Source organism: Fundulus heteroclitus, chromosome 20 (genome assembly GCF_011125445.2).
Source record: "Fundulus heteroclitus isolate FHET01 chromosome 20, MU-UCD_Fhet_4.1, whole genome shotgun sequence".
NCBI classification, from domain to species: Eukaryota; Metazoa; Chordata; class Actinopteri; order Cyprinodontiformes; family Fundulidae; genus Fundulus; species Fundulus heteroclitus.
Window position 1 is genome coordinate 8,055,547 of NC_046380.1, and position 72,089 is coordinate 8,127,635.

A 72,089-nucleotide genomic window follows, 5' to 3' on the forward strand; every position below is an offset into this window, starting at 1 on the left:
GGGGATGTAATCCCATGAAAAAAAAGGCTATATGAGAGGGTGACCGTATTTTGATTTGCAAAAAAGAAAACACTTTTTGTCACTTTTCAATTTGTCACTTGAGAAATTATAAGTATGGCTTCTTTGTGTGGTTAGAAAGAATAGATAAATAACTTCAGATAGGCTTTCATAGGTCCCTAAAACAAAAAATTACTTCAGAATATCTGGAATTAAATAATAATAAAAATATTTGACTCTTCAGTATTAGAAAATGTACCTGTAGAAACATTAGCTCCCTTTTTTGAGTTTTACTGGACATGACAATAAACAAAAATCTGAAATTATATTCTGAGAAAACCATTATTCTTTCCTTTGCCATGTAATAATAAAAATGCAAAGTAGCAGTCTCAGAAAAGTACTTATTTAACTTATTTATTAGAACATTAGCCTTTTGTTTCATTCTCCATCCTAATATTTTTCTTCACCCTCATTGTTGCTCCATCATATTCTGCTGCTGAGGTGGTCTTACTTATCAGTTTCTATTTGCTCAACAAATAAGCATAAAAACCTTTGCATGAAGTGAATGAATGTGGAAATTGCATTGCACCAGCACAATCCCCATCTGCGACTCAACAGAAAGTTGGCTCCTCTCCTTGATCCACTGGCTCTGCATCAGTGAGAAAACCCTCTCGGCGTTGTGTGTGGGAAGTTCAAAGACAAACTGCATTCTTCACTAATCTTCGAGGAACATATTATTCTTTTGGCCTTCTCGTGATATTTGGTCCTTTATTGGTGCATCCATGCCCTTTTTCCCAGGTGTAACAGCAAACTCAGAAAGCTTCCTCATCCTTTTTTTCTGTTTCTGTGTCCATGTGACCGAAACAGAAACACATATGCCAGCTTTGCACACATTTATCCTGACCAGGACGATATGAGGTTGAGTCAAGACTTCTACTGGGTTTCCTTAGAGAGGAAACATTTTGACTAATCTGTATATTCTGATTGAATTTGACTCTGGAAAGTGCCTTGAGATGACTTGTATCATGAATTGCCGCTATATAAATAAAATTGAATTGAATTGAGGTTTGTCGCTGAGGGTACACTTGTGCTTTGACATCATGCAAACAGCAGCACAGCGCTGCTTTATCTGTGAGCAACAGCACTGTGTCACAGCAGCTCGGGATGACATCATCTGTCGTATCGTATGCGTCGCACCAGTCGGTTTAAATGCCTGTTGGTCCCATGAAAAACAAATGATGAAATCCAGACATTTCCCTCCGAATGGCCCAGAAGAAATGTGAAAAGTGGCAAAAGAGGACGTTTGGTCACCCTACTATATGGCATGATGTGTTACCAAAATGACATTTTATTAGGAAGTGCTTCCTTTGAGGATTTCTGAAATGAAAAAGTGCAATCATACGGACACTAGGACTAGTTAAATTGAAACTTAAACAGGTAGCTGTTTATACATACATATGTACATACAGTATATATATATATATATATATATATATATATATATATATATATATATATATATATATATATATATATATATATATATATATATGTCAGATTTACAATGATCTCATACTAACTTTTCCTTATCCTAACCACGTATGTTTGAGTGACATGTAGGTTTATTAGCCTGCTGAAACAGGGTACCTGAAACAATTTTCTGCAGCTCATTCCTCCACTACAGTATTGGTATTGTACGGTATTACAGTCTGGACCCTGTAACACATTATCACTGCACTAATGTCACAATAAGCTTTGTGGGTATATCTAAGATTCTGTAATGTTTTGCAACAGAAAAGCAGTACGGGATAAAATAAATGTTGAATTGTAACCTTTTGCATTAACAGATAGGATGTAAATGTTCTGCTGCCTCAAGTACTTAAATAAAGCCCAGACTTTTCCAACAGCGAAAGGTCATTTTGGAAGTCATCTCTGCAGATTTAGAGTCACAGGTTTAATCAATGATCTTTGGAGATAGGCTGAATGGAAAGTCAAAAGGTCTTGAAAAACAGATTAGTGCTTATACTATAGTTTACTTAGGAGAAGTAATGCATGTCTGATGTCACATACAACATTTACACAAAGAGAAAAGTTCAGTCATTGAGTATTTCCCCGTTTACAGATATCAGATAGATCAGACAGCTGAGTAAGGGAGAATAGAAGGACGGGGACAATGTGAAGTTGTGCAATGAAAGGGCAGACTGCAGCATCAAAGGTGAGGCCTTATCAGCTCTCTGCGTGAATGTAATGTTTGTACAGCGGGCTGACAGAGCTGACACAGTAACACAGCCCTGAGGTTCGGTCAGGCTCTCACCTAAACTGCTGTAAAACGTCAGCAGTGATGCTTCCTGGCTGTGGGCAGTTAGTGGTCAAAGCTCAGTGGGAATTCCTGGTGATGTGTTGGAAAGGCTGCTGCCAGAAAGCTGCCGTCTTTACTAGTAGATCTGCTGCAAATCATGGCTCCAAAAAGATCCATTTAGGTTTTGTTTTTCATACTTTAGCCCAAAAGTTTCTGCTACGTTTTTAAAATATAATTCATTCTGAAAAAGTAAAGGAAAGAAATTAATTTTAAATAAATCTTAATAATTTAAATTGTTAATTTTGTTAAGATGCATCCAGTTGATACAACTTCACAACTGTCCAAATGAAAATGTATTATTGAGTGCGAAACCCTTTTATTTAACTCAGATATTAACAAATATAGCCCACCTGCTTGATGCTAACAGCTGACATGTGTAATAAAGCACAACAGTACAGTATTTTCTTTTGTTTTTGTTTTATTTATGAGTTGTTTAGTGTCTTTCCTACTGTTCTGACTTCTTAACACCTTGTACATGTTGTTAAAAGTTAACAAAGAAGTGGGAAACATTGTCAAACAAAAGATGAGCAGCAACTGTTTTGCAGGAATACCTGGCAGTGCTCTGAGTTTCTTTGTATCATTTTAATCCAAAAATCCAATTTTAAAGGATTTGTTTGAAATTCTGCTGATGATGTGGATGAGAACTGTGTTTTACAAACAATTGCAAATGTATTTGGAGCCCTCCTGCTGAGTTAAAGGCTCATCAGGGATGTTCTGTGATTCTTTGGCTTTTGTTAAACAAACTTTATGTTCAAATCTCTTTTCTATATTTAGCTAAATAAAATAATTTGTTGGTGCATCTTTGAGAGGCACACCGGACAGATGCATGCTTCTTTCCTGGAAAAGAAGCAATAATTCAATTCAATTAAATGTTATTTATAAAGCGGCAATTCACAACATGTTGTCTCAAAGCACTTTACAATGTCAAATTCAATCAGATCATACAGACATATTGGTCAAAAATGTTTCCTATCATCAAGTTTTGACAAGCAGCATTCACTCCTGAAAGAGCGTAGAGCCACAGTGGACAGTCATCTGCATTGTTGATGGCTTTGCAGCAATCCCTCATACTGAGCATGCATGAGGCGACAGTGGAGAGGAAAACTCCCCAGAACCAGAACCAGACATGTCTGGTTCTTGTTCTGGTTCTGCAGAGCAGGCTCGAGCCAGAAGACCTGAGTGGTCTGGAGGGTTGATACACTGATAACAAGTCTGTGATGTATTTAGGTGCTAAGCCATTTAAGGATTTATAGACTAACAGAAGTATTTTAAAGTCTATTCTCTGAGATACAGGGAGTCAGTGGAAAGACTTCAGAACCGGGTGCATGTTCTCTACTTTCTTAGTCTTAGTGAGGACGCGGGCAGCAGCGTTCTGGATCAGCTGCAGCTGTCTGATCCACTTTTTAGGCAGACCTGTGAAAACACCGTTACAGTAATCAATTCTCTCTATATATAAACGCATGGATTAGTTTTTCCAGATCCTTCTGAGTCATCAGTCCTTTAATCCTAGAAATGTTCCTCAGGTGATAGAAGGCCGACCTTGTAACTGTCTTTAGGTGCTTTTGGAGGTTCAGGTCAGAGTCCATTACTACACCCAGATTTCGGGCCTGATCAGTGGTTTTTAGCTGAAGCAGCTGAAGCTGTGTGCTAACTTTTGATCTCTCCTCTATTGGTCCAAAGATTATTACTTCAGTTTTGTTTTTATTCTATTTAAGAAAATTTTGGCACTGATTTCTTCTAGGCATTTACTCAGTGCCTGAACTGGTCCATAGTCACCTGGTGACATGGTGATGTAGAGCTGTGTGTCGTCTGCATAGTTATGGTAGCTGATGTTGTTGTTTTTTATGATCTGAGCTAGAGAGAGCATGTAGATATTGAAGAGGAGGGGACTCAGGATGGACCCTTGGGGAACCCTACATGTGATTTTTGTCATTTCTGATGTAAAGTTACCTACTGATACAAAAAAGTCCCACTCCTGTACCAGGATTTAAACCAGTGGAGAGCTGTACCACAGAGGCTGACCCAGTTATCCAGGCTTTCTAACAGGATGGAGTGATCGACAGTATTGAATGTAGCACTAAGGTCCAATAGTACCAGCACGGTGGTTCTTCCACAGTCTGTATTTATATGGATGTCATTAAACACCTGATAAGGGCGGTCTCTGTACTGTGGTGAGCACGGAAACCTGACTGGAAAACGTCAAATCGGCAGGTCGTTGTTAAGAAGGTGTTTAATTGTTGAAATACAGCTTTTCTGATAATCTTACTGATAAAGGGGAGGTTTGAGATGGGCCTGTAGTTCTGGAGTAGTAGTTTGTCCAAATTGTTCTTTTTCAGCAGTGGTTTGATAATTGCTGTTTTTAGGGACTGGGGGGAAAACACCTGAAAGAAGGGACGTGTTTATGTTAAAAGTAGAATGGGAGGCAGATCCCCAAGTTATCAGGCTCCTCTCTTGTGGAACCAGCTCCCAGTTCTTTTACTGGACAAGAGAGGCAAAAGGTTTATCAAAATGATTTGTTGATGAACTTTAGAATGATTGTCAGTGATCATTCATTTTTCATCATCTCTGGTCGACGGTGGCACAAGGAGCGAGGATTCCGTCCTGTAACCATCTCTGTCGTTATTTCCTCGAGTTAGACACTTCACCTGCTTTCCCTGCTTTTGGTGGTCAGAGGGCCGGCTGGCGCTGATTTTATGGCCTCACTTCTGTCAGTCTGTAGCTGTTGCTATAATATAGCTCACCACCGTCAGCATGCAGATGTGAAACTGAATGGGGGCAGGACTGCATGTCATGTAAAGTGCTTTGGGGTCCTCAGGACTTAATAAAAAGCTGTACAAGTACAGGGCATTAACCATCTCCTCTTTATAGCATATGAGTAAATCCTTCATCATAAAACAAACTGAATAGTATTTGCTAAATGACCAGAGAGCCAAGTATGCAGCAGGACAAAGAGACAGTTAAGTAAGAGCTGTCGTAGAAACTTGGCAAGAGGAGAAAACTGTGACGCAAAGTTCACTGGAATCTACGCAGTGACTGGATCTGATCCATTTGCCTGGGAATCATTTACTAACTGATCAGAGATCTGCCAGAAGACACCTGCTGAGTTAAAATCAAAGCCGGTGTGTGGCAGGCATATCATGTCCCTGACATTTATTAAGTTATCGTGGCAACAAGACACGTTTCAGATCTCCTTTCACTAGGCGGCAAGTTTTGGGAAGTCTTTCAAAATTAATGTCACATTTTAGCCCCATTAATAATTGAAATATCCAACAATGGTCTCAGTTAAAAAAGGACCTCAAAAAAAAAAAAAAAGGTAAAGAAGTTTTCTATGAGCATTGCACGGTTGACCTGAGGGGAGCCTACTGGGACGTCCACTTAGATTAGACCAAGTTTTATGAATAATCTTCCATACTGTAAATAGTATTTCATCGCTTTTTAAAAAAATAGCAAAGATGATACTGCAGTGGCAGAAAAGCTGACCTGCAGGCATCTGCAATATGAAAGTTAAAAGCTCTAGCTTCATTGGAGATTACTTCACAAATATAGGTTCAATATCTGCAAATCTGATCTAACCCACATTTCATCACCCACATTTCAACAATTTCTAAATTGTTTAGAAATTGTCCAACAACCATTTTACTTAACAAGCAGCATTCACTTCTGTCATGTGTTTGCTGATATCTTTAGGTTCAGGTGCTGATGTTAAAATTACACCTGAATACAGAAACCTGCTGTAACATGCATCTCATGTTATATGGGGTATGTCTTAGTTCTGAGAAGGTTTAATCCACAGACATAAGATCTGTTAATATCTTGATAAGCCCTTCCATGTAAAACGTTGGAGCTGAAAACGATTGTATTCAGGGTGTAGTTTGTCTGTGCGTCATGAATGTTTCCCAGTAGTCCAGCTTCTGTCCCAAATTTTGCATCTTAGGTGCTTATTCTAAACTTCTGTTTGATGCCAGGGACTGAGTGCATCGTCCCCTGTCCCCAGCTTATCTGTGTTGGACCTGTGATGGACTTTTAACCTGTCTCGACCAGTGACGGCAGGGATAGGACCTTTGACGAAGCTGCCCCAGGTTCGATTTCCAGCCGGGGCCATTTACCGCATGTCCTCTCCATCTCTCTCTGCCCTTCTTCCTGCCATGATATAAGCGTATAAAGGCAACCACTGCTGGAAGATCTTTACAAAAAAAAATTCTGAGTAACTCTCAAGTTAAAGTTAAAAACAAATCTGATACTGGACAGATATAATCAGATATACTTTAATAATCCCAGCAATACAGCAAATTGTTTTCACACCTTACTTAAGATGTTTCCAGTGCAGTTCTTAAGATGAGGCTTGATTTCATCATGCTAATCTGCAAATAAAACCAGTTGCCGGTCATCTTTTATGGCAAATTCGATTCTTATCTCTTTCTAAATGTTAACCAGTCAGATGTGAAACTAGAGAAAGTATAAGAACGCTGGCACCTTTGAGATAAGGTTAAACTGTTGCTTCAGCAGGCCTCTGTGAATGTGAATCATTAAATGACACATTTAAAAAACACCCTTTGATAAGGACAGCTGTGTGGCTCAGACAGATGCCTTCACTGATTTTACTTCTACCTGCCAGTTTTGTTAATTATTCAGGGTTTAGTTTCCAGGATTTTAAAGAGAAAAATGTAAATTAATTTCCATAAAACTGAGCGTAAAAGTACAGAAACGTGTAACTTCCTGTTTAAACAGAAACAGACATCAAGCTGTCTGTTCAAATTAAAAGCAGTTGATTGAGTTTGTACGTCTACGTCTGGCAGTCACTTTGACACAGCTGCTCCTCGGAGCTGAAGGCCAGCTGGCGTCTCACAGCTGATATCAGGCTTTCATATTAACCAATCACTTAGCGGAAGCTCTAAATGATAAAACTTCAGCTTACGGGGTTTGCCATCATGGATTCATTTTAGGACATAAGCCCATACTTGACCTGCCATAATTTCAGCTACGATACATTACTGTGCTTTTATCTACCCCAGAGCCACATAAGGTAATAAACCAGCAGTAATAAAAACTAATCAAGTGCTGAAAGTTTGTAAAAGTCCCGATCAGTAAAAGTAAAAAGTATTCGGTGGTAATAAACATGGCTGAGGTAGATTCTGGTGAAAATTTGAATCCATTCATGTTGAAGCAGGAAGGTATTTTAGAAAATATGTGCTGAAACTGCAGCAATCAAAAACTGTGAAACACACCATCACAGTGGTTTTCACTTTCAGTGCATTTTTCTATTCATACACAAAATAAAACAGATATTTTACATTGGTTTATTTAACCAGGAAGTCACCATTGAGATTTAAACTCTTTTTTTAGTTCAGCAAGTAATAGTCAGATTTTCACATTTCTGCTGCCATTATTTTGTGGAGCAGACCTAATGAGAATTTGGGAATTATTATTTTAATTGGTAAGTGTTGGGCAAGATGTCAAGATGTCAAAATCAACATTCTTTTTGATTTTCACTAGAGGGAGCTAGTGTACCAGTATAAGTACATATTCAATAGTTCTGACCTTTCAGAATATAGATCTGTAAAGAATAAGGTTTGCAAAAAAAAAAAAAAAAAAAATCAAGAATACATGAGATATTAAAACTACTATATCAGCCTTCTTTTCTTACAGTACCTCTTACAGTAGCTCCACACAGTTAGGATGCCCTAAAGTTCATCCCATCACGAACCCATGACAGACGGACAACCTTTGTGGGGTTTTGACCTTATTGGGTTCCCCAGAAGGCTCACAGTAACACGTTTTGTGATTTGAGAACAATCTCTCTGTACATAAATAAGATGTATTTATAATTTCATGAGCCGCTTTTTCAGATACACCTGCTCTATTGCTTGTCGCCACAAACAGCTGAACATCTAATCATATGAAAGCAACTTAATGCATTCTCACCCCTGAATGTTCTGAAGACGACTTGCCGAAGTTCAAAGCAAACACCAGAACGTGTTTATTGAATACTTGAGTGAGGTTGAACATGTTTGTTGATACCAGAGAGACTGATCTGCTCTGCTCTGGTCTAGTCCTAGTGGGGGGATTACTAGTTAGTGGCATAAAATTTAAAAAAGCATAGTTTATTAAATAAATCAGCAATTCAGTTACAAATCAGCTAAAGTTGAAAGTCATTAAGAGAGCATTAAGAGGTATTTCTCAAGGCCACTTTAATTTTTTTAAAACGAGCACTTGTTCCTCATTAATAGTAAAGTGCATTAAGTGTGTTTTACACTCACATGCGCCTTTCAATATTCAAATTTTGTGTGAAACAAATTGTGGTGAAGTGCACCATCTGGTGGACACAGTGAAAAAAGGAATCAGTAATTTTTGAAGAGAAACATTTGGTCCTCCTCAGGTATTGCAAATCAAAAGAGAAGGTATGACTTTTTCTATGTGCAAATGCCCAAACAGCATCAAACCTGTTATCACCATCAGAACGTGTCTTGCTGTCAGAGAAAGTATATACAGAAACAAGGAAGAGGCTTACAGCGGTGGGGACCGGGCCCTGCGTAAGCAAGCCAGCGACAAGCTCACCAAGGAGATCAAGGCATTTAGGAGAAGCTACGGTGATAAACTAAAAAAAAAAAAATCACAAACCCAGCTAGAGTTTCAAATGCTTTGAGGAACTCTACAGCCTACAGGATCCCGTCTTTCCACCCCGAGCCGGATCCTCGTCTGGCAGATGACCCGAACAGCTTCAACTGCAGGTCTGAAAAGGAGTCGCCCTCCCACTCATCCTCATTTCACTCACACACAAAAGCACCAACCACCCTCCTCCCGTCAGGCCCTCTACCTGGACTTAAGATCCCTGAGGAAAACGTTAATGTTTAATGTCAGGATCTGATGACGTCTCCCCCTAATGCCTGAGAGCTTGGGCTGTCCTATTGGCAAACATCTTCACCTTCTTCATCTTCATCTTCAACAAGTCCTTAGAGCTGTGTGCGGTTCCCTTGGCCTTTAAGAGCTCCACCATCATTCCAGTCCCCCAGAAACGTACCATCACAGGCTGAAATGTTCATCATCGTCTTTATTGTCATTGCAACATCGCTTCCAGTGAAACTTGTCGTCTGTGTTTAGCTGATCCCTCGGGGGAGCAGTGAGCTGCCACCGAGGTGCATTCTGGGACTCCCAGGCCCGCTCACAGTGTTGGCCTCCGCCTGTTAGAGGCTCACCGGTTTCCAGCAGGTGAGACTGGGGAGCGTCTTCTCTCACGTAAGAATCCACTGCACCAGTGAGAAAACGTGTGGCCGACATCTCCACATATGCCAAACCCCAGGCACACAAACTGTTTCGACTTCTGCCTTCGCTGCAAATTCCTTTTTTGTGTGACGCAGCTTGCCGATCAAACTGATTCTGATATGTTTATACTGGACGACTTTTACGTTTATCCCATAGTCCAGAATCCTGCATATTATTCTAACTGGTTACTGTTCATGTACATGTTCCTGTCTCCTATGCTTTAATGTTGCCCTGTGATAGACTGGTAATCTGTCCAGGGTGTCTCCACCTCCTGGCCAGGCCCTTATATGGGCTACATGGGTAAAGGCAACGGCTGCAGGAATTGTCCCTTTTGTTTAATTTGTGGTTAAAGGACGGTGTTAGGGTTTCTGGTCATGTTCTCCCATCTACGTGCATATTTTTCTTCAGTCATCCTGTCCTTTCTCAGGCTAAATAAATGCATGTTTGCTTTTTTTTGGTCACCTTAAGATGTCTGAAGAAGTGACTGTGTTTGAGCATATTTCTGTGTTTACGCTGGCATTTCTTTATCTTTACAGTTGGTTTTGGTGTTTCTGATGAAACTCATCCTCTGCTGCTTTGGAACAAATTTTAGATTAGCTGGTTTTGTCGCTACCGTGAGCTGTGTGTAACTCTGTCTGCCTTAATTTCCCAACAGTGGGACAATGAAAGATTTATCTTATCGCATTAATGAATGCAAGGGAGCTGTCCAGGTGTGGCCCTTTCATGACCCCTGCAAGCCTGGACAGGATTGGAGGGGTTGTATAGAAAGAAATAAGACAGTTCAGGTGTATTTATAAAAGTTTTTTTTTTTTTATTCATACTTTTGTTAATTCGTGAGCTAACTGAAATGTGTCCGATTCATAAGACGTTCCGTAACAACAACAATGAAGTATTGTGGAGATTACAACATAAACCCGGCAATGTGAACATAAATTAAAAGGAGCTGTCTTAATACAGAAATAAGAAGTAATTACTGAGCATAAAATACATCTCTATATAAGTGTGTGACCCGTGCGGCGAGTGATAACTGTCTGGAGTTTAACCTCCGAAACCTTTTCTGGAAAGACAGTTCATGGTTCCTACACAAGACTTCACAACTTGTCCTGTCCTGGAAGGCTTTGATGATGCTGAAAAGGTGACCGTGATAATCATCCTTATCCGTTTCATTTTACTTTTCCACATGCGTGGACCAGCTGTGTGCAGGAATGCCGACCAAACTCATCCGCTGTACTTCTCCCCCCGTTAACGAGCCGTCGGGATTAAACTCCACAACAGATGGAAGACTTCTACAACAGTCGCAGGCATTGCGAAGCAGTCAAGATACAGAGGTTTATTTAAATATTAACACATCACATACCGCAACAAAAACAAAAAAAAAGAGAGAGTGTTATCACACTTTTTGTTTTCTACAACATTGTCAGAGGAAGAGGCGCCAGCGCAGCGCTGATTCAAGGAGCAGAGAAGCACACAACAATGCAGCGTGAGAGGAAACACACAAAAAAATGGAGAAACTTGTGTTAATGACACATAAGTGCTTCCAGAACCGCTCGTTTCTGGGTTAATGTCCTAAATTATCAGAGCTTAAATAATTCAGAACACCAGCTTCTGATTTTTGCTGCTCTATATTATGAAAATAGTGTTTTCTTACAACATTTTAACACGTTGCCTCCCTTTTTCCTGAAGGACTTCCTTACAACGCAGCCGCGGTTATTCAATGTCCCAGGCCGCGTTCGCTTATATGTCAAAAAGGCATCGGTAACGCATGTCTCTTTTCACGCTGGACACCAGAAGGCACACATGTAGAGTCTGGAGATGAGGAGAAGGAACAGTCTCGATACTGCATAAGTCAAAAGAAAGCAAAGGGAATGACTCATGAAACTCGAAGAATAAACATACAAATGCACATATTTGCTGTTCCAGGACAGGCAAACTAACAACAATACCTTCAACTGAAAAGGGCACTTAAACACAGAAGCACACGCTCAGGATCTCCTCGCCTTGCCTCGCTGATCTGCAGCTTTTGTGTGTTTTAGCTGTAGGTAGTTTTACACTCTCAAAGTTTACAAAAGCAAGACCGTTTTTTTTTTTTTACCCCGTGTGAACAGCGAAATAAAGTGAAATCTCTCTTTCTAAAGTGGTAAACAACAGTAATAACAATACTTAAAAAAAAACAAGATCTTACATTTAGCACACTACGTTAAAATATACCTAATATCAAAAAAAGGCAAAAAAAAAAAAGTAGTTGTATTGCAACGCTCTTCTGTGGCATCACTATCGAAAACCATCAATCTTCATCAATCTCATCGCCATTATCCAAACATCATCATCATCATCATCATCATAGTCTGAGACAGGGGCCAGGGATGATTGACAGCCCACACAGGCCGCTCACATTTAGCCCGTCTCAGCACAGGCAGGCACACTTACGTACGACATAGCAACAATAACAAACACTGAACATTTCCACAGAGGCCCGAACTCAGTCGGCCAATGGCAGAGACGGCCTTCTTGGAAAGGAGCTCTGTCATTGGACAGCAGGCATCTCATGGGAACAGGAAGAGCTCATTGAGAGAGGAGGAGGAGGAGGAGGAGGAGGAGGAGGAGGAGGGAGGCCACTCTGGAGGCAGACCAGGTGTGTGTGAGATAAATGTTTTTGCTGTACCTTGTGTGGTCCACGGTGAGAAGGGGAGGTGGGGGTTACTAGATGAATGAAAGTGTGTCTGGCTCTTAAAGTCGTTTGTTTAGACTGCTGCGTGTGCGCGGTTACGTGTGTTTGGTTTTTGTCTAGACAGCTGGAGGTCTTTCCCAGGCCACGGCGCTGCGCCTTTACCGCACAGCGCCCACTTTTCAGCAGGAAATCTCACACTGACTTAAAGCATTTGAAAAAAAAAGAAAAAAGAAGAAGAGAAAAACAAGTGTTTGGAGTGCATATAAAAGCATTCTGCCTGCATCTAAGTGTTTGATACATGTTTGAGTTCCCCCACATGAGTTTTCTTCTTCCTCCTCCTTTCTCTCTTGGTTTTGTCAGCCAGCCCAGATTTTTTCCTAAAGCGGACCCCTCTAGCTTGTAATGCGTCGTGTTGTACATATTTATAAATGTTATTACCACTGTTATTAGCACTATTACTATTAGTAGTAGTTGTTTTTTTCCCTCGCATCATCCTGATCGTAGCCTGTCCAGTCTTTACATACCCGTTGCAAACCTCCTTATGCAGGAAACTGTTTGAAATCAAAATCTAGCATTGATAAATTATTCTTTTCCTTCTTTAAGTGCTTGACTTTAGCATGCATCCTTGCTTATGTAACGACAACTGTAACACAAATCAGACTTTGGTTTGCACTTTTAAAAACTCCCTCCGGTTGGTTAAAGTTTAAGCATCGCACAAGTGAGATGGAGATTTGTGATTTCTTCCGCTGTTCAAAACAAGAACAGGTGGCGGCTTGTTTCTGATCAGGATGTCCTGTCTCCAAATGCTTTGTTGAGATTAACAAAGCAGCTGGAAGTCGGTATTTCTGGCCTGCAGACTTAATAATGCAAGAACTGCAAGGAGAGTCTCTATATTTAGAAAACACCCTCAAAACCAGGAAAATCACAACTCTTTTAGTTGAGAACGGGCTTGTTTTTTTTTTTTAAATAAATTATCTTTTAACACCTGTGATTTACAAAAGAAGAAAAGCAAAAACAAACTGCATCAAAGTTTTGGCCTTTAAGATGATAAACTGTAGCAGACTTAAAAGGAGGTCTCTGAATATCCATTTCTAAGTAACATCTGTTGAAAGGTTGCGAGCAGTTAAATAACTCTCCTGGCATTTCCCCTTCTGTATGACTACAGATCAGTTTTGGCTAGTCTGAGCAGGGCAGTGAACAAAGTGGATTTCCTCTATTTAAAAAAAACCAAATCTTCAATGTTTTCAAAGCGGTTCGTGGAAAGGCCGATTTCCTTGTTGTTGTATTTTACGCTAATGACCAACGTAGCATGTAGTTACTGGATTTAACATCATCAGTGGGCCATTTTGTCCTTTTCTGGTTACTAATATCACTAACTTTTGACATTTAGAACAAAAGTGTAATGTGCTCTTGATAGTAGCTGTCATAAAACAGAGCTTAAATGAACCGCTTATAATAATAATAAAAAAAAGATTCTAATTATTTTAAGATAGGATAAATCTGCTTTGGTCCTGATGCTCCCAGACCAGCTGCACGTTTTAATCTAATCAGTCAAATCTCCTGTAGATAAAACGTTAACTGATCTTTTACCAGAAGCTCATCTGAACTGTTGCATCAGTTTGGTTCAGTTCCTGCAGAGGCCGATGAATTGCATAAAGACTGGATGACACAGGCCGTTTTCTTCACCCGGCTTAACTTCTGGCATCTTTACGGACTGGTAATGGGTTTTTATCCCTACACTTGTAAAGACATGACACAAGATGAGTTGCTATTAACACTTGTGTCCCTTGTTAACACTTAAGTGTGTCTAGTTTCAACAACCCATCTTGCTTTAAAACAAAAAAAAAATCAAGGGTTTTGCTCAAAACCTTCGACAGAATCGATTCATTAAGACACTGATAATGTAAATTAAAACTGCCAACTATATCCAACAAATATCGGTTTACATTCATGGTCAGTTCTGCTAAATAACAGAGCTTCGTTTAACAACAGCACATGTGACACTGACTGATTTAATAATGATGTGAAACTGTTAAGTTGTGTTTGCAGACAGAAATAATTAAAACCAAGTTTTATGCACAACACGTCACATCGTTTCAAACCCAGTCTCATCATTGGACGACAAGGTTTTTGTGGTTGCTTTTCAGTTTTTAGGCTGGGTCAGTGAGCTGAGGCTGAGGCTGGCCGACTCATGATTTGTTCGCTCGTTCCTGGTGCAATAAAGTGCTCAGAGATGCCCGCAAAAATCGCAGACTTACCAGAGTGAACAGAATGTATGTTGACAGGTGGTTAAAAGGAAAAGTTGGTGTCAATGCGTGCATAAGAGGCCACCACTGTGCACGGTCAGCATATCAGACGTTTCGGGACCTGTTGGGCTAAAGGCCTTTCTTCCTGAGTAATGTTCCACGATGAGGACATTAGGCGCCTCTCTCTTCTCACCTAATGAACATAAAACTCTGACATTCAAATAAATTACCCAAGCAGGATTAAAAAAAAAAAAAAAACTAATGTCTACAACACACTACCCTACTCTTTTCTACCGCTACACATCGTCTTGATTAGCTCAGACGCTTGTTAAACGCTACGGTCTGATTAACTTGGGGAAACTCATGTGCTTCGCTTTGTTTGGTCGAGGTAGTAGCAGCCAGCTTTGGGATTGCTAATGATTCGGTCCAAACAGGGATGAGAAAGAGAGAGACAGAGAGATAAGAAAAGAGTTACGGGGTTTCTGATTGGACCCACAGGTGGGCAACTGACTTGTGGTTGGCTCGCCGGACTCAGACGTTTGCATAAACTGGGGATTTCTTTTCTTTAATCTGTGGTACAGAAATGGATTGTCTGAGTCCTTTGGACCAAAGTCAGGATCTTCCCGTCGACTGATAGTAGCTGCCGTGCACCGTAGCTGCTCACGCACTCTGGTAAGTCACTTCTGTTCTCCTTTTACACCCCAACAGACAGAGCCCCTTCACAATAAGAGTCCATCTCAAATGTTCCATCTGCGCATACCTAAAAAAATAGTGCAATTCTTTTCAGCAATTATATAAATAACTTTAAATTCGTGCTTTTCCACTCTCGTTTTGCATACATGCGCGTATATATACTCCATATGTAACGAATATACATGTCAACATGTACGTTTCAAAATGTTCAAGGTGAATGTTGGCACCCTGACGTGTTTCCCACGTCGCTTCTTCTAAAACTAGACGACAACAAAAACGACAAAAGAATGCATCAAGTTTTTTTTTTTTTTTTTTTTCGTTTTTAAAAAAAAGATACCCCTACTTTCTCAGCCTTCTCGCTTTGCAATCACGCCGCAGATTTTTCCTTCTGCGGCGAACCGTTGAACTTTGTGCAAACCCTCATCAGAAGACATCAAGTTGAAAACGAGGATCCGTAAAGAACTCCTGCCGGAGTTGGTCGTTGTAAGGCAGAGCGTCTAGCTTTAGGACGTTTAGCACTGTGCTACACCTGCTGAGCTAGTTTACACTTACGCTAGCTAAATCTAAACTGGACATATGGTAGAAATGTGCTGTCGTGCCCCATCGGTAAAGCCAACGCTCGGTGCGGGAGCCGCTGCAAACTTTGAAGTTGGAAAAAGCAAAAAAAAAAAAAAAAAACGTTAAGGACTCAAAGCAGCAACAGAGGATTATCACAAGGGAACGAAACAAATCCTGCAAAAACCAAGACGATTGAAGTGTTTTGCAGGGTAATTGGAAATGATACGTTCTATAGAAACAAACAGAACAGGTAAATATTTAGAACAAAGACTCTAGGTCCGTCAGATACAGGAGTGACAAGGAATTTAAGAAGGCTTGTATCCGCCTTCATCTTTTCCCACTTCGTGCCTCTCTTCCACGTTCGTCTGAAGTGCTCATCGTAAATGGAGGGGTAAACGAGGAGACGCAGATGTTCTCCTGTAACTGTGCTCTGCAAAAGCCATGTGGTTTCCTGACGTTCTCACCCGACGAGAAGCACATGTGCAATGCCGCCTCTCAGCTTTCAAGCCGCGACCGCGCACCGGCCGCTTCGCCGTCCCGCGTCGGATGTTACCGTTCGTGCCATCGTCCCTCATTGTCCACCGGTGATTCCCCCAAATGGTGAGCTGACGGAAATGAGGTTTTTGTTTTCTTTCGCTGGAATGATGACAAAAAGCAGTCCGGTCACACCTGCTGTGCCTTCTGGGATTTCTCCTTTGTGTTCCTTGTGTTCCTGTTTTCCACGCTTCCTTGCTGCTTGGGCAGAGGTCGGAGCAGACCGTGTATGAGAGAGGACGGAGTTGCCGGCAAGGGCGACACAGTCTGGTGGTTCTGGTTGGAGGTGAGGGTCGCTGGGTGGTAAAAGTGGCCGATCGCCTCGCTGTAGGTCGGGGGAGTTCCTTCGACCTGAGAGTTCTGTTTCTGCTGCCGGGACAAAGCCTCTTGGGCCTCCATCACGCTCATACCCGAATGGACACTTGGGGGAGGGGCCTGCAGCCTGGGGAGAGAAGAAGGAGGAGGGGGGGGGGGGTGAGAATGGTTGGAGCAGGTAACAGAGACAGTAGACGCACACGGCTAGATAACACTGGCTCTGTTGATACAGCTGCCAACACAGGAAGCTCTCCTGCATAGAACCGTAACCAAGACATGAAATAAGTAAAAATTCAAAAAAAACTTCTGGTCAATGTTCAAGTCAGAAGCTGTTTTTTAAATAAACAGTTGAAAGGACTAACTTTTTAGGGATAGGTATAGAAGTACATCAATCAAGCTTTTCCGTGCCAATACTGTTTTTGTGTTATTTTTTTTACTTTTTTAAGGACTTTGAGGGTTTTGATTTTGACTATTTTACAGTTTCTCCTCATTCCTAAGGATTTTTTAAAGAACTGGTTGCACTGGTAGCCTATATTCACAAAGTTTGGACACAAAAGGGCGATAGAGAGAGAGAGAGAAGAGGGTGAGACGTTCACCAAAGGCCCTGAGTTTGAGAACTAAACCCCAGAATCCTGCGTATGTGGCGCCTGTTCTACTACGTTGATGGGTAGAGTAGAGGTTTGGTGGTAGGTAATGCTTCTCGAACCTTTTTAGTCCTATCAAAGATGTTCTACTGAACCACAGTGCCCGCGTGTTCTGTTGTGGACGAGCTGAGGAACACCAGAGAGGGAGGCAAAGAAGTCGGCAACTTGCTCTCTTCAAAATGTTCACAGCACCTTCAGCTCCCTTTTAAGGCTACCAATTTATTTTGGTTGACATCCAAAAATGTTTTTAACCTCAAACAGCAGATGTGTAAAACTTTTATCACATTAAGATAAACGTATTAAAAGCCCCACAAAAAAAATAAAATAATCCAGAGTGAAAATCTAATGTTCAGGGTCAGAAAGGCAGAATGCTCCAGAAAGAGACTGAACGCTCCACCGTCTTAATGCACTGATCTCCTATTGTTTAATCAATAGCTGTACTTCCAGTAGAAATCATAAACAGTTTCTTTTCTAAATCTGAAATCCGTCTGATTCTACGTGAATTAGGCAAGTCTCCCCCCCCCCCAAAATGGCTGCAGGTGTGCCTGCGGTTACCTGGCTTGCAGGCAGGAGTTGGACGGGTCCAGGGCGTGGGAGTCAAACACTGTTCGGTTGGGCGGAGGTCGAACCGACTCTCGGTTCAGCTCCATCTGCTGCTCGGGGTCTCTGAGCTGCAGAGTGCACAGACCCTGGTACGGAGGAGGTTCCTCGCCGTCCGAGAGGGAGATGGTGGGGGGCAGGTCGATGAGGCTCTGGGGCAGGTAGGGGTACGTCGGCTGGAAGCGACTGGGGGCGTACGTGTGCTGGAAGCGCTGGGATTGCAGGAGAGGCTGAGGCTGGCTGTGCGGCGGGTCTCGCTGCAGGTAGGACGTGACTCCTCTGTCTGGAGGACGGGAGTTATACACCTGGTGCTGTGTGACACAAACATCAGATTAACGCGCCGTCGCTGGTCTTTAGAGCCGACGCTGCTTCTATCAAACAGAAGTTACCTCATTCAGACCACTGCTGGTCCCGGCGCTCTCAGAGGACCACATACTTCCCTCCTGCAACAATAACAATCATTTTAAACAACAATTTATCTCTTTACTGGTCTCTACCAAACTGTTTTACAAAATGCAAGAAACAAAAAAAGTCCAAACATGATGAAGGACTGAATCTTGGCTCTTTCACCACCTCAGGAACTTTTAAAATGTTAAGAAAAACATCAAATTATTAGAAGGTAATGAAATTCCATATATAAATGAAAATGAAATAAGATAAGCAGTTTGTTTATGTTCATGGGTTAGATAAATAAGATTTAAGTCCTAAACTGCAATTAAAAAATAAATATAATAAAAAAGTGGGTCAAACTATAAAGGGAAGGAAACACTTTAAATAAAATTAACAGTACATGAACAAAATAAGGAATAATAAACAAAATAATTATAATTAACATAACAGGTGCATATTTATCAAGTTATGCATTACATAAAGCTCACCATCAATTTATTTGTCAGTAATTATCAATGTGCAGCTAGATTCTACTACAACAGTGAAAAACTGGCAAAATGTTGAGGATAAAATTCACAAACCACTAAAGATCAGCCAAAGGTTAAACTGAGTGCCTTTATATTTAAAATGGTCATCAGATGGTTAAAGAAGGGATATGAAGCTTTACCGTTCATCAATTATTTGCTTTATAATAAAACTGATTCTAAGAACGCCAATGAGGAGAAAGGATGAAAATCTAAAATACGGCATCAGTCAGGTAATTAAAACCAGAAAACTGTTGCTGTAGTGTATTTTATTCTAATTACAGCAAATTATTCAAGTTGACTTTGTTTTTTTAAAGCTGTTGGCATGTTGACAGTTTTAGGTACATTTATTTCTTTTTCCCAGCACGCTTTCGTGTGATTACATGTTTCTCCACTAGAGGGCTCTGCTTGAGTTTTAACTGAGCTCCCCTCTGTGGAGCTTTTCTTTTTATAATTTTTGTTTATAAAACTTAATTTTTAGCCCTGTTCTTCACTCAGAATCCCCCCCCCCCCTTGACCTCTTTGGTTGATTAATGTCTACAGATCTGTGTTAAAAAGGTTTTACCTGACTAAAGTGTCTGGCATGCAGAGCACACATCCACGCATTGAAGGTCAAAAGTGTCCCGCCGTCTCCGACCGACTTCTTCCCGCTCCCTTCTCTGTTCTTTACCCCGGACGGCTCCTATCTGCTTGTCTGCTTGGATGTGTGTCAGTGTGTCTGACTGCTAATCCAAATTAACTAGGACACTGTCACTCCCCTGAGCTCTTCGCAAAGCCTTTGTGTGTCTGCGCTGACGTTTATCCTTCATTCCTTACTCATATCTCACTTCCCGAACGGAGCCACGCAGACACACACACACACACACACAGAAAATGACTCAGGAAGCGTGACTGAAGTCATATGTTTGAGGACGCCTCAGGTGTAAGTCAGTGGATGCGCACCTTAGAATAGACGCCGCGAGACACCGAGGCCCTTAACGAAGTAATGAGTCAGTGTGCTAGCATTAGCCTGCAGCAGTGTTTAATCACTGGGATCGCAGGCTGTCTGTCAGCGTGCCTGAGCCTTGGCCTTTCTTCTCATTCTGCCTTTCATTAGGACCCGTCTCCTCAGTGACTAAACCACTCAAACAACCACTCATTTTCTCAGCTCCGTCCAGCAGGAAGTCACGGCAATATAACATTACAACATGGGACGACGATATAATTGAAAGCATAGCTTCCCTGAAGTCTTTCCAGAAACTTTTTTTTTTTTTAAAGAAATTTCCCAATTTTGCCTTTAAATGTGCCGCGTTACCAGAACACGTGATCCACGAGTTAGACAGCAGAGTGGAACAGTTACATCTGCTTAGAGCTGATCTGTGTTCATAACTCGGCATGAGTTCTTTTTTTTTCTTTTTTTTTTTTTTGGTATTGATATATTGTACATGGAGGTTTCAAAAGTCACGGCTTTGTAAATTTTCAACAGTAGCTCAGTCCCAAAGAGGGTGTCGGAGTGACCCGAGTTTACGCTGGCTGTATGGAGCAAGGAGAAGAGCAGCACTGCCCCTCCCCGACCTGTTGCTGCACACTGCCTGTCAGCTGACTAAAGGAAAACTGCTGCAGTTAAAAATAAAGACAACTGACACTGGGGAGGAAAAAAAAAAAAAAAAAAATAAAGACAAATGTGGCTATCTGGAAATCCTACCTATGGTGAAACAGATCAGTCAGAAGGAAGAACCCATTAGCACCTTTTATATTAAGGTGACACCTGACAAGCTTTGAGCTATTAAATAATTATCAGCAAATATTAATCAGCTGATGTTTGTGCTTCAAAATAAAAATAACAAATTTTATAGTTAAGTATTACACCTGAAATTGTAATTTTCTGTTTTTTTTTTTGACAATCCATGCTTTTTCCCACCCAAATTTCAACTTACGTTGGCCAGCGGCAGGTGCCTCCTGCGGGCGGGGGAGTGCCTGGAGAGCAGGGAGCGTGCCGATAGGCGGTAGTGGTTAAGCAGACAGGTGATGACCACCACCATGACCATCATGAACACCACGATCACCAAGATCTGGACGAACTCCAGCTGGGCTGCAACGACATCGACACAAACACTAAGGTCAGTGTATGAATCAGGATTAGACCTTTTTCCACATGCTTAGGAAATGCCACTAGTGTGTCCAGATATGTCATCGGGACTTTGTCGGCTTAAGAGCCGCCGATTAGTAACAGAAGTCTTCGGTGTGCAGGTTGCAAAACCTACTGAGCAGGTTCAACTCCATCCAGTTGCATTACTTTGGACATTATTTAGATGCCTTACAACATAAACAATCTCATTAAACGCATTAAAAACATCCCTGGACTAACATTTAAAACAGTCAAGACTTGTTCCACAACCTGAGCTGTTGGAAAAAGGCATAATTTTAGCCCAAAGTTCTTGGTTAACACATGGAAAACACAAGTTAACTAAAAGGATCCTAAATGCTGCTTTATAACTAATGCTTACTCCTTTTACCTGTTATAAATTGTATTTTAAGAGCGTAACTCAAGTACAACAAAAATCAAACAACAAGGCTTGCCAGAAAGCACAAAAATCAGAAAATGCGAAGAAGAAAAACAGCAGATAAAGAAACCACATTGAGCAAACAATTTTTTTTTTTTTTTTACTGTTTTGATTTGGGAACAAAGTGAAATCACACTGGGGTGCAAAGTTGTTGCTCTACATGCATATCTGAGTGTTTAGCACATGCTCTGGTGCTTTTTTCTGTATTTTAAAGATTGATTCGGATTTAGAAAAACAGGTAAATATATTTTATCACGTACAACCAACAACAGGAAGCTCAGGCACCTTTAAGCACAAATTACCTCCGTTTTCTCCTGAAAGATCGTCGTTATGAGGAGCTTTCACATTTAAGGGAAAAGGGAAGATCAATTTTCAATAATCTCTCATGTGAAATTTTTTTATTTAAATATTAAACCAAAAAATACCTTTTTATTCAGAGGAAACAAAATTGATTTCAAATCTGTAAGTTTTAGCGTTTGGGTTTATAGGTGAACAAAAACGCTCATTTTGTGCATTTGCTCGACAAACTTGTGTTCTCAGTACTCAGGCCTTGTGATAATAAATGCTCTTTCAACATAGAAACAAAGCAAAGAAATTGGCAATTCTTGGGTTTATAAAACTCATCTGCATCACTGCTAAAAATATCAAAAGCAAAAAAATTAAAAAAATACCCAAAAAAGTTTATCTCGAGACTAAAGACGGAATAGATTGATATTGTGAAACGTCAATACCAAAACAAGAGAAAGAAGGGAGAGAGAGGGTAAGGGTATCACACACACACACACACACACACACACACACACACACACACACACACGCACACACACACACAGCCAGACAACATCAGACAGACAGAGCTAGCTTTGTATAGAGACAGCCTGCTCAAACTCCCTGCTGCTCCTGCCTCCGCCACCCCCGTCTTACACACACACACACACACACACACACACACACACACACACACACACACACACACACACATACATACATACGGAGCGATTTCTGCACACTTTTTTTACAGGGAGCAAGCAGAGGTCAGGGCCAAATCAGACAGAGGAACATAAAGTAACCTGCAGCCAGACTCCACACACACACACACACACACACACACACACGCACGCACACACACGCACACACACACACACACACACACACACACACACACACACACACGGGCCACAGACTGGTTTCCAGACAGCTCACACCAGTCCTCAGAGCTCTGCGTTGGTCTGGACCAGCTAACCGTCACACGGCATCAGGAGAGATAGTCAGGTGATGGCCATGACTCCTTTAGGCAGTTTTATGAATTTAAGCATTTCCACGGAGCCAGTCTCACATAGCGTCTGCAAAAAGTGACCCTAAATAACTCACACCGAGAGGAAGCAAGAGAAACACGGACAACTAAGCTACTGTTTGAGTAACCAACGCTTTCAAGATGAAAGCTTTACAGGCGGATACTAGAAGGTCCCTGAGATGCCGGTGATTGGGAATCAGAGCTCTATAAACTGAAACTGTCTAAAAAAAACAGAATGGTGAGCTTTTTTTTTCATTCGTTTCCACCAAAATATGATTTTATTTCGGCAAACAGGTACGTTTACCAAACTTTAAAGCCGTCAAACTGTATGAATCCCTCAAATATTCCTAATAACAAAAGTTGAAGTTTTATTTCCTAGAAGGCAGAAAAGAAGGAATTGTGATTTGGTATTTTACGGCATTGATTTAAAATGTTTAATAAAATCATGCTAAAATAGTGATGTCAATCCTGACAAATTTAAACCATCAGGGCAACTTTGAGAATAACAACTTAAACAAAGGATCACGGGGTAAAAGTAAAACCAAACAGCCATAAATCCAACCAGTGGACCCAGACTCATTCAGACTGATTTATGTCTCCCGTCTTCCAGCTGGACATTTCCATAGACCCCTCCCATCCCATCCTCTGCTCTTCTGCAGGGGAGGGCAGCGGAGTATTTCCTGAAATCATCTTAACGCCAATAACTGCTAAATTACTAGAATCTTTTAAAATCAAAATATCTTCCATTGCATTTTTAGACTTAGACTTTAACGTTCAGGTCGGAGCTACAGATCCTATTTACAAAAACCAGCTGCAACAGAGACAGTTTCTTCTCTTAGGCCATCTCTCTGATGGACACTTCCAGATCGATACCATGAAGTTTTTGCTCCAACTGTGTCACTCTCTATTGTAAAAACACTGCATATATACATTGTAAATGTATATATATATATATATATATATATATATATATATATATATATATATATATATATATATATATATATATATATACATACATTCTTATTTCTGAATTTTTATATATTTATGTTTAGAAGGTCTTCACAGAAAGCAAAATAAAACATCTCTGTGTGCACAAACTTGGCAATTAAAGTTGATTCATGTTTCATTCAGTCTTGAATTAAATAAAATAAAAAACTAGGTAGAAGAAAAAGTAGAAGAAGAAAAATGTGCGATTCTAGCAGAGAACGTTTTCCTGTCTGGTTCCTGTCGATGCAGAGATGAGCTAAAAGTTTCACAGGAGTCTGAAAAGCCAAAGCAACATGCAAACACAAGCAGAAGATGAGTGGAACGAGTTCCCCCACTGCCTGCTGGAACCAACCAGGCCCACATGAAACTCACCACAGCGCTGTATCTGGACACAGTTTTCATGCCTGTGACTCCCTGACGGTGGTTGCATAGTCTCTGCATGCAACAAGCTGTTCACACCCAGACGTTCTCTGAGACAGTCCACCGATTAGGAGGATCCGTTCTTTAAGGCAACGGTGAGGCGAGGAAAGTAAAGCAAACAAAAAGCAAGCAGCGACAACAACAACAAAAAAAAGAAACTAAAACAAAAAAACAAAAAAAGTTGTTGGACACCTCAGAGCTACATGCTCTGCAGATGCTCCGACTCGTAGTGTGAGCTCTCACCGTTCAGCACGCACTCTCTGAGTCTGGACTAAGCTTTGTCTGCAACTTTTTCTCACACACATTCCCACACACACACACACACACACACACACACACAGAGCCGTATGGAGGAAACAGCTGACCGGAGCCTTCCTGCCTCCCCCACAGCCGCTCAATAGATGTGAACAAAAGGGGTCAATGTGACGGGGAGGGAGGGGGGAGGATAGGAGGGAGTGGTGGGAGCGTCTGGTGGAGACAGATGGGTCAGAGGGATGGACAGAATAACGATGAAGGACAAAAATAGGGAGCACAGAGGGTGGTGGGGGCTCATTAGGACAAACAAACATTATAATTACAAGTAAAAACAATGTGGCTTGGTTTAACCCTCAGTTTTGCTTCACCACTGAAAGCAAAGCTGTACTGAGGGATTGGATTTTCCACTTTGTGGCTTATTTTTTTATTTTTTTTATTCCACTTTTGAGCTATGGTTGTCTTTGAATGCAGTTTTCTATTTTTATACACTATGAAAAAAAAATGACAACAGAAAACTAAGATGCAAGATCTCAAATAAAAGTATTGTATGTCAGCAAAAGGGTGGAAAATTGTTCAATAAAATGAACAAAAGCAGCTGTACAGGCGGCTGCTTTAGGTCTCAGACTGAGCAAAATAAGATGCCACCAGAGCTGTGGTACTGGGCCTTTGGTCCGTCGCTGGTCCATGACGTTTCTGGAACGTACGAGGAAGCCAAAGAACCAGGAGAGGACCCACACATGCTCAGGGAGAACATGGAAACCCCATGAAGAAAGGCTCCAGGCCAGGACTCTAACCAACACGAGCGATCGGTGAACGGCAGGAGCTGTGAGGATTCTCCAATCTTCATGTCCAGATTCTGGCTTTTGAAGGATTGAAGTGGTCCAACCATTAGTAACATAAAAAGCTGTAAAGGTGCGTTCAGCTTTTAAAATATATTTAGCAATCCACAAGAGAGCTAAAAATGCTAGCTACGTGTTGTCAGACCAACCTTACACCACAAAGCTTTTCTCTGTGGCTGTGTATTTATGATTTTATTCATCACCGATGGAAGAAACAGTATGAAGCAAGAAATAATAGCTGTGGTCTACATCATTTGCTATCAGGAAAGGAAAGGAAAGACAAGACAAGACAAGACAAGGAAAGGAAAGGAAAGGAAAGGAAAGGAAAGGAAAGGAAAGGAAAGGAAAGGAAAGGAAAGGAAAGGAAAGGAAAGGAAAGGAGGTGAAAAAAACAAGTAGTGGGAGTTTAGTACCAGCTGACAGAACAAGCTGTGCGTGGCATTAGGCCCACTCACACACACACACACACACACATGCACAGTCTGGGTTGCTTCACACAGATGGTGAGACTGGCTCTGAGCTATGTTTAAGCGTCTCTCCGTTCCTCTTTGCCTTGGACGACGACAACAGTTCCCCCTAACAGGCACGGTCGCTGTTGACAAATAAGGGTTTTAATCTGTTTATGTTTGTTGCTGTTCGTCTCCCCTTTCTCCCCTCGCTCTCCGCGTCGCTTCCTCCCGTCGCTCGTCTGCATCCTCCTCTTAATCGAATCAGCGCGGTGCTGGCAAAAAATGAAAGCACGACGGGAAAAAAAACGAACGCAGCAAACGCAAAGTACAGGACGCTGAAGGCAAACGTGCTGAAAATGAAGTTAAAGGTACAAATGACAAAGCCAGCAAAATGCAGTTACAAGTCAGTAATTGAAAAATATGGGCTTTCTATTATAAATCTGAAATAAGGAGAAAGAATGAGCTTATTTGGGACGCGTTCCTCACGTCTGAGCTTAGGAAAAAATAGTTGCTAAAATAGCCTGAAGTTGAATCCTTTTTATTGATTTTTATCTTGTAAATCTATGGTTTTCTTTATTTCATTTAAGTCCTTCTTTAGTTTCTTAATCAGCAATTCATGTTAGAATTTAAGTCTAATAATAAAATGTTACCAGTCATTTTCATGCATTGTAAAATAACTTTCAAAACCCCATCAAGTGAAAACATAAAAAAAAATCATGTAATATTTAGTCAGTTATCAGTTTTCTCTTCATGTTGCTTCCTAAATTAAATTGCTTTTAATGACATTTCTGACAAATCTTCATGTCATCCCAAGACAATTTTACAATCTTACTTCCTTCTATAATCCTCATAATTAGAAAATAAGTCCCAAAAAAACAAAATTAACACAAAATCTTTTAAACTTCACAATGCTGATCTTGGCTTTGCAATTCTTTTTAAAAAAACAAGTTAAACCAAACTGGGAAGAAATCCTTTGCTTTCTCTGTAACATGGCAGATATTCAGCGACTCCGCTGGTCCTTTTCGCAACATATGCCTTTAAAAACTATGGAAAGACGGAGAGTCTGAAGCTTTTATGCATTCGGTCGCTTTGGAAACATGGAGGTGCCGCATTTTTCACCGATTTCGATTAAATCATCTGTGTACGGATCATGGCTGAAGATAAATGTTAATGCAATCACAGAATGAGTGAGCAAAAATAGTCTTTTGGTGAAAACCCAAGTTACTTGTTGGTTAAAAAAAAAACATCCTGAAATATACAAAAAGGTTACGCATTATGTGGTGGTGTGCTAAATGTGAGCCTGGAGTGCTAAAAATCCCACCGGATGAATCCTGAGAGATTTAGGCACATCTGAAGCACACACACAAATCTCTGGCAATATTTCCAAAATTATAACAGCAGCATGGAAATGTTTGCAACCAGAGCCCCATTATGAAGTCATAATTAATTACCACTGGTGCAAATCTTAATTCTGTCTCTTTGCAGAATAATAACCAGTCATTAGTTAAGAGAAAGGTTTTAATGGTGTAAAAACTGAAATAAAACCCCCTTTCACAGAAAACTAAGGGTTATTGTATATGTTGTCTAAATATTCCCTGTATTAAACCGTTTTTCATCAGTTGCGTTATTTATTTAGCATTTTTTTTCATATAAAATTGTCCTGTCTTTGCTTTTGTTTCTTTCATATCTGTGTCATTACGAGTTGCTTTAATATTTTATCACTCTTTTGGTTCAGTTAGGGCGCTCGGCCAATTGGGGAAAATGCAAACAGATTGCAGCGAGCTGAATTTTTGATACATCCTAATTCTTATCTGACCATTTTTTTAGAAAAGATTTAAAGTACCCTCACCCTTCTCTTTGCTCTCCCTTACAGTAGTTTTTCTTCATCATCTCTTGCTCTCAACCGCAGAAGTCAAAGTATTTTTAGAGCACATGTGTCGTGCAGTCGCGCCAGTGAAGGAAAAAAAAAAAAACATCCTTAGGGCTAAAACATGGTTCAGAAACACATGAATATTGTTCTCTGTTCTTGGGACGCGTCTTGTTGGGAGACATGCTGACTTATCTGCTCTTCGTATGTGGGAAGAAACAAACAGAACTGACTAAAAGCTACTAAAAGAGATTTTTCTTTCTTTTTGCATAGTCCGTGGCCTTTTACAGTTTGTCCTTGTATCGAAATTAAAAAGTATGTGCTGCACATCCAGAAATAATCTGGTGTTATAAGTAAGCAGTTTCTCTTTCTATTTTTTTAGGTATTTATTATGCGATAGGAATTGACTTTCATAAGCTGTTTTTTTGTTTTTATTTTTGCGTTATTTAGGATTGCACATCAAATATTATACATTTGTATCCCTATGCATTTGATGTTTGGACAGCTGATGAAGTATTTTGCACCCCCAAATTAAATTTGCAACTTACAAAATGGCTCTTAACGCAACAATTTCCACCTGATTTGTTTTGTCACAGTGGATTCAGAGAGTCACAACCTTCATCAGTTATCAGCTATGCTTAAATGTAAATTGCAGTACGAATTTCTGTGTGTCTCCAAGAGGTGTCGTTGATCTCTTTACATAAAAAAAGCCTGAAAATACTTTGCAGCTTTCTTGTCTAGAACAGAAATGATTAGCGAATAAAGTCTTATCGTTCGTATTAAATCCCAGGACTAAGAGCACATGTTCATGTACCGAGTGGATTACTGTCCTCAACTGACTGTTTCTGAGCTTCATGTCAGATTATTTTAAATGAAGTTGGGCAGCTCAGGAGAGAGAAACAACGAAAAGTTGGGAGCAGATTTTCACTTCTTGTCATGTTGCATGAGCTCGCCTGCTGATCCCTTCCCTCCCTCTGCGGTGTTGTCTAGACAGGAGGAGGCTACAAGCCTGGCAGGCATGCAGCCGCTGCATGGTTAAGCTAAAGCAATTAGCTCATTTGTCATCCGTTGCCTGCCCTCCGTCTATCTGCCTCCATCCCCTCCTCCTCCTCCTGCAGTCAGCGAAAGGTCGCAGGCGGTCGAGTCAGATGGCTCAGAGAGAGCAGGCAGAAAAAGGAGGAGGATAAAGAAAGAGAGAGGGAGAGATAAACAGAAGCAAAGATGGAAGATGGAGGGCAGTGAGAAGCAAAAAAAAAGAAATAAGTGAAATAGAAAATAAAAGAGCAGAGATAAGTAGGCTAAGTTGTTATATAGACAAGATAAGTAAGGGAAGATTAATAGAAGATTAATTGCATAAACGATAGAACATGAAGGAGAAGAGCGAGGGAACAGCAGGAGAGAAACATGCTAAGTCCTTCTCCCTCACTTGGTGCTTGGATGACTCGACAGTCTGGGAAATCAGAAATAACTCAGACAGCTGTGTGTGTGTGTGTGTGTGTGTGCGTGAGAGAGAGAGAGAGAGAGAGAGAGAGAGAGAGAGAGAGAGAGAGAGAGAGAGAGAGAGAGAGAGAGGGAGACTAGGTCTGTGCAAGTGCATGTCTGTGTGTGTTTGTGAGAACTTTTAGGTCATAGGTCCACACGATTTGCTTACCAATTTCCATGAGAAAGGCTGCAGGGGGTAGACGGAGGGGCAATAAACACACACACACACACACACAAAGACACACAAACACACACACCATTGACTTTTAAGTCATGGTCTCGGCCAACAAGTGTGGGAATTTTTGTCAACAAAACTCTCCGTGCGGGTTTCAATAGTGGGAAAATGAAGAGGAAGAGCTTGTGTGTTTGTGTGCATGTGTGTGCGCGCACGTGGGATTTTTAATCCTTTCTCATGTTTCCACTCATCTCCCTTTAAATCTTTCAGCATTCTAAAAAAAAGGAAACACCCAGTCTTAAATCATCTTGTTTTGGCACCACACGGAAACATATTTTTCTAACATTTCACACGCACGCGCACACACACACACACAATATTGACTCCAAATCAGTTCTGATAAAGAACATAAATTATCTTCTGAGATGGAATTCAGTGGGGTTTTTTTTTAAGTTTTAGCCAAACCAACAGTTATTTAGGCGATCTCCCAGTTCCACAAATTTAGGCTCGTCCACATGCCTGAGTTAAATTTAAGGTGTTTTTCTTCTCATTCCAGTAACAGGTCAGTAATATTGTGCAGCCATTGTAATCTGAGTGATTTGATAAAATGATTTATGGTTTCATTTAGAGGTATATGTGGTTCAAGGTTAGAAAATTATCTGTACTGTTAGCCAGAAATTACTGCTTGGCTGATTTGTTTCCTTCACATCAACAAGGTACATTGACAGCAGAAGATTTATTTTTTTTATTTTGAACAAACAGCTTGTTTTTTTAACTACCTCCTGGGTTCTTTTCTGAAGCTCCAGCAATCATAATTTTGTTGATAAAAAGAAAGAAAAACATGCAGAAGTGAAATGGGATTTCTGCTGAACCAATCAGAGAAGATATGCTGCAAGATGGTGCACATGACAAAAAAAAACTATACTAACAAGCAATAAAGACTAAAGAATAAAGAAGAGGAGCACAGAGGAGTGTCCGAGTGGCAGAAAGTAGAGCAAATAGGCCCAAGGAGAGAACAGGCCAACATTAGTCTAATTTTAGCGGGCTAATCCAAGGAACTCCCATGTTAAACTGTGAGTCCCATCTGGACCTCGAGCTGGCCTGACTCTAACGGAGAGTAGGTCACTTGCTCTCAGTGAACTAAATATCTTGACCATGAAACACACATGTTGACTTTTCAGGGTGCGGTGACCTCTGACCCCTTCACCTTGGGACCACAGAGTCCTTTCAGATGTTTTGCTAATCACTCGACGTGATGATAAAGACCAACAGAGAGTGCTTGGTTTGGGGAGTCGGCCCAAACATGTTGGATCATCTAATCAAAAATCGACAATTGAAAGAAAAAAAAAGTTTGATGTTGGATGCAACTTTCCAGATTTTTTTTCTTTCAATGTGTGCTAAAACAATAGCACATATACAAAGCAGAGTTTAACAAACACACACACACGATGTCTCAGTACATGAGTAAACTACAAAGAACCTCATTTAAAAGCAACTTTTCACATTGTCTTTTACTGAAGTAAATACCTCCCTAAATAAGAAAAAAAATTTAGAAATGGACCTCGTCCTGTACGACTTTATCAATCACTCACGTCAACAAAATTCCACTCTTATTTGGAACCGCACCTCCCTCTTGGCTGTGTTCATAACAACTGTTAAACTGAGTCAAAAGCAAATGTGGCCCCTAAGGCTTTCAACAATTTTCCCCCAGATCTCTAATAGAGGCTCAGAAAGGGCAACTGGTAAGACAATGTGCCAAATAGGTATAACATTTTTTGGTTTTACCAAGAATAAACAGGTGGGTCTGGTTTATAACTATTGGATTCATAACACTGTGGTTGCTGGTGTGACAATTATTGTACTTCCTTTTGGGTCTCTAGTGCTTCTTGAAACATTCCAAGCACTAAAAATACCCGTCCAGCTGTTTTTTTCTGGCTATGTACAAATATTTAGTTGGTGCCTGTAAAATGCGTCGTTACAAAAACCTCCCGATTATTACGTCACAATCGGCGTGGACACTGCCCCTTAACCATTAATCCCAGCAGATTGTTTTATCGGTTTATGTGCTGCACGATGGCTGCGGGAAAGACAAATGTTTAGTTGATTGGCTGCAATAAGCAACATGTGTCCACACATGTTCTCCCCGTGATGTAGAACAGAGCTGTGTGGTTAAATTTTATTTTTGATGACAATGTACCAACCACGTTTCCATAGAGAATTGTAGTTTTCATGAATCACTTCACAAAGGACTCTTTTGCAAATAGCGCATGGCTGCATTTGCCAAAAGAAAATTCTGACCCTATTGTTTGTTGGAAATCTGCCGATCACAGATGATTTGTCTTGTGTCTTTTGCCTTGCTGTTCGGCATGAACAAGATCAGCCATTCAGCACCAGCTAACACTAATAGCTACTGATCGCCTTGGGTTACTTTGGGTAAGTTCCACTTTTAGACGACCTGTCCACAGCACGGTACCTGGTACCTTGCTCCTGTTGAAGGAGCGCCAAGTGTTGGCCACCTTTAAAAAAAACGAGCAATAAATGAGCAGAGCGCGAGCTTGCCACCACCAACGTAACCTGACTCTCGCCAGGTGGATGTAGTGCCGCCGAGCTCCACACGACTCCACACATCCATTTAGAATCACTGCCATTGGGAGGGATTTCAATCTCACATAAAACAAATGAGCCAATCGGGATCGCCGGGCAGGATTTTCGTTTGGATTCAGACAACAATGGCGGCTCTCAGCAGACGTCCCTTATTGCTTGTTTTGAATGACCTGTCCCTGGCAAACGCTGTCCCCAGAGATGTCCCCGATTTTAGTGTATGATGATGGAATAAAAAAGTTTAACGCAGCAAGAGGTATTTACCCGGTCCTACCACTGTCATGGCGTAGTAGTAGAATTGCTGAACCAAACGTGCCTTCCCTGCCCCGTCGGCGTTGCAGATCGGGCAAATCAAACCAAACCCTCGTCAGAGACTCTGCGCCCGCCCGCTTAGCAAAATCAGAGACGTAACCGGATTACATTAGAGAAATCTGGTCACCTGGTAACACTGATGCTGCTATTTCATCAGACTTATCCTAAATGTTTAAAGGATGCATAATAGGTCACCTTTAAGTAACAAACTTTGTATCCCCTGATGCCCTCCATCTGCTTTCCACCTACATTTGGGTCATTAACCCCTTCACAGGAAAACAGTAGGTGCTGCATTGTCATCAATTAACTAATATCAATTAACCAACATATATGAGGCATCTACATTTAGTCCCATGGCACTGGTTTTCTTGGCTTACTCTAAGAGAATCTAAACCACTTCCATATACACTTACAGAATCATATTATGCTTCATGTACAAGAGAGACAGTCAGGCACTGCAATTGCAAAAAAAATGAAAAAAAAGCCCAAAACTTCAGTATGTGGACTCAAAACATTTACGTTCACCACCAAAAAGGCATCATGATGGAAGAAAGGTTGCTATCACTGTCTCTCTTGGCTAAAAAAAAACCAACATTACTGCGAAGAGATGCATCAGCAGACATCAGTAAGGAGAATCATGTCAACAAATCAGGAGTTTTTAACTCCTAAAACAATAGAACACTAAGCCTCAGTCTGTTTCTGGCAGTAAAGAGGGGTTTTCACACATGCAGACGGATTACATATTTATGCACCGTTCTCCAACACCTACATTCTCAGATGTAATTGAGCATCTTCAGAAAAATGCTCTCTTGCCCTAGGGTTCGTGCACAAAAAAAAAAAAAAAAAAAAAAAAAACAGAACCGGGAAAGGTCTGAACCAAATTGTTCACACATTCTCAATAAAACATATAACATTTTGTATGTGTGTGTGTATAAGGAGAGGCTGAGGAAGACTGAGAGCATTTTCAATTACACCATCTGACACACACACTGATGCAAACACACAGTACTAGTTGACCTGCAGAGCATTCTGTCTGAAACGTATGAAAATCAATCCTCATTATCATCGGCGTGTCTGGCTGTGTGTGAGAGTGTGGGGGGCGCGAGACGACAGGAGCAGTCTCGCTTCTCCAGGCTAAAATTAAACGAGCACACACACACAGGCACGCACACACACCACACACACACACACACAGGCACACACACACATACACACAGTTCATTTAAATGTAAAAGAAAGAGAAGTCGTAGGGCAGGTCGCACGTATCAGAGCAGTGTGTATCTGTGTGCGTCTGCAATGGCTCAGATCTTTTGTGACACTAGACATAATAATCATTAACAGTGTGCGGAGGGTGAGTGCGCACACATACGCACCCAATCACATCATGTCATGTCACTGTATGCAGTCTAACACAAAATGACATTAAATCCAAATTATAAAGCCATATATTGTCGGTGTTAAAATGCAGAGTTTGTTCTATTCCAAATTCTTGGTGTTAATTGACACTCGGAAAGACGGTTTAATATGACAAAGTAATGCCTGTCCAAAAGTTAAACACATTTTGATGCATTTTTTTTTCAAAAATGTATAAAATGAACAAAAGGAGAGTTTACCTTCAATCTAAACTCTTGTGAATGTGGCTGAAAAGTGAACAATAAAATGCTGACACATGCATATGTCTAGCTAGCAGCTACCTTAGTGGATAATCTGGCTAATCAATGAATCGAATCAATGAAAGAGAAAAAAAATATGTTGTATAATATCCAATAGCTATTTGAAACTTAAAAATAAAGATATTAAACATTAAACATATTAAACATTGTGAATATGTTACAGGATTTTAGCAACATTACACTTTTCTGTGTAAAAAGACAATAACATTCTATATTGTTTTGGTAAAAAAAAATATTTTTTTCTTTTTTGCAAACTAGGGAACTAACAAACGTGTATTTTTGCTCAAGATTACCATACCATGAGAATCTCATGGCAATCTATTCTGCGCAGGAGGACGCACGTGTAGCTGCTATCATGTCTTTGTAAGAATCCACAATTTCTTCTTTGAGAGAACAGCAAGAAGCGCCTTGGCCAGCGTAACTTGTTGTGGCTTCTCATGGTGCCTGCGGTTTACACAATTTGAATCTGACACCGTGATTGGCTAAAACCAGCCTTTGGTAGGTGGGCACTAGATGTCGCTGCGCCCAATCAGCTGAGAAAGTTCTGCTGAATGTCCCTCCTTTCCCAAAACAGATTCAATGGAAGCCTGCCCAGATTGATAATGTGCAGAACGTAGAGTTCTACACATTATCAATCTGGCTGGCCAGGTTACAAGTAGCCCATTTCTAAAATGTTGTAGGGAGTTACCTTTCCTTACAGAGGGTGTCCAGTGAGATTTGTGCAGAAAATAGTCAAGGACAAATGTGTTATTTTCCGACACTACAGGTGCTTTGTGTATGTCTACATCATAGGCAGGGAAAATGGAGTTCTGAACCTGAATTAGTGTGAGATCAAGCTTACAAAAGAAGGGGGGATGTGAGGGAGTGTTTGTGTCAGTGCATAAGCCAGACATGAGTTCGCTCCCCAAACAGTGTTTAGTTGCCACACTAAAACCAGCTCAGCCGGTCTTTAGCCTCACACACACACACACACACAAACACACAAACACACACACACCTGGCTAGACACAACAACGTCTCTCTGACTCAGTGCTTGTGTTTAGGTTTCTGGAAAGAAAAAAAAGACATTTCACATTAACGGATGACGATAATGAACAGAAAGCACATCCATTTGTAACCCGGGTTTTGTTAATGTGGACAGAAAACAGCTCCAAACTGAATGGTGAAAGACTTCCTGTACGTAAACATCACTAGTTCGCGTTTGAAGTGTGTCAGTTTACTCAGCAGGCTGTTTTCACTCAGCCTGAATACACATAGCCACTCTAAAAGCTCTAATGCATAGCATTTCAGGACAAATTATGAATCAATTGATTGCAAGGTTTTGAATTATCTGTATGCAATAATGATTCCCTCTGAAATGACTGTAAAACCTGCATCTCAGCAAGTGTAAGTGTTTTTTTTTTCATTTCCAGGAAGCTACTGCACAGCAGCAGTACATAGCAAAACCAAAGTACGAGAAAAATAAACAGATCGTATGAAGATGTAGTAATTACATGTGGTTGAAGTTTATGTGACCTGTGTAGTGCCAGTCAGACCTTGTGTGATTCTATGTAACTGGGTCTGCATAGTTCAGACCAAGGTAGACCCTTTTTCCTTCCTGGTCTGAACTACAGAGCAAGTTGACGGGAAAGTCACAAGTCAGACGGGAAGAGAAACATGTTGCAAAGTAAAACCGGGTGCTTTGGGGAGAATACAAAATAAAATCTCCAAACAGCACGGTAAACTGTATGCAATTTCTGGCCTGGTTCGTTCCCATATACCTTCGCCCCAGAAACACACAGCTCAATAAACTATGAATAAAACATTTCAATAAATAGTGTACTTACCCATGGTAGGAGCTCAGAAGTACAGAAAACAGATAAGAAAGTGAAACAGATATCTTCTTTTACTTTGTTCGAGCAGCAACTGCAGGTTCACATTTACTGCCCAGCTTGTTTATGCTGGCAAAATGTTTAATCTTGCACACATAGTCTTGCGTGAATACTCAATCTCGCGACTCCGATGGTCCAAAGGGAGACCCTTTAAGCAGCCGGTACGTCTGGGAAAAAAAATCTGTGCTAGGCGTTGAGGTTCAGACGCAAGCACTGTGTCTCGGTCCTGGGAGGAAAAGTAGCAGCTCTGTGCTACGAATAGACTAGAGGATTAAATAATCATCTGCCAGTGAGAACAACTTTTTAAAAGTTGAAATTTGGATTCTTTGCTGCTCTGGAGCGTAGCGGTGTGTTTTTACACAAACCCAGGATGGAAAGACATCAGCAATGACCTCAGATAAACAACTGCTGCTAGCAATTCCAAATTGTCTGACGTCCGTGATTCCATGGAGAAAAAAGGATTATTCACAAAGGGAAAACATCTAAGACAGCTGCCGGCTTTTTCAGAAGTGGACATAACAGCAGATTCACGCGAAGGTCAGACCGCGCAACGTCGAGAAAAACTCCAAAGGATTCCAGAGCAAATCTAGATTATAAAGGTGTCGACTGAATAAGCCTTGTTGGGAAGGTTAAAGGAGAAAGGCTCTGCTCTTTAATCAGAACATGGCTGATTTAGGATTGTAAACTTTTATCTGAATGAACAACGGCAATGTGGTTTGGACAGATGAGATATGTTTGGCCATCGTGTTTGGAGCAAATCAAAAACAGCGTATCAGCACAACCTCGTCAGCACAGATGATTGTTTTGCAGCCAAAGGGCCTAGGACCCTTGCAGATCATTGAGTCAACCGTGAACCTGGTTGATGAAATGTTGCAGTGGGGCTCAACGAAAGCTGTGCCTAAACAAACATCTGCACACACAAATAGCTCTGTTGGAATGAAACCATCAGTCTCAATGAGATTACCTGTCTAAATAAAAATAATAAAAATAATAAAAATTATTTATGGTGAAGAATAGTGGGTTAGAATTCCTCTCCAAGGATGTGAGAGACTTTTAAAGTTGACAACTTCAAGTAATTGATGTAGAATCAATTAGATGTAGAGTCTGTGATTTTATTCAGAAAGTCCCTTTTTGAGTAACTATGCATGTCTCTCACCGTCTTCCCTGTTCTTCCGCTCCTCAGGGGGATCACGTGAAAATATATCTTCCAAATCCACTCTGGTCTATTTCTTTCTACTGAGGCCTTCCTTTTCTTCTCATAAACATGAACACGTTTTGCTTCTTGTGACTCTCAGCCTTGTTCAAAGTCTACGGTGAGAGCAGCGGAGCTACAATGAACGGCTAACACCCAAAGCTAACCGGATACATATACACTAGATGTGTGCCTGCGCAGCCAGCAAGCGGAAACAAACAAGGAACGAGCACGAACACTGGCGTTACGTAAGCGCGTCAGAATGACTGGCATGTGGGACAGTCGATAGATATGGTGATAACCCCAGAACATGAACATCTTCAGACCAAACGGCAGTGATTGGTCACATTTTTTACAGTCCTGCAGCTCCACAGCGATAAAATGTTTTAACCTCCTTCTTCTGAATACATAACATATTGACTACTGTCAGGATGGAAGGACTGTTTCTGAACAGAATTACCTGGTTTCACATGTGACTGTAAAGTAAATAATAATAATAAAATGCTTACATATGTTACAAAACCAACTAATCGCAATTCATTGCTTAGGCAATGTGGAATTGTGATGAACAGAAAACAAGGCCAATTTGATTCCTTTATCAAGACTTTGCGAAGTACAAACTTCTATCTTTGTGGATAACATTTGAAATCCCCCAGGAACGCCTCCGCTGGATTTTATTTTGGTGGGCCGATAACATGAGAACGTTCTTTTTTATCATTCAGACACTGTTATGCAAGAGGCGTCACCTGCTTCAGTGTAGCTTAGTGGAAAACACTGAAACATTCAGAACACCTGACACTGAAAAGATCCTTTCTCTCTAAAAGACTGGGCTCAAGTAAGCCCTGATCTCGACTACATCCTTCGCATGATTCAACTTGCCTTTGCTTAGTGTGTGTGTGTGTGTGTGTGTACGTGTGTGTACGTGTTGGCGTGTGTGTGTACGTCCGCGCATGTGTGCGTGAGAGGCAAAGATAAACTCTAGTTCAGACAAAACAAATATCTGCAGAAACCCAAACACGGCTGTAACAAAGCCACTGGAATGACATGTTGCAAGGAAAAGGAAGGACTGAAATAAAGAATGACAACAACCAAGGAAAACGCTTAATGGTCGAAATACCTCCTGGCACATTTTAAGGGACTTACATGGCAAAGATGGGACATCATTTGGTTGAATATTTCTGATCGCATTAAAACATTACTGGATTTTTTTTTACTATAGATATTTATGTAAGGGATTTTAGGTTTTCCCCTAAGTTTGCCAACTTCTATTTGCAACAGCAGTGTTATATATTCTTTGTATGCGAGATATGAAGGATAAATGGAAAGATGGATTGCAGACAAGGCAGGGAAATGTCCTTTAGCCACAAAAACAACATGAAATATGCAAATAACTGTATCATTATCAAAAGAAGTTTGAGAGATTCTGGACAAAATGAGAACAGAGCTAAGGATCTGTCCCACCAGACGTAAAAGTAGCTGCCATCACGGTAGTTCAGTTGATCTAAACTTCCCTTCCACAAGATATAATAAAGACTCTCTGGTTCTCAGGAACCAGACAGATGTTGTGTAAATGTCCTCGGTTTTAAATCAGGAAGACCAGAACACTCTAATGGAGTAAGTGAGGTCTAAAACACTTACATCAAAGCTGGCTCAGACTCCTGAATCCAAACAATGAGCCTGTTTTCTCACCAGAACTTTCTGTCTGCAGTTGGACAAAAGTTCGGGAACATTGCTGGCTAAAAAAGTAGTTTTAGGTCAAATGAATGACGCAGATATAACAAACACCTTTGCTGAACGCTGTGAAAACAATTTTTTGGACCATTTCTGAGCAGGAAAAGCATAAGATGCAAACATAAAGCATTTATAGATTCAGATTTTGTAGCTAAATTGAAGAAAACTTTGTCGAACCACTTCCTAAGAAAGTTTAAACTGACTTAATATGGAAGTTTGCATATCATCGACAGCACGTAAGATGTTATTTTATTCCAGAACCTGACCCAGTTCAAGTCATGAGCAGACTGTCCCTAAAGCAGTGGTGTGTGTCCAAACTGCAGGCACAGAAACAGCAGATGCATTATACTATAAATGGAATGCAGGTTGTTAGATATACTGTATGTGTGGGTTACACCCTACTTTACTTTGTCCCAACAGCAGCAGACCAAGCAGTGATCTGTTCGATGGCCGGCTATCTAGCAGTACAAGGTCAAATCAATCATTCTAAGCATTCGATGCTGGGAAAACCTTCACTAAAAGAGGCTGTAGTGTATTTTTATTGGTGGCTGGTTTAATGAGATACAAGACATCCATTGGGCAAGAAAATATGACATATAATAAAATATGTCTTGTGTACATGCAGCAGCCATGTTGTGTTTTAATGTCGGGTATTATAAGAAACCTTCAACTTTTCATGACAGGATTATGATTTCAGAGGGCAGCTGAGCTCATTTCTCCAACTAGGACCTTTTCAAAGGCCGGCTCCCAACAACAAATGCAATAAAATGTTGCTCCTCCCCCAGAAAGCAACAAGGAGTCTACATTTGTGGTTGAAAGATGCTACCATTTCACTCGAAAATGCAGTACATTTTTATTTTATTTACCAAGAAATGTACAATACCTATTTTTATTACCACTCATTTTTACAAGCAAATGAATTAGCCACATAAAGCCATTAGGGGGTGTCCTTTAAACTGCTATTCCAAAGAAAATCTTAAAAGCTTTCTTAGAAATAAAGGCCATGGAGTTGGAAGGTACCATTAGACGTGGCTCTTTAACCCTAGAAACCAATAAAAATTTGTTGAGTTAAACTTACTTAAGCTGTTCTAGGGTAGTTAACAGTAACAATTTCCTTCCAGCAGTCATATCATTAAATGGTGGTTAGTCTTGCAAAACAATCAGCTATGGCTCAAATGGACAACTACTGTTTTAAAATGCAACATTCACTTAAATGGAGGCTAGTTTTGATGCTTTGGTTACAGAGACTTCCTGATTGTGTTTTAACATTTCAGTAGGAAGAACGCAGAATATTCTTAATAAATCAATGTGGTGTTCAAGGAAGACATTTTTACTAGCAGTGAGGCGTGCAGTTGCTCTAAGGACCACAAGAGGTCAAGTTTTTAAGAGACTGTATTTCCCAGCATGCAACAAACGACTTACGGGGTCATACTCGGGAAGATCTTCTGGAAGCAAAACGCAGTCAGTCTTTGTGCTCTCTGAGCCCATTGCTCCGTCTAGACACACTGTAATCTACTCTGTGTGTGTCTGCTTTTGTGTTTTGTGACACTGAGGAGGAGGGGGGGGGGGGGGGGGGGGTTGTTGTTACTGAAGTGGAGCTTGGTTTGTATCGTGCATTATAGCGACACCGGGCCGTGCATTGTGTCTGAGGACGTGAATATTTGAATATGCAATGATAATTAGTAGTAATTTAAACAAAAAGGGAGGAGTCGGAGCATCATTGGTGCGTGTTTGGCTGGAGATGCAAAGATGTGGTCCCAGCTGTTTCCTGTGAGCCAGAGGGCAGAGGGAGGCAGACAAAGTGCTTTGTGTGTGTGTGTGTGTGTGTGTGTGTGTGTGTGTGTGTGTGTGTGTGTGTGTGCAGGGGTCAAGCCCACGGTCATGAGCGTCTGTGACGTGAGTGTGTGGGGGGTAGTCAGAGTGTATGTGCGTGTTTCCCAGACTGAAGTGTCCATTGTCTGGACTTGGTCTCACAGTCACAACCAGCTGACTGCTGAAGGATTTGGCCCGAACGTCTCAGAGCAGACCGGGCGAGAAGTCTCAGACATGTAGCAGCTTATGAGCCGGCAGGAAAATAAAAAGAAATGAAGGTTATTGAAACATAACTGGAACATAACCGCATCACCTTATCAACACATAAAACGACGACTGACAGAAATTACCCAAATGGGATTAAATGAGCAGCAATTAAACCAACTCACTCATATTAACCTTTTAGTTAATATAAATCAAAGCTTCACTTAGACACTTTTACTGAGCCGTCTAGTTCAATAGTTTTGATTTAGAAGTTGTATAATGTGTTTATTAAAACTCTCACATAATTAGCTATGGCCAAATGAAAGCATAGTAATTACTGCTCAAGTCTAAAGCTTCCAAAAGTTTGTAACGAAATAGGAAGCTGTGAAAAATAAAGGAATAACAGACACATTTTAGGAATCTGCGCTATAGGGACACAATGAATGCTCCACCTTCTCCTCCTCCCAACCTCCTACTGACCTGACCTCAGACCTTCGCCCCCTCCCAGACACGCAGACTGTCTCACTTCACCCCCATTCTGCAGATGCAGAGCAACATTGGTTTCATATGCAAAAAAAAAAAAAAAAAAACACTCCCATCAACACAATAAGCATTTGCATGTGCATCTGAATTTCTAATGACAATTATTATTTGCTCCTCGTTTGAACTGAAATAGTCTTGTAGATCAGTGGATTCAATGGATCGATTATATCAAAATAAATTTCAGAGTATGTGTAGAAAATAAAATTGTTTTTATCCAGCTACAAATCTACAAGGTTTTGTGTCTTAAAAATACGCACAATTTTGCTGTGAGGGAGTTATGTCTGTCTCACAGAGCACATGAAAACTAACAATGCAAAGAAAGAACAGAAAAGGTAAAAAAAACACCTCATTCTTACTCTGACTAAACACTCATACACATTTAAAAATGTAAATAATATCATCTGCTCATGTTTTCACTATGTTTTTTAAAGCAATATACAAATCTATGACTATTTAGACGTTTTGCTGATGAGTAGAAACAGCTTTTGCATTTCAGCAACCAAAAAAGTAAGAAATCCGTCCTGCACATCTTAAATCGGTCGCAATATGACTTTTTTTCCCCCCATTCGGAAAACTTCATAAACATTTTTAGAGCATCCGTAGATTAAAGACGTGTTCCGAGGAAACCAAGCAGACAAATGGCACCTCCTCAAAATAACTAAAACGAGCTTCAGACACTGTAATTTCTTCTTCAAACATAATCAGACGTTAGCATGAGCATTTTGTGCACCAGACAATCTTATGGTTCTTCAGCTCCAGATTAATTAGCAGAGGACGCTATAATTTTACCAGCTTAAACAGACACATTTAGAAAAGCAGACAGTCGCTTCTTCTTTTTTTTTTTTCCCTCCTCAGACTAATTAATGTGAAACAAGAGACAATCTTTTCCACGTTGCCACATGACAGTCTGACAGACATTTCCCTTATTTATAGAGCAAGCCTCTTGGTCCTCAGACAGCCTCTGTGTGGATTTATTTACTCTGCAACGCAGACATATAGGGCTGGCTCTGATTTCAGACTAATTAATGGGACATCGTGGGTCCGGCGGAGTGAAAGGGCCTCAGCTGAGTGCTGTCTCGTATGCAGATCAGATGCGAGGGGGTGCGAACGCACAAACACGCACTCACGCCCCCCCCCCCCACCACCCCCACCCCTACGAAAACGGTGCCAATGAACTTGACCCCTGCACGCACATGCTGCATGCATCTACATATATGCATGATGAGAGCGTCCTGATGGGTTTTTTGGGGGGTTTCTGAGTGTGTTTTTTAGTGTCTAGACTGAGAGACGGTGAACAGCTGAGAGGCTGGATGAAAGCCGACCGAAGCAAAGACAAACCCGGCGAGCTAGAAAGGAAGGAAAGAACTTAGACGACTTAAATGAATCAGTGTGATTCATCAGTTTTTAGATGGGCTTGTATGGGTAGCCTCACGCTGTATTAAAATAACAAATAAAGAGTTTTATCCACATTTAGTCATCTATTATGCATTAGAGAAAAGATTTATTCAGTAGTTCAGGAATAGGGACCAAAGGCGCCTTTATTTTACTGAGAAAAACTTTCACTCTGCTAACAGACTGATCCTCAACCAGCGTGGATCTGATGAGATAAAGAGGTTGGAAGAGAAGGAGGGCATTTAGGAAGTCCGGAAACAACAAAAGCCAGAACAGGAAGAGATGCAGGATGGGAGATGTCATGACTTCGTTTTCGCAGAAGCAAAAAAAAAAAACTGCAGCTAATATGCCTTCAAGCAAGGCACTGAACACGGTTGGCCCAGCAGGTGAAAAAAGGTGAAGCTTCCAGGGTGAAGTTTTATCCACAGCCAGAGAACAAAAACAACCAGGGGCTCGGCTGACTTTCTGCAGACACATTATTTCCTCAGAGACAAATTACAGCCTTTTTATCGTCCTCAAGGATTAAAGTGATTCCGTCTCTGGGACGATGCCAGCTGTCATTCACAGAACACGAAACAAAACATGATCCACAGAGGCTGCGGGAAACACAAATCAAACGATCGTCTGTTCATTCCGGCGCGAACAGAGAAATATAGCGTCAGACTTTCGACAGTTCCTTCTGCATTAGCAAAAAAAAAAAACTAACTTATGTGCTTGCGTGCTCTCCCACAGCCAGACGGTAAAGTTTGCATAATAAGTCCAGAGCAGACTTGATGATTTAATTTCCATGATTCACTGAGTTACGGCTAAATAGAGTTGGAACAAAACAGAATGGCTAAGAGAGAAACCAATGGGAAGAAAAAGGGAAAGGCAACACCCAGAAATTGTTGGTCATGGGACAAATATGTATGCTGAAACATTTATCTCATAATTTGCAACAATTTCCGACCAACACCAATGGTCACACCATTTAATGAAAACACGCAAAACTACGTAAGGAGGCAACACAAAGTAACATTAGATACGTCTTTGGAAAAACATCAACTTCTTATGTTGTTGTGCTTTTTTTAAGTGCACCGTTTTAAGTATTGATAATATCGCAATTATTTCAGCAATATCAGCAGAACATCTGCCTCTGTGGGACAATCAAAAATGCATTGGTGGAATTGCATGCTTGTTGCGTCAAGACTTAGTTTTGCAACACAAATGGTGTGCCAGCATAGGAATTAATAAGCATCATCTCTGTCACATGTGTGCGGCAGCTCTAACAGGATGCGGGGGGGTTGTGGGGGGGGGGGGGATCTTATGACAAACAGAACAACACAGAAACAATGACCAACAAAGACTATGACATGCCACACTAAGGCCTTTTAGAGAACTGAAAGAGAACTGAAATGTCCCCCTTTCAAAGCTTCCCCTGGCAAACCGTAATCATCATGTGATGCCCCAAGAGACGAAACAAAGTTGTTGCATCAACTTTAGAAGCTGAGAGGTCTAGAAACAAAAGGATAAAAGGGATTTTGGTCGTCATTGCACCAATATTTAAATCTCGGATGATAAAAAAAAACGCATTTAGTTCTGTCTTATTAAATTCCACCTCTTAATGAGTTAACGGCAACATATTATAGGCTGCTTGTTCAATCTTAATCATCAGCATGTAGCGCTGGTTACTTGTTCCTGTGCAGCACTTTGTGCATTTGCAGATATCATTTGCGTCTGGTGTTCTGAGGACAACAAAGAGCTTTTATTGTGAGTTATTGTTTGATCAGGGGTTATAATCTATTAGAAGTCAACTGATCCACACAGGAGCACCGTGTAAAAAATAAGACGTCTTTCGTAATCTGCTGAAGCATCAAATAAAACAATTCAGACATGTGACTCTATAATGAACCAACTACCGAGAGCAATAAACAGACCCAAAGTGGCAGATACATGGGATCAAAATGGTGAGTACAGAACAGAGGGGGGGAAATAGTATTACCTGGTAGGGTGACAAAAGGAACGCAGCAGCATGGAGTTGGTTCTGACATGTCACTCTTGGTCTTTAGGTCATTTTATTCTTTTGCAAACAATTTAAAAGCAGAGTGGAGATTTTTTTCCCCAGAAATGGGGGGTAAGAAGCGCCAAAGTGCGCAAACACTAGCATTACGTGAGCACGTCATAATGACTGGCATGTGGGACAACCAATAGATAAGGTGATCCCCCGTAACTCAAAGCCGAAAACAAATCGTCCACTACACCTTTAACTTTTTATTTCTGTATGCTTAGCACTAAAGCGTACAGAAAATAAGACCGTACGTGCTGGTCTCGTAAGGGCCGTCACTCTAAATGCCAATTATATCTTTGCTACTTTCTGTACAACACTCCATTGCGGCGCTGACATTATAATTTCGCTTCTTTGAAAAGGAGCTATGTTTCTAAATAAGCAGTAACCCTTTTTTTCTGTAAAAAAACAGACTTGCTTCATAAGTCGATGCAACACTGTGTATAAAAAGTACTTGCAGTCAGGAGTCTCCACCCTGTAGAGGACTGGGACCCCTCCAGATGCAGGTCTCTAACTGCATTCCTAAAGTACAGTAAGTATATAGCGTGTAAACCTTTGAGGAAACACTCGTTCATACCAGTAATCATGTATTTACGTGGACATTTTACAGAGGATCCACAAATAAAGGCAACACGCATGGTTTTATGTGTCACATGTTGCAAGTGAATTAGCTATAGGTTGAACCCAACCAGACTGAAGTTAGGAAATTAAATCTAAAGTTGTTTTAGTAACGCGATACTAGCTGTGGTGAAGGAGTTGGACATAAATCTTTATTCATTGCACCCTTCCTGTCATCGACACGGTAGTCACCTCCGCTCCACTCTGCAACGTTATGACTCCTTCCCTCGAATTCGATAACCAAAATAAATCCCCCTACCCCACAGCTGAACCCCGCGCTCACTCGGACACATGATACGGGTAACATTTGTGTTGGCCGTGCGACGCGGGTCGCGGACGTGTTGCTTTTTAAGACATGCGGAAAGAAATGCTGCGGGAGACGGAGCTACTTGTAGGAAACGATTCTTCGGAGCTGATAGCATCGATGACTTCACTGCACAGACACATGGCTAGCCTGTGAGTAATGCTGAGGTCATGGGCTTTGACGTGCCGTGTCTGCTGCCTGGAACAGATGTCTTACAACATCAGAGATCCAAATTAAGGAGGGACGTTGGACGATGGAGGCTCTGCGGGTTTTACACGTTTAGGGAGTTGAAAGGCTTTTAAATCCAGGTGTTGGACACGGAATGCTCTGCCTTAGGATCGCATCTAAAGTTTCTCATATTTCTATCCAAGTGGTTTTGATCAACAGTACTGCAGGTTTTTCTGAAGGTCTGGCAGATTTGTCTGTGTTGATTGTGCAGCTCTTCTGTTCAGCACCTGCTCCTAAAGTCAAAAGATGAGCCGATGTTAGGCATCACATAACACTGACTCTTGCCTTTTGCACAGAAGTATTTGCTCCTCATTCAGCGGGTAATAACTTAAATATGCCAGCACTAACGGGCATTTAAAACAATAAAACTGGCAGGTTTGCCTTTTGGATCCTAGGATAATATTATCTTCATGTTGGCCACCTGTGTTTCTTCCTCTTTACCCGTCTGCACACATTCACTTCCAGCTGGCTTTTCTATTGCAGTAAGGAGGAGTAAAAGTGATAAGCACTCTGGGAATGCTGCAGTCATTCCTGAAGCATGCGCAAGCAAGCCATCAGAAGACTGAGTGCAATAGCCTACTTTAATTACCTTTTGACTTGAAGTAGTACAGTGCGCTTTAGTTCGTGGGTAATTACATCAACAGGTTCTGCCACATCACTTCAAAATGCAGAGTGATGTCAGTTTGAATGCGTTTAACTGTGTTTGTGTTGATTTAGTCAGCAATAAGTGTTGGTTAAATGTTGCATTCAAATCCCTGTTTATCTTTTACTGTACATTCATTTGGTGTAAAACTGCTCAAGGACTGATCATCCATCCATCCATCCATCCATCCATCCATCCATCCATCCACCTATGTCCGCTTTTGTGAGACCAGGAAAACTCAGACCTTGTTCTCTCATGTGTCTCAATTAGTTTAGTAGCCAGAGGGGATATATAGAATCTCTGAGCAAGTTCTGGGTCTACCCTGGGTTGTTTATGATTAATTTTTATCATTAATTGGAATTTATCTTTGTCACCATCAGTCGAAATTGTTATCATAAGAAATGTTATAATAACAATAAAGGATACAATGAATCCCCATCCCTAGAGGGACATGCCTTGAAAACCTCAAAATAAACCTTAAAATAGGTTGGGTGTGCCCAGGAATCATCCTGATCAGACAGGATTAGTAAATCTAGAGCTTAATTTGTGACTTAGCTCTTCCTTTATCTCAGCGCCTCATTGCATTACTGCAGAACAGGCTGTGTACCGTCTATCCGACTCCGGCTCCGACCACGGAGGAGACTCCAGGACAACTTGAACTCTAGTTGATGCAGTGACATCAACTCCAACAGAAGCACATCACCAGCATAAAGCTCAGATGAGTTCAAGATGTTCCCGAATCAGAAACCCTCTTCTCCACGGCTATGCCTTCAGGTCCATGTGATGAAGACAACAAAGAGGGTTGACCCAGTGTGCAGGGGAACATAGCTCTTGCTTTGCTTATGCAAGGACTGGATATCCCTTAAAACCTCCCTGGATCTGGAACCTGAGGGACCACTGGTGGACGTAAGCAGAGTGGCTAAAAGTAGCTATTGTTGCTGGTCTATCAAAATTGACCTTCTGAAAGAAACATCTTATCAAGCAACTGGCTGAACGCGTCTCTTTGGATGCAGGGACTGAGCCTTTAAAGCGTATTTAAACACTTCCAACAACCGATCCGATCACGTGTCTGTTCTCAGACGGTCGCTTTTTTTTCCCCAGATTAGTTTTTTAGGATCTCCTGAGGTCGGACGTTTAGGAAAGCCCTCCTGTTCCTATCATGTCCCTGCTTTGATCAGCACATCTCATGTGTAAAATGTGGATTAGCCTTTGTTTTACTTGCTCCGCTGTGTCTTTCATCTTTCCTGTCACACTCCAGTGACTGCTGCCCAGTACATCTGCAGCGGCTTAAAAATAATCTTGTTTTTATAATAAAGGCCAGCGCATCATTAGTTTCAGTCTGTCAACTCCTACACGGTTTTAAGATCAGCAGAATGTCTCTTTCGTTTTTTTTTTTCCAGTCTCTCTCTCTCTCTCTCTTTTACCCTGTTCGTTCTTTCCAAAGTTACGACACATTCCTCCCTCACGCTTCTCCTTTTACCGCCTCTCCAGCCTGCTCTGCTCTCCTTCTTTGGTTTATCTCTTTCCCTCCGTCTGTCCTCCAGACTAAACATCACGTCTGTTTTCAGACAGAGGAATTGCGTGTTTGTGTCTATCTGCATTCTTATCTCCTCTTACTGTTACAAGTCCAGGCAGCAATCGGATATAGGGTTGAAACAGATGCGCTCCGACGCAGCTTTAGTCAAGAAGTCTTTGTGTTGGTGAAGTATACATCTTTTGTCGTTTTGCATGTAGAAAATTTTATGTGACTCACAGTTAGACATCTTGGATGAGCATGAAACAAAATGTGTGCTCCTTAAAATTCTTTCAAATGAGATCCAACCATGGGGGGGGGGGGGGGGGGAGCAGGGGGTGTTGGATTATGATGCTGAATAAAATGAAAACACAATCTACAGCTCAAAGCTTGGGTGGGAAGAAAATGAAATAGCAGGAAGCATGAGCATTTGCTCCCGATGTGCCAAACACGGACGTGTAACGGTTCATGTAGCGCCGACGCCACAGTCCAGTGCAGTCACCCGGATGAAGGCGATCGCCCGTCTCATTCGGGAGAGGATGTGCATCTGAGTTTTTATTGTTTTGTTTTTTTTATTTAATCCTGCAACGCATCGTGATTAAAATTCAACATATTGCCTAAAGCAGCCCAGACCAAAGCAATGCAAGCGTGCCTGGTAATTATAGAGCTCCAAGACCGGTTTATTTTGTATACCAGGAAAGCAAGAGGTGGAAGTATGGAAAGCCAAAAGGGCCAAAAGTGGGTGACTGTGGCTTGATGGGTTGAGTAGTCGTCTGGCAACCAGAAGGTTGTGGGTTCGATTCCAGCTTCCCCTTGCCACATGTCGATGTGCCCTTGGGCAAGGCACTTAACCCCAAGTTGCCTACCGAGCTGCGTCTCGGTGTATAAATGTGTGCGCGTTAGTGAGAGCGACTGGGTGAATGTGGCTATAGTGTACAGCGCTTTGGGTGGTCAGCATGACTGGAAAAGCGCTATATAAGTTCAGTCCATTTACCATTTACCATAGTCTCAACACTTTCCAACGCCTGTGAGTGGTTAATAAATGCTGGCAAATACGCCACCAGGTACCCAATATGCACTACCAGGAGCTCAGCACAGGTGTCAAGTAACTAAGAACAAATACTTTGTTACCTTATTTATGTAGAAATTTGGGTTATTTATACTTTAGTGGAGACATTATTTTTTAGCCTACTTTTTACTTCTACTCCTTACATTTTCATGCAATTATCTGCACCTGCTACTCTTTACATGTTGTAACTAGTCTCATTACTTCTATTTTACTTTTACCTTAGCCTGTACCGCACCAAGTTGTTTGCCAAACACCCCAAAAAAAACTAAGAAGAAGAGCAAAATGCATTTTTAGGATTATTTGTTATCTCCCCTTTATTTAATTAACTGCTAGGATTAATTATTCATTTTGAGAACACTGTCTACTGTATGCAGACAACCATACAAGGGTAATTGTTATAAGAGGGTAATGCACTCATTTTAATGTCCAGTTCCAGTCCAATTCTACTTTTATATCTGGTACCTTTATACTTTTACTTGAGTAAAAGGGTTGAGTTGATGCTTCTACTTCGACAGAAGCATTTTTAAACCCTAGGTTCTATACTTCTACTTGACTAATAGATATAAATACTTTTGACACCTCTTCACTTCAGGGGACGTGTGAGTGCTCAACCTTTACTTTTATGTTTCTATGCAGCTGCGTCTCAGTGGGAAGAGTAGTCATTTTATAATGCCAAGGTTTTAGTTTTGATTCCAGCCTCCTCCTGCCCCATGTCAATTTGCCCCTGGGCAAGGCACTTAACCACAAGTTGCTTTAGTGTGATGCACTTTGAGTGATGGTTATGACTAGAAAAATGCTATATATATATATATATATATATATATATATATATATATATATATATATATATATATATATATATATATATATATATATATAGTGTGGTTATATATATATATATATATATATATATATATATATATATATATATATATATATATATATATAACCACACTTTCCAATTTACAATGGAAAGTGTGGTTCTGTGTTGACCAAGTTAATAAAAAAATGTTTTTCATAGCAAAAGGCACCTCTGCTAACCTGTTTTGCTGTTATTAGCATACCTGCATAAAACAGTGATTCCAAAACAATTAATCCGTTCAAGGAATGGGACTCAACCAACTTAGAACTGCCCATAATTTAATGCCCAACTAAGATCTTTGGAAGCAAGACTTCTGAGTAATAATGACAACCACTTTCCTCTCAGTCCACTGAAATTACTAGATTTAATTGTTTCTCTGGATATTGGGCACAAAGTGCCCAGTGGCATTTTGTCACAGAGTAACTTGTTTCTGTGCACATTTCGGTTCAATTCAGTTTATTTATGTAGCTCCAATTCATCGTACATGTCATCTCCAGACACTTTCCAAAGTCAGTTCAATCGAATCATACAGACGTTTCTATCTTGAAATGGGAACACAGCCCAATCCTTACATATTTTACCCAGTATGCCCAAACTCAGCAAGAACCCTCTTGGGACTAACGTCCTGTCAGACAGGCTGTGTGGGAAATAAGTGACGGATGACACCAGTATGAACCCTTCTCACACATGATTGGCTAAAGCCATTACACACAACGTCTCAAATATCTTGCCTTACATTGTCAAAGTGGAAAGTCTTAAAAACGTGTCAAAATATCCTCAGTCCAATGCAGAAGCATGGCTTCTAACTGGACAATAGGTGAAATGAGGTTTAAGAAATGCTCGCAGGCCAATTTACCATTAATCAGAACACAGGGTATCTTTTTGTTTGAACCCTTTGGGGAACGATGCACGCTTCATTTCTTTATTTGACATCCTACGGCTGGAAGAAATGCTGGAAAACTTAAAGTAAATAACAATAAGTAAGTAAATAACAAGGGATGGCAGCCATCCTACAAAAACGATTAATAATTATTAGCTATTTTATATGCATAAAACATTGAAGTATTAAAATAACAAAGTGCTCCAGCTTTACTTTGCATTGCAACAATTTGGACTTGAAACACAAAGTCCATAACTCAGGTGATCAGTCTGCAGAATATTAATCTGCAAAAATCCCGATAATCACTTTTGTGACTTTGTATTATTTCGGTTATTTGTTTTTTTGGCAGCTTTGAGAGCGACGGGGGAAATGTCTCAAGGTGTTTTAAGGTTTCTTTGTTTGCATTTTTCTCTTCAAATGTAGAAATGCACGAGGACGCCGCTGCATACAGAAATCAGCAACGAGATGTGATTCAATTCCAGCTCAAATGACTGATTATATTATTGTTCAGTGAGATATCACTGACTGTACTCTGCGTTCATGCCCAGAGAGCTGAACCGAGTCTGAGTCAGAACTGTGGGTGACCTCAGCCGGACACGGACACACACACACACACACACACACACACACACACACACACACACACACACACTCACACACACACACACACACACGTGTGCGCGCGTCTCTTTTCAGATCTCCACGTATCATAACTGAATAAACAACCAGCTGTGGGAAAAGGACTCCAAAGGAGGGTCAAAATATCCGACCGCTTCAAACGAAAAGAAACAGACAAAAAGCGCCCAGATGTAAACACACACATTCACACGTGCGCGCGCACACACGCAAACACACACACACACAGGGATTTCCCGGATCCGTGCACACGCATATACAGCGCGCACGCGTGCACGCGCAGGCAGACGGCTAGACAGACGTCTGGTTTCACCGGAATGACGAAGCGACGGGCAAACTTCAAACAACCCCCCCCCCCCCCCCCCCCCTCCGTTCTTCTTCTCCACAGGGAAAACCCCACCTTTTCCTCCGCTTTTCTGCTTCCACTGTCCTCGGCACGAGTTTCGCAACACTTCAACTCACAATATGATCATCAAATAATAACAGTAATAACAATAATTATATATTTAAAAAAAAACTTAGATTGAAACCTTTTCTGCTTCCTTGTTGAAGCTTACCTTCGCCAGACGCGACAGAAGAGCTGGCGATGTTTAAAAAATCGACGCTTTATGAACCAACTGCGATGGGGGTGATTAATGGTCATCTTAAATACTCAGCTGCGCTAAAAGTTGACGGGAAGTCGTCAAAACAGACGGAAGAATGTGAAAACAGTCAGATTGCAAAGTGAATTTTGCGGCTTTTTTTCTAAAAGGAAACGCGCGTCAGGGTAACCGCTGAGAATGAATGGGGCTGTTTCAAACTGAGCCAAAAACTCCTATGCCTACATGCAGCTTCACAGGCATCACTTTACACACGACCGAGAGATGGAAAAGGAGTGTGCAGATTTAAATGAAAAAAAAAAAAAAAACACAGCAACAACACAAATAGATGTTACTTACTGATTTCCATGTTCTGGATGGAGGTGTAGGGCTTACAGTTACAAGTACAGGAGACATTGGGGGCGGTGGCGTTTGAAACACCCATCAAGTTCAACATCTAACGCCTCCCGAAAGCAGACATAAATGCTCCAAAAGAGGACGAAATCAGGAGCAGGGGGTGGAGAAGGTCGGAAGGAGAGGAGACCGAAAATAAGACTAAAACCCCCCCTGGAAATTCTCCTCTTTCCTCTGCGCTACTCCAGCCTCCTCTCCTCTCCTTCCTCTCCGCTCCGGCCGTCCTCCCTCTTCGTCTCGGTTCTTTCCTCCTCCCCTCTCCGGTTTCTCCACCTCTTCCTCTGAAATCTGGACGTCTATGGCTTTATCGGAGTGTCTGTCAGTCTCCCGGCGGGCCGTGCGAGTGTCGGCGCCGCCGTTAGACGCTCTTAGACTCGGCTCGAGTTAGTTTCATTGTCGGCTGGAAATGCACCATCAGCGCGTCCGTGCGTTCCGCCGAGCGACCGGCGACTAGAGCACCGAGCGTCTCGGTCTGGTCCTGGCTGCGTCTCCTCCTCCCCCCTCTTCGTCTCTGGGGATTTCTCTCTCCCTCTCTCTCTCTCCCTCCTTCCCCTCTGTCTATTTCTCTCTGTATGTCTCTGTCCGTCTGCCTCTCATTTCCAATCCCCGGTTTTTATTTAGGCGCATCACAAACCCCGCATTAGGAAAAATGACAGAAAAAGAAAGGCAAACTACTCCTCTCTTTATCCCCACCAGGGATAAAACAGTTTGTAAGATCATGGAATGTCTTTATTTTAATTATGAGAAGGGCTATAGGCCATAGTTCCACTGATCCACCAGGAATAAAAGGCTTGATGCACACCGACCATCAACCAACAGACAGGGTTCAATAACTGACAAGATAATCCATCTGGGGACGCAGCTGTGGGGCAGCAAAGGGAAGACTTATTTGCCCAACAAAAAGTTATGTAATATTTTTTTTTTCAAATAGAAAAATAAAATGGTATACCATAGGGCTGAACTGATTCTTCTTTGAATATTGGGAACACAGTTTTAGATTTCATAGCCTATTTCTACCTTTCCATCAGAATAAGAAACCGCAGCTCCAGGTGTCGCAAGATGCGGGTCCAGACAAGCCCCTCTTTCTCTCTCTTTCCCCACACCTCCATAAATACGTTCATATGTAAGAACACCCCAATATTATTATTATTATTATTATTATTATTATTATTATTATTATTATTGCAAAACAGAAGTGCATATGGCAGCTAGAAGGTCCAAGGTTCAGATCCCAGCCTGGGGTCTTTCTGCATGCAGTTTGCAAGGCAAGGCAAGGCAAGGCAAATTTATTTATATAGCACAATTCAGTACAGAGACAATGCAAAGTGCTTTACATGATTAAAATATAGGAAAATAAAACAGAATAAAAGCAAGTAGGGATATTGTATAAACAAAAAAGAACATTTGAAAACAGTAAAACATTTTAACTTGAACATTCAAAGGCAATTCTAAACAAATGTGTTTTTAATCTCGATTTAAAGGAACTCAGGCTTTCAGCACTTTTACAGTTTTCTGGAAGTTTGTTCCAGATAAGTGGAGCATAGGAACTAAATGCTGCTTCTCCTTGTTTAGTTCTGGTTCTAGGTATGCAGAGAAGGCTGGAGCCAGAAGACCTGAGTGGTCTGGAGGGTTTATACGCTGATAACAAGTCTGTGATGTATTTAGGTGCTAAGCATGTTGTCCCTGTGCATGCATGGGTTCTCTCTGGGTTCTCTGGCTTCCTCCAATGGTCTAAAACCAAGGCTGGTAGGTCACTTGGTCCCTCCAAATTGCTGAGTGTGCGCATGGCTGTTTGTCCTGTGCGTCTTTATGTGTGTCCTTATGCCCTGTGACGGATTGGTGCTCTCCTTTTTGCCCAATGACTGCTGGGGGTAGATGGGACCACTGGCATCACATTGACTTTCTACAATTTCTCAATTAGATCTAGGTATTTATTCACATTACTTTTTGCTTTAAATAATTTTGCTGTTGCTTAGGACCTATCTCTACAGCCCTCTTTTCGGTTTAGACCAATGCCACAAGCTTTAGTAGGTTAGCCAGAACTTATTTATCAGTCTGGATCTGTATGTATCAAAAGGTCTTAGATTGTTTTTATGTTTTTTTTTTTTGGCAATTTCATTCTCATTTTGTGGTTTTGTATAAAATCCATTAGTCTGCCACTTGTTTAATTTCTTCCTCCTAAAAGTCACTCATACTAAGCTTTGCCTTGAGAGAACCGATTACTATCCATGGTCAGCAGGAGTAGGCTGAAAGACAAAAAAAGAGGTTGCTTAGTTTTGTCTAAAAAAAACCTGCATACGTCTTTGATTTTTGTAACACTGTTTCAAACTGAGAGAATAAAATAATCAGCTTAATTTAGAAAATGTTTAACAAGCAGACACTGACCCAACAGTTTCTGTAGCAAATTCGCATCTAAAGCCTCTGACTTGCGCCCGCTGGCTTTCTCACCCTTACATAATCACATCAGATCGTAGAAAGAGAAATAATGGCTCAGGAGGACATCATGGGATTGTCTGGAAAAACAATTTTCATCCATAATACATCACTGTGATTCTAAACGGCATGCTCCACAAGAAACACACATGTTCAGTAAGATTTTATCTTGCCAAGTTAAACTGCTATCTTGTTCAGACATTTTGGGAAAAAAAGTCATAAATTGAACCCTCTTGTCCTGAATTAGATAAATTATCTCAATGTTAATTAGCAAGAAAACGTTCAACAATGGTTTTTTTTATTAATTTTTTTATTGTTAAATGACTAAACGTGCCGGTGAAATTACATTTTAATAGTCAATCATACGGAATTTTTTGTAACACAGATTGCAAACAACCTTTAGGACATTCCATAAACCAAATGTACCTCAGAATGAAAGATGTCGCAGATGTTTCCACAGAGCCAGACAACATTAGATCATCTCTGTGATTGACAGGCCACTGGGACCAGTGAGTCCAGACTGTACCAGTATGCCTCATATGACTCAGCTTCCTAATTAGGTCTGCAGCACTTTATAGCTGCATATTAAAATGGCTTTACAGCCCAGCTGGACGCCCCATAGCCTTAATCGTGCAGACAGGGGGGGAAAAAATAAAGAACCATCCAAAAATGCTCAATGCAAACACTTAATGCTCGCTGTGTCGAGGGAAAAAAGAGCTGCCCTTTGTTACGTGTCGGCTGAAAATACCATGGGTGTGTAAGCTATGTAGCTAATGATGCAATTAAATATCACGCTGTGTAACCGAGTACAGCAGTTCTAGAGTGAAACAGCTGATTTAAAAAAACAAAAAATACTAGTGCGATTGATGGTTATTAACCAAGATCACTTTAAAAGAGGCCAAGTAATGTGAACAAAGATTCTGGTTGTGCATTGAGGTAATAGACAGTTGTATGGCACACCTTAATTACCCTCTTAAGAAGGAAATAATACCATGCTCTGATAGAAATTAAATAAACTAATGAAATGAAAGCAGGCCAATCAATCAACATGGCAGCGATTCAAGAGTGTGAAAGGGTGTCTCTGCCGCCCTCTGCTGGACACCAGCAGCATCCCACATAATCTGAGCACTTTTTGCTGGGATTTTGTCTGTGACCTATTACAATCTGATAAACGACTAGCGGAGGGTGAGGGGTGGGGGAGGAGAGGGGTTAAATTATACACTCTAGAGCAAGGGTTACAACCTTTTTGAAACTGAGAGCTACTGTATGGGTGGGTGGTGTAGCTTTTTTTTTTTTTTTTTTTAAAACAGGCTATCTGGTGCTCACTGGCACCATGTTGGTGACTCCTGCTATAGAGAGCATGTTAGGTTTAGGTTATTACAAACTGTACATACCTTTTTATGCTGAGGTAAGTCTCTTTTTAAAAGGGGATTTCTTTCCAGAATGGTTGCAGGTTCATTAAAGTTTCCTTTTACATATAACAATACAATAGAAAACTTGATAATTTTTTTTAGATCTGAGATCATTTCAATGTCTTATGTCTTTCTAAATCATTTAATATATGTAAACAAAGAATAATGAAATTGATAAGACAGATACAATAGCTAAAATATTGGGCTTTATTCTGAAGTTGGAAACATCAATGACTCTTTGAGACCTTTGATTCTAAAAACCTGAGCTAAGAAAATGTGTCGTTGTTTCTATCAGCGTGCTCTGAGCTCCACCGAAACACTTTATAAATATATTTCTGCCTCTGATGCTAAACTATGGTGATATTTGGGTCACTTTTAATTGCCAAGTGCATAACCTATAAGTAGTTTCGTGATGTTTCTTGTTCTCTTTTGATCCGCTGTAGAGCGTTTTAAAACCTGTTTAAGAAATTAAGCCTTCCCTGAGCTTTCTTAAGCAGGGTGGAGATGGGTGATGACACGACAAGTTCTCAGTGATACTTATTCCCAGAATGCTGAATGATCAATCTCCTCTTCAGCTCTAATGATTTTAAAATAAAATAATAAAATATAAACACAGTTTGTCTGTAGAAAGCGCTGTCCTTGGGTTTGTAAAATGTTTTTCAAACCTCCTCCCAAAAATATGACTACCCAGTAAAATAAGCTGAAAAGGTATTAGATAAAGTATTCAGGTGACATATTGTGAGTTTACTGGAACCCTTCTGCCATGAAAAAGTATTCCCACACACATATTTCTTATGTTTTTGTGCGTTGTCCCTTAACTGTTTCCTATCAAACAAATTTTTAAAGAAAAAAAAAACAGTAAATACAATTTACAAGTTTCTAAATGATGGTTTAATTAACGCAGAGGAAAAACAAATGCCATCCAAACTAGCGTGGTTAAAATAAACATGTGCCCCCTTACTAAACTTTTAATTAACTGTGATCAACCAGAAATTTGGACCCTCCACAAGCCATACATTGGCCTCATCACTGCAAGACCAGCAAAAAGTACTCAAAAAGAACAACTCTAACAACATGAAGTAAGCTACAAGATGAGCTAAAAAATTACACACTGTGCCCAATAAAGAAAATCAAGAACAGATTAAAAAGAAAGTCACTGATATGTATAAGTCCTGAAACGGATAAAAGGGTATTTCTAAAGTTCAGGGACTTGAGCCAACTATAGTGAAAACCATTATCCTCAAGTAGAGACAACCTGGAACAATGAGTGAACCTTCCCAGGAATAGCCAGCCTACCAAAATCACTCCAAGGACACATTGAGATTCAGACAGGAGGTCTTAAAAAACTAAATCTAAAGGACTGGAGGCATAATGTGTCTCAGTTAACGTCAGTGTTTTTTGGTAAACAATAAGAAGTGATGGGTCAAAATGGCTTTGTCAGGCTTTGATTGTTGTGTGTTGGACCAAGGCCCAGACAAGTGCCTGGGAGCCGCACAGTGAAGTGAAACAAGGCAACAACTTACAGACGGGGCAGGCGAAGACAAGGCCCAGGAACATAATAAGGAGCTGACCAGAACGGGGGCAGCAAAACAGATGATCAGGCAATAGGTCAGAGGAGACTGGCTGGTTAAATAGGGGAGAAAACAGAGGGAACAAAAAGTTAAGCGTAATCGGCACAGGCCTTAGATATGAGAGTGATTGAGCTGAAGGAGAGGGAGAGCAATTACGTGGCAGGAGGCACAGAGGAAAACACGGGACCTAACAAGAATACAGAAACCACAAGGAATGAACAGAAAACGACAAGAGAAACTCACTAGCTAAACTAAATACAGGAAGGAAAATAAGGATCTAACAGAAACAAGAATAAACAGAATCGTTATAAGAAAAAAAACTAATGACAGGATGAGGAAGGAAGGAACAGAATCTAAAGACTAATAACAAAACTAAAGATGTGGAAAAAAACACAAACAGAACGGCGCCATCCCCAGGAACCCAAAAGTAGACAAAGACCTGGGGATCGTTGACGAGCGTCCAACGGAGACACAGAGACCCGTCTGATATTTCCCAAGAACACCTGGATGACTCCCAAGACTTTGGCTTGAGAAGACAGGAGTGAATCTTTTGGAAGGTGTGTGTCCCATTACCTTTGGCATAAACTTCATACAGCATTGCAGACAAATATCATGCCTCCAACCAAATGCGGTGGCTGGTAGTCAGATAGTAGCCCGACCTGACTTGGTGTCAGCGAATGAATCTGTAGCATGAATGACAATATTTGACCATCATTTCATGACCTGAAGCTCATGATTGTGCAGTCTGACAATACAACCTGCATAGCCAAAATAAATAAGAAAAAATTAAGGTTCTGGATTGGCCTTTCCTCAAAGTCTTAGTCTTAAATCCAGCTAAGTTGATGTGTTGTGACATTAGCCAAGCCAGTCAAATTTAGCTGTTTTAAAACAATTTTGGAAAGAACAGAACCAACATGTCTCCTCAACGATGTAAAAGTGTGATTGTCAGTCATAACAAACTCTTAATAGCTATTTTTGCCGCCAAGGGTGGCACAGGGTGTTGGAGTCGGAGGACAGTTAGTCTATTTTTACATAGAGCCAGGTTGGTTTGGATAACTATTTTCCCCCAGTAAAGAAACAGTCGTTTGAAAATTGCATTCGCTCCGGTTATCTTTGTCACATATGACAACTAGTCTGAGGATAAGAAACATCCAAATGTGACTCAAAACAAAAACAGAAGAAATCAGAGAGGGAGGGGCCAACTCTTTTTTCCAACCCACCATTGCTGACTGTGAGGTGGTCAAAGCCCAAGGGGCCGAGCTCTTTGTCTGCGTTGTAGGTCGAAGGCCTCGGCTTCAGGCAGCAGGCTGAGACAGATAATCGAGCTGGCCGTGAGTCAATTTACCGTCTAAAAGGGGCTGAGTCACCGATTGGACACCCAGGTGTGGTCGTTCTTTGTGTGCTTCTTTCTTTCCCTCTTTATCACACCCTTCCTTTGAAGACTGAAGTGGCTGAATCATTGGGTTGAGTACTTGCTCTCTCAGAGTGAGTGTATCTATTTATCGCCGTCTGTTCTGATGCCTGAAAATGACTGTAAAAAAAGAAACGGGGCCCATGCTGGCGAGGAGATGAAAAGCAATCCAGGAGGGTCGAGTTGAGTACCGGAGCCTTCGTTCGGCCTTATCAGATGACAAAACAATGCAGCGGCTATTATTTTATCTTTCACTTTGATGATTGATGGGAAACATAGGAGAACCGATACACCAGCATCTTTAGAGGCATCTTAATGGCCGTCCGTACATTTAGGATGAGGAGTGAAGGCACAAGGTGGGTGGCCAGGGATGAGGAGCACCGCAACAGTACCACAACAGACTATGGCTTCTCTGTGCAGCTTTGCAAAGATTAAGTGTAGCATAAAAATAGCTAATTTATTGGGGGAAAGATGTCTGGGTTGATTTGAGAGGCTAAATGAGAATGTTTCAGAAGCTCATTTTACTTCTTGCATCTAATAGAGGATGTTTGCATGCTTCAGTGTAGTATTTTTTACTTTTTTTATTATTACACCATGATTTGTGGCAAGATTTGTCGGTATGACATGTTTGAGCAGGGATATGTCTAAAAGATGCAGGAGACTGGATCTGAATGGCACTCCTGATTGAGACAGATTGAGTCCTGTCACAAGGTAAGGTCTTAAACTGCGGCAGACGGGAGGCTCCAGGCACGTTTTGGAAATACACACAACAACAAAATAACTACTTAAACACAATGCAAAGATAGAAGATGAACAAAAAGGAGATTGGTAACATTGCATCAGTAAGCAGAGGAAGAACTGAGGAAAAAATAGAGTATATTATGCACATGGAGCAGGTAATGGGCGAGTTAATTAAGAATACAAAGACAGGGGAAGGAGAAGCCATGAACAAGACAGCTAAGGATATGAGGAGACCAGGACAAGATTTATAACAAAAGCAAAAGAGGAAAACTGCTGAACAGAACACAATTGGCGGAAAAAATCAACGATGGACGTCAAAGATGGACGTTATTTTTGCAGCACAGCTTAAAACTTTAAACTTCACTGATAAACATGTGTTAGTATTAATAAAAATTATGTGTCAGCTGTTTAGATATAAAGCTCTTCATTTTTACTTGGCGGTTCCTGAAGCTGTGGCGTATAATGTTCAAATAACGTCACGGACCAGTTATGAATAAAAATGTCACAGATTAGCTGAACTGATCTGAGAGTTTTGTTTTAACATCATGCATAAGAAGAAGAATACAGTCTATTCCCTGCTTTAATAACTATAGTTCTTCTGCTCTAACACGGCAGAACATGCATTTTTTTTCAAATTTTACTATGACACCAGGTTCTCAGATGGCACCATGTTGGAAACTAACTTTAATTTGTCATGACCATCTTCAAGTTTCTGATTCTGCTTAAAATGCAGATTTTAGTTTAAAGAAAGACCATCTTCAAGTGAAGATTATAACAAGGTCCATTTAGATCACAATATACATTCATGAAAACCCAATTTTTTTTATGTTAATCAGAAGCCTGTTAATAATTTAGTATCCACTGGAAACATTGGATTCCTCTTTGATAATTATAAAATATAGTTTCAGTTTATATATTTTTTGGCGGGATTGGAGAGAAAAAACAATCCCACCTAAAGCTGGTGCTTCTTATTGACATTTTGTACTGAAAATTGTTGAGTTGGTGTTGCACACAAAAATGTCTCATTGGTTGTAGACTGATTATTCTGACAGCCACGTAATAAAACAAAGATAAAGACTTCCACCTTAACATAGGTAGCTAGGTTGAAAATGTTACTTTGTGGAACATCTGTAGTGTCACTTCAACGACGTCACCAAAAGATACCTCACAGCATACTATAAAGAAAACATGGTAAATTAGCAGGCAGTCAGGTATGCAGAGAAAAGTATCAAAATTATACTATTTGATGAAAGTACATACTTTTAATGAACAACATAGAAACATTTAGTGATGGGCCTGTGGGCCAAATTCAACCCATAGTGCATTTAGATTTGGTGTACAGGATAACTCCAAATGGCTATTAGGGCTGGTTCTGCCATTAGACGGCACATTCACAACTAGTGTTACTAATCCAAAAGGCAGGACCCAAAGCCCCTCTTCCTTAGATTAAATTCATTGGCGACCCCATTGTCCAACAAGTCACATCAGGCCACCCTTACCAAAAATGGGCAAAGGAAAGGCGGAAAACTCTCCAGCTCTCCAGCTCTCTGGACAGCTGGAGAGCAGAATATCTATTCACAAAGGTAAAAAGTTTGTTTTGTGTGTAGAGCCAACATGACTGTAACAAATTAATAAAACACAGGACATTTTTTTCAGTAAATATAGCTTTAGCCGGACACAGTGTTGTGTTTTAAAAGGTTTACTAAAACAATAAGCCTGAATCTTGCCAGGCTGGAACCCACACAGACGATCTGGATAAGGAAACCCAAGCAGAAGCTCTGGGAACTTGAAATTACAACAAGGTCGGGGATGGTTGGAGTTACGATGTGGCCCTGGGTGCTTGGAGACATGATGAGGTCCTGGGTGTTTAAACTGAACAAAAGTGCTCCTGACGGACCTCCAGAACGAGTGCTCCCTCTTGGCTCCCAGAGGGTGAGGTGTTTTCTGGACCCTCTGCAGCAGAGGCATCCTCCAGTTCCCCAGTGGCATGGATGGGGCGTCCTCTAGACGCCCAGTAACTGGATCTGACGCCCAGTGTCAGGAACAGAGATGTGAAGATATTCCTTAATGGTAATAGTGGCAGAGTCCAGATAACATTGTGCAGCAGGTCCATTAGCTGCGTTTAGAGGTCTAAAAGGCTATGCAACAGAAGTCTGGATAGAGGGAGATAATGGGTTATATTAGAAAGCCCTCAAAGCAACCTCATAATTGTGGTCAATTCCCTGAGTATCCTAGCCAACTCAGGGGATGGATGGAGAAGAGTAAGCCTCCTGAGCTGTACTCTCAGAGTCTCCTCTGAGTGTCCAGCATAATCATTGCACCAGAGTGCAACACTCTTGCTGGAGATGTGATTATTTTCCATTAATCAATCCATCCATCTTCTCCCACTTATCCAGGGTCGGGTCTCAAGGATAGCAGAGGTCCAGATGTCCCTCTCCCAGCCACTTGGGCCAGCTCCTCCGGGGGAATCCCAAGGCTTCCCAGGCCAGCCGAGAAACATAGTCCCTCCCTCCAGGGTGTCCTGGGTCTCACTCTAGGTCTCCTCCCGATGGGACGTGCCCGGAACACCTCACCAGGGAGGCGTCAAGGAGGCATCCTAACTGCCTCAACTGGCTCTTCTCAACCTGGAGAAGCAGCGGCTCTACTATGAGTCCCTCCTCAATGATCAAGCTTCTCACCCTATCTCTAAGGGAGAGCCCAGACACATTACGGAGGAAACTCATTTTGGCCGCTTGTATCCACAATCTTGTTCTTTCGATCACGACCCAAATCTCATGACCATAGATGAGGGTAGGAACGTAGATCGACCCGTAAATTGAGAGCTACTTCTTTTGACTCAGCTCTCTCTTCACCACAACAGACCAGTAAAGCGCCTGCTTCACTGCCGATGCAGCACCAATCGGCCTATTGATCTCCCGCTATATCTTTCCCTCATTCGTGAACAAGACCCCAAGATACTTAAACTCCTCTACTTGGAACAGGACCTGGAGAAGGCACTCTACCCTTTTCTAGCTTTTCTTGAGCCAGACAAGGGTAGCGTGCCTTCTCTGGGCTGGTGATGTGATGATTTTGGCCAGATTATTCTGGTATACAGCGCAAAATCAGAGAATATTTAGCGAGATATGGTGTTGTAAAAGGTTTATTTAAATAATAAAGCCTTCATGCAGGCAGTCAAAAGGCAGCTGACCATTCACAGCAGGGGGCGACAGGCAGATGAGCTTGGCACAGATCGTGGTCAGAAAACTGGGAATCAACAAGGTGTCCAACGAAAGCAAGGTGAGACAAGTAAGTCCAAAAACCCAGAACTAGGTCAAGAGACGTGGTAAGGCAGACAAAGAACACGGGACATCTAATTGCAAAAAGCTTTCAAATAATCTGGCAACAGGTGTCTGTGGAGCCTCAGAATACAAAAGCACGTGAAGAGGTGTAGAGGGTTGGCTTGAAGAGATGTTGGCAGATGTGGACAGGTGCATGGAATAAGCAAATAATCATGGTGCAGGAAAGTGACAGATAGCCGTGACCAGAACATGACACTTGCCACCGCAACAAACCTGCCAAGAGATGGCCACCCACCAAAACTCTCAGATTTGCCCAGCAGGGCATTAATCAGAGAAGTAGCACAGAGACCAAACCTCAGCATAGACTGGAGGACATGTCTATAGGACCCCAATAAGCTGTAAGTTCCATAGAGCTGGGCTTTATGGAAGAAAGGCCAGAAAAAAAGCCATTACTTAGTGGTTAAAATAAAAAGATATGTTTTGAGTTTGCCAAACATTCCCGTGGGCAACTCCCCAAAAGTGTTTGTGGAGAAAGGAGCTCTGATTAGATGAGACTAAAATCTGTCTTTCCAGCCACTAAGAAAAATGTTATGTCTGGCACCAACCCAACACGTCCCACAACCCCAGCAGTTTCATGCTGCGAGGATGTTTTTTGCATGGCGCTAAATACAGCAATATTCTGGAGCAAACCCAGTCTCAGTCTGCACAGGGACAGCGGTTAACCTTTCAGTGGGACACTGAACCGAAGGACAATGACCCGAAGCATACTCCAAAAACAGTGGTCAAATGACTTAAGGGGAAATGTGTTGGAATAGCCTAGTCAATGTCTAGGCCTCAAGCCAACTGAGAATCTGTGGTTAGACTTTAAGATGGCTGTTAACAAGCAAACCCCTTCCAACACGAAGGAGCAGCTGTGCCTGGAGGAATGGACAAATACCCCAATGGCAAGATGTGGCAAGCTCATAGAAACTGGTCAAAAACCACTTGCTGCTGGAATTGCCACAATAGGTGGCTCTACGAAGTACTGACTTCGGGGAGGTTGAACAGCAATGCATGCCGAGGTTTTCTGTTATTTTCTCCTATTTGCCGTTTGCTTCCCAATAAAATAAATAATACATCTTCAAAGTTGTAGGCATGTTCTGCAAACGAAATGGTGCAAACTCTGCAACAATTCGTTTTAATTCCAGGTTGTGTGTGTGGTAACAAAAAGTGAAAAATGCCCAGAGGGGTGAATACTTTTCAAAGGCACTATATTTAAATGTGATTGTGTTAATTTCTTTACAGCCTGAGGTGCATTAGCCTTACTTTTTAAAAATGGCCTGCATGGCCGCTAACTACCGCCCTAAAAAGAAAACCTTTGTCGCTGCAGCAGCCTTTGGTGCTTGGACTGTGTGTGTGTGTCTTCCAGCATTGTGTGCTGGCATCTTCTAACATCACACCATAACAAAAGTACTTGCAAGAAAATCAAGGAAGGAAAACAAAAAGTTATGCAGACTCAAACTGTGACAGAACTTTATAAAACTAAACTAAACTTATTCTTCTTACAACATGGAAGGACGAATAGTGTCTATATTTAACACTGAAATTACAGCATGATTTATAGTCATCTACCACCCGCTGAAGGGCCATTACACCATATAAGAGGTTCTGTCTGTAGTATAAATGCATTGACAGAAAAAGCCACAGCATTGTGCAGTTCTTTAGCCAGCTTTCACTTCCTATAACTGACTTCCTTCTCTTTGAAGTTACCCCATTCTGAACTATCCAGTGGCTCTGATGTGTTTGCTGCGAGGAAAAAGTCCCCTGCAATAAATGAGGGGAAAATGTTAGTTTCTTTTACTGGTAGAACCAAAGTTAATCCAATGCTTCTACAGTCTGTCTCATAATTAGCTTCCACACAATAATAACTTAGAATAATAACTCAGTGGATCCGTATGGATAAAATCAGCCTGTTTTTGTGAGGATCCAAGGAAATCTGGTTCTGCGTCCCCCCCCCACCCCCTCCAACCCCTGATTGTTCATAATTGGCTTTCAATGTTCAATTCATTCCTATGTTTTAAGATTCCTGATGCATCTGGATCTTCAGTTCAGTATTTGTATGCATTTTTGTTCTTCTCCATGTCACGTTCTGGCCTGTTTGTCTGCTTGCAGCCTCTCATCCGGCACCACTACAATCGATATTATCTAGGCCACCTGTGAGCCACCTTCATTGGCAGCTCAGTCACGCTCATCTCTGTTCTACTGCCTGTATATGCTGAACTTCAGCAGACGGATAGTTGCCAGATTATTGAAAGCTTTGTGCCTGTAGATGTCCAGCGGTTTTCCCTGCCTGATTTCATGTTCTGACCTTCCACGGACTATTCCTTCCTTGCCGATCATACGCCTGTTGTTCTGGACTGATCTCTTTACCTCTAACTTTCTCTAGCCCCTTGGATCAGTCTGCCTTTCAGTCCTGCCACGTATGAACCACAGCTGCCTGACGGAACTGATTGTTTGTTGTTCATAATTCTTTTTGAAGTGCAACACCATGCCTGGCTCGAGCTCTGTGTTGCTTTTACTTCATGTTTCCTACTGCTCCCGCTTCTGAATTTTGGTTTGAGTCTCGATTAATCTTTCTTTTGGGTTGCGCTGTTTCTGGTTTGTATACTTTTCTGTTTTTTTTTTTTTTTGTGTCTTTGCTTCCCTGGGTCCGTCTGTGTTCAATCATTTTCTCCTGTTTCCTCAGTTCAAACTCACTTTCCTCGGCACAGTCCCATCAAAGCAGAAATTAAATATTTTAATTTGACCCACCTGTGTACACTCCAGAAATCGGTCTTTCGGTTTCTGTCATTTTTTGCTGTTGTATTTTCTCTAAGTTCCTGATCTGTTGATCTGTTTATCTTTTTCTGTCATTAATTAATCCTCCCCGTACACCTGCCACTCACATGCAGTCATTTGGGTCCTCACCAACATGACAAGCCAGTGCAAGCAACGTTTTAAATAATTAGGGGATAGTTATGACTAAAGGCTCTTAATGAAAGTGTAACTGCAAGTCAGAATCTTCAGAAATGCCCAGGAAACTGAGTATAAACAGTAGGTAGACCGCTTTGTTGTGTGGTTTGGAAATAATCATCTTTAATATGAACAAGATAAAGGTGTATACTGTGATTTTTTTTTGGGGGGGGGGGGGGGTTATATGTTGAATTTCCAACAGTGCAGGGATTAGATGAGTAAATACCCCAATGTTCACCTGGACAGCAGTGATGCTGTCTAGAAGAAGCGACAGTGTAGACTGATTCTTGAGAAAGTCTTAGATCCTTCAGTGCTTGCAGAAAGTTTTTGTAAATCTTTTGTGAAATGTCAAAATATCTCATCTGTTGGGTTAGTGGTATCAGAGCTAGTGACATTAAAAGCTGATCCAGTTGATGTAAGAGGCTCTGTCTGTTCTTTGGACCATTCTGGAGCCTCCAGAGCTTACCGTGCAACGATTGATGCTTCATAACGTGACAATCATTGTGCACAACCCGGAGCACCTTCTTCACAACACAGTAACAACACAGGGTCCTCCACCCGCAGCTTCTGCAGAACTTTGGCAACACAGCCCACTGCATGAGATCCTTCCTACCCAAACGTAGGACCATTTAAAGAAAGAATGATATTCAATGTGCATATTGTCAGATGCTCAAGTTTCTTTGTACACTGAAATTCTTACTTTGCTGTCCACATCAAATGCCTACAGGAGAAGCAAAATGAGATATATGTCTAAAAAAACTACAATGCAAAAATATGATAGAGATATAAAATAAGAGGAAATATGAGTATTACTATGTCTAGTTTCCCTTCAGGGTTAATAAAGTAATAATTAATTCAACTGAAGTTAAATGAAGTAGAAAAAAACATTTTGTACACAGGAAATCCAAGCTATGATCTGGTTGACATTAAAACAAAGCTTATCTATTTGAAACATGAGTTGCAGTAATAAAGATTTTACTATAAAATCTGAGAAGTGCAATCCAAAACTGGATTAGCGGGTGGCTGGAAACCCCTCCCCACTCCCCTTATGTTCAGAAAGGTTCAGCTGATGCAGTGAAACAAACATTTAATTGGTGCAACTTGTATGATGGACCAGATCAGATTTCTTTAAATGGATTAAAGTGAGCAAAGACTGGTTTATGACTGGATTAAACAACTGTTTATGTTCAGATACAAATAAGACTGGTCAAAGCAGAAAGATTTTTACAATAATAATAATATAATAAATAATAATCCACCTTATTTATAACAAACCTCACATTTACAGACGATCTAAAATATTTTTACTGTTCACAGTTGGTTGTGGATTTTTCTGAATCAGATCTCGCAGAGCTTAAACTGTGAAAATGGTTCATTTCCAGACATCGTGGCACTTATGGAAAAGAAAAAGAAAAACCGACAGCCTTGGAGGTTACTGCATTCCATTTGTGTGAGCAGGCAGCTCTATGGCCGGATTGCTCATGCTGGCTCATTGTGATGGCTAACCACAACACTAGATGGAAGTGAGCCATTATTAGACTTCATATATTTAGTGGTCATTGTACCATGTTGAGACAGAAAATCAGCTGTGACAAAGATATTGTGGGGAAAAAAACTTTTGCTGAAGAAAGTGCAGTTTTTTTTTTTTGGCTGTCTTTGCACTCTGGACTGTACACAGGTTTTGCTTGCTGCAGACAGCTTTGTCGCATTTTATAAAGGTCCCCCAGCAAGCTCTGACAAGTATGCCCAGGTCTCTCACAGCAGGAAAAGTACATATACATGGTAGTAATTGCATCTGGTTTGGCCGAGTGCAACTTTCTTGCCTTCATATGATTTTACAATCCCTCATTTTCCTCCTGGTCTTTTCCCAGCTCTGCCTTTTCTCCCTAACAGCCCACCCCAATCTTTGCTAGTCTTTTGAAAACACCGCACCAGTTTTCTTTGCAGCCTTGCTTCCCAACTCTCCTTCTTCTCTCTAAAATTATTCTCGACATTTATTACGGACAAACGTGATAAATGCAGAACTGACCAGACAGAGATAACTTAACACACGTCTCACCTCTCATTTTGTCAGTCGGCATCGCTTCACCCAGGTGTGCAGCAGTAGTTTGAGAGAAACTCATAGGCGGAGGGCCAATCCCTGTTGGGGGCGAGATTAAACAGGGATTAAGCATGTTACTCTGTGAAAGGAGACAGACAGAGTAGGACTAATCTGACTTTAGCCCTGTTCTGAAAAACAGCCGGTTTGGGGGCAATCCCACTCTTCCGCGACTGCATTATGTGTGCATGCGTGTGTTCGTGGGTGTGTGTGCTCTTGCGCTTCCACCTTTGTGGGAACCGACTGTCCTCTAAAGAACTGAAACGTGAGAGCCTGATACCATTGCGTGGGTCCTGATGCCTATAGGGGGGTTAGTTTAGGATTAGAGTTAAGGTGAACGGCACAGTGGGGATTATTAGGCTTCAGGTCACATTTACAGTTATGGCTAAGAGTTTATGACTTCAGCTGCATCCACGGTGGAAGGGGAGTCATTTGTGCAGGAAAGTTGGCATGACGATAAGCTACTGGTATTTTGTTTCTAGTAAATCAAGTTTTGGTAATTAATCCTGAACCTTTGTCTAAAATTACTGTGAACGGAGTTAGAGTTGTATTTTCCAGATTGCAAAAAGGTTAAAAAAACAAACAACTGGGTTTTTTTCCCCGAAGTTTGAAGACGTGTCGCTTCCTATCCAGAAAGCTTTCTCAATTCAAAATGTCTGGAGTAGTGCGGAGTTCCAAGCTTCATAGTACTGCCCAAGAAAGTCCTTATAATGGCTTAGATATGTTTTCCAAATTATGTAGTCATGTAAACAAATAAAACACCATATTAAATATTGTGTGTGTTTTTGTTTTTGATGTAAAATATCATTATTGATGTTCATTCTTTTTTATTTACCTCTAGAAGAGAAGTGAATCCCATTGCGCTTTAACAACAAAACTCCTTGAACAAAAGATATCAAACGTGTTTTCTAGCTGAAATGTTAGGACACTTTTACCACGTTTGGCTGAAATACCTTCATTGAGATTCTTATTGTTGTCATCTACCAGTTGCTGCCATCAGTCTGAGAAAAGTTTCCCCATCCCTCATTTTTAGAAGTGACACGCTTGTTGTAAATACAACCCAATTCAAGTCACTCCAAAGCATCTCCATCCATCCATCCATCCATCCATCCATCCATCCATCCATCCATCCATCCATCCATCCAGTCCATCCATCCATCCATCCATCCATCCATCCATTAATTTTTCAGCCTTGCTAATTGCATTTTATGAAGTATCTATATATAATGTTGTATAAATACCGCAGGCAGCCATAGGGTGTCCTAAGTTTTTCCAAATTCTTTTAGTTCTATGGGTTTTCTCAGGACTTAGTAAAATCATATGGTTCTCACCAAGCTCTTCCATGATTTGAATCTAACGTCAACTATATAAAAACATAAGTGATTTCAAACTATTATTCATTATAAACATTTTGGGCCAGTCTAGAAAAACGGTGAGGAAAAACTAAGTTTGATGATTAAATAGCTGGTAGAAACCACTTTATTGCTTCATTATTTGCACAACCCAGCTTAGTCCATATTTAAGTCGAAACACTTTGGTATCCAGAGTAAATTTGCTATACTCCATGACTGCAAGATGCAGAATACTAACCTGACTCTAGCCAGATGAATTTCGCTCCGCTTAGCTTCACTCACATCCATCTGGGACCTCTCCCACAGAGAGTTTATTTCTTCAACCAGTTTTTGCTGTCTAGCCAATCAGGACGCAGGGCTGGAGTTTCATAGATGTGACGTAGTGGAGAAGCGACCGTGAGACTGTTTTGATATCAATGGCGGATTTGGCAAGTTTTGTTTTCCGGGGCGCGTCTGCATCAGACGCGGACGCGCCCCGGAGCGGTTAGCGCGAACCATGTTAGGAGGCCTTTAGTCCTCGACGCGGTCGGCCCGGGATCGACTCCGACCCGTGGCGTTTGCCGCCTGTCCTTCCCCCCTCTTCCTGTCAGCTCACTGTCAATAAACACGCGTGCCACTAGAGCCGCAAAACACATAAAAAAAAAAAGTTTTGTTTTTTTCCTGCGTTGCTCTCATCAGCGTCATGGGTTGGCTTCGTTGTGAGTGGTTGAAATAGCACATCTATAAAGTGGCTTATCCAATCATATGCAAGGATTTTGATAAGGCCCAGCCTTCAAAAAAAGGCCATTCCTATGGAGAGGTCCCAGATGGATGTAAGTGAAGCTAGGCGGAGCGAAACCATATGGCTAGAGTCAGATTTGCAGAATACATCATCTCGGTCTAAAATTAAAAGCTGACTGAGGTGTCTGTAGAGATATATTTTTTTTCTCCAAACATCGCTACTTCGGTCACATCTGTCCAAAGAAAATTCTTCCTGAAAACCTTTGGTTCATTCAGATGCAATTTTGCAAACTTAAGTCATAATGCTACATTATTTAAAGGGAAGAAGCCCTTCTTCTTTCTTACTTCTTCTTCAACTTTTTCACAGCCAAACTCGTTCAGCATTTTTTTCCCTAATTGTCCTGCTATAAATTTTAATGCTCAAAAAGCTAACAAGGCATGTCCCTGTCATGTTTCATAGAATCAGATCAAGCGCAGACAGGAGGTCGCATGTTGAATGATGGTGATTTATTAATGAAACACGGCTTCCAGAGTGACAGGAATCAGGAACGTAGCAACGATGAGACCAGAGCCCAGGAGAGAGTAACATGGATGAAGAGGGGGGGACCTGGCAATCGGTAAAATAATTACACAGGTAAGATGAGCAAGATCTAATTAACAGAGGGAAAGGAGGGCAGAGGACTGGCAGGAGCAGGGGGGAGAACTGAATCTAACAGGGACGCTTGAGAATGGTGAGATCTGAGAAGAAAAAAATCAAACTCACTAAGGGAGAGCAGAACTGACAGAACTTCTAAAATAAAGAACAGCAGCTAACTAAAGCAATAACAACAATGCATAATTAAACCACATGCTGAACAGAAAGCTAAACTAATGACAACGAAAATCTACCCCCAGGGATCAGTCAAGTGTGAGATGAAGCTGTGTTGGGGTTTATAGATTTTCTTGGGTGACTTTGTTGGGATGTCCAATCTTCCAAAAGTTGACAGCTTTCCTACATGTTTTTTAGCAGAATTTTCTTTTCCAAGGTCATTGCTGATGTCATTCCACCTGAGCATTGAATTAGCCCATTGCTGTATGCTCCTGAACAGCAAACTACTCTTTTACAGCAGTAGTCAGGCTAAAGTACATCACTTAATCAAGTGTATTTAAGCATTTGGCTGCAGTGTTCCATTTTTCAGCTGTTTAAGGTTGATTCATGTAACATTAGAAACTTAGCACACACCAGTTAATTAGTATTATGCTTAGATATGTAAAACCCTGGGATTAAAGAGAGTACACTTTCTTTTTAGCATCATTATAAGAAAATCACAGTGAAGAGATTTGGCTAAAATCAAGCAATGTAAAAAATAGAAAAGGAACATTTGATGAAATAACTCCTGATGAAATAATGGAAAAATTTAAACTGTTCATTCAAATATGAATAAGAAAACATACAGACACACCTCTCAGCTGGATTTGTGCTAGGGTTTACATAATATATATTTTTTGCAGAAAGAGGTCAGCCGTCTTATTAAATGTGGAAAGAAGCCATTGCAGATTCTGGCATTTTTCATTTCTTGATTAAACACGATTTTGTTGATTTAAAAAAATAAAATTAAAACATCAGTTCCCCGGATTAATTATCACAGATCCATCCCGATTTTACAAACACATTTGTTTACACATACAAGCATTAGCCTATATATCAAACTGCATTAAAATAATGCACATTGTAATGCAAAAATGAACAAAAACCATAAAGATACCAATTGCAAAGCACTTTGCAATTGTCCTTTTAAGGGCGTATCTGTGTAGAGGAAGGTGGGTGGCGTGTGAGTTAATGTCACCAGAACACGCCAGGAAAAATGTTGAGCTGATTGT

The 72,089-nt window shown here is 41.0% G+C and overlaps 1 protein-coding gene across 2 annotated transcripts; it reads right to left on the bottom strand.

Annotated features, from left to right (window-relative positions):
- Window positions 1-10,402: 10,402 nt before the first annotated feature.
- On the bottom strand, window positions 10,403-52,737 carry pmepa1 (prostate transmembrane protein, androgen induced 1). 2 transcript variants are annotated; one of them, XM_012857167.3, is made up of 5 exons: window positions 52,169-52,737; window positions 20,705-20,859; window positions 18,264-18,317; window positions 17,830-18,185; window positions 10,403-16,757 (listed from the first exon to the last, which is right to left on the bottom strand). In XM_012857167.3, the coding sequence occupies exons 1-5, from the start codon at window positions 52,263-52,265 to the stop codon at window positions 16,445-16,447; spliced, it is 975 nt and encodes a 324-aa protein (XP_012712621.2). In that variant the 5' UTR covers window positions 52,266-52,737; the 3' UTR covers window positions 10,403-16,444. The 2 variants fall into 2 exon arrangements, with proteins under 2 accessions (XP_012712621.2, XP_021169029.2); XM_021313354.2 differs by lacking the exon at window positions 52,169-52,737 and adding an exon at window positions 23,988-24,372.
- Between the last annotated feature and the right edge of the window lie 19,352 nt (window positions 52,738-72,089).

Excerpts from the sequence above, each read along its gene's own strand:
- pmepa1 (XM_012857167.3), bottom strand. The coding sequence starts at position 52,265 with ATGTTGAACTTGATGGGTGTTTCAAACGCCACCGCCCCCAATGTCTCC. Across the intron at positions 20,860-52,168 it reads CATCCAGAACATGGAAATCA|CCCAGCTGGAGTTCGTCCAG; the intron begins GTAAGTAACATC and ends ATGTCGTTGCAG. Across the intron at positions 18,186-18,263 it reads CCAGCAGTGGTCTGAATGAG|CACCAGGTGTATAACTCCCG; the intron begins GTAACTTCTGTT and ends TGTGTCACACAG.